This window comes from Spermophilus citellus (genome assembly GCF_964194105.1).
Source record: "Spermophilus citellus genome assembly, chromosome: X".
NCBI classification, from domain to species: domain Eukaryota; kingdom Metazoa; phylum Chordata; class Mammalia; order Rodentia; family Sciuridae; genus Spermophilus; species Spermophilus citellus.
The window spans coordinates 41,729,808-41,801,896 of record NC_138190.1 but is presented as its reverse complement, the minus strand read 5'-3'; the positions used below and the strand labels follow the sequence as shown (position 1 = coordinate 41,801,896).

Genomic DNA, 72,089 nt, shown 5'->3' with positions numbered 1-72,089 from the left:
CTCTCATAAATGGATTAATGCTACTCACGAGATTGGCTTCATTGTTGTGAGAGAAGGTGTTAAAGCTTGGATCTGGAATGTTCCCCCAAAACTCAGGGGTTGAAGGCTTGGTCTCCAATGCAGCAGTGCTTAGAGGTGGGGCTTTGGGGGAAATGATTGGTTCATGGGGCTCTGACTTCATCAGTGGATTAATCCAGTGATAGATTCATAATCTGATGGGATTATTGGGAGGTGAGGCCTAATTAAAGTAAGCAGGTCACTGGGAGCATGCCCTGGAAAGGTATATCTTGTTCCCAGCCCTTTCTTCTTCCCTGTCCTGTTTCTCTGCTTTACAGCTGCCATGAGTTGAGCAGCTTTCTTCTGCCATGCCTTCCACCATGATGTTTCTGCTTCAGAGCCAGCCAACCATGGACTTAAACCTCTGAAACAGCCCAAACCAATCTTTCTACCTCTAAGCTGTTTGTTATGGTTTAGATGTGGTGTCCCTGAAAAGCTCATATGTGAGACAATGCAAGAAGGTTCAGAGGAGAAATGATTAGGTTGTGAGAGCCTTCACCCAATCAGTGGATTAATCCCCTGATAGGAATTAAGTGAGTGGTAACTGAAGTGGGAGGGTGAGGATGGAGGAGCTGGGAATTGGAGGTGTGGCTTGGGGTATATATTTTGTTTCTGGAGAGTGGAGTCTCTCTCTGCTTTATGATCAATATGTGAGCTGCTTCCCTCTGCCACACTCTTCTACCATGATGTTCAGCCTTACTGTAAGTAAGCCCTGAGGAATGGAGCCTCCTGCCTTTGGATTGAGACCTTTGAAACCATGAGCCCTTAAATAAACTTTTGCTCCTCTACAATTGTGCTGGTCTGGTCATTCAGTCTCAGCAGCTAAAAAGCTAACTAAAACACTGTTTTTCTCAGGTATTTTTTTTCATTTATTTGTTATAATTAGTTATACATGGCAGTAGAATGCACTTATATACTTTGATGTATCATACATAGATGGGCTATAATATCTTATTTTTCTGAGTATATGTATTGTAGAATCACATTGGTCATTTTTACATTGGTATTTTTTACAGTGAAGAAAAACTGACATGTGAGTTTGCTATAAAAATGATTTCAGCCTTCTCTTTCATGTTCTGCTCCTCTCTCTCGAATACTCTCCATCTCTCTATTCCTCTCCTTCTCTCTTGCCCTCTTTCCTTCTATTATGGGTTGATGCAGGAAGAAGGTCCTCACCAGATCCTAGCACCTTCATCTTAGACTTACAGCCTTGATAACATTCCTTTTCTTTATAAATGACCTAGGCTCTGGTATTCTGTTATGGCAGTATAGAGTGGACTAAGTTATTCCCTCCTTTCTACCTAAGCAAATTCAGACTGCCCTCCACATCCCCTACCCCCTGCAGCTCCAGAGCTCAGAGGCAGGTGAATAGAGGTGAGTGATGAGTATCCCTCACACACACTGGTCGTGTTCATCCTGAATCTTGCTAAGGAAGTGGAAAAATAAGTCTTGATGATGACAGACATGAAGCAAAGGTGGGATAGTGGTGCAGAAAAACACAATTCAGAATTCCTTTCTGAGTACTCTGGAACTTTCGATTGACACAGAAAGGGAAAGGATTTCAGGTCAAGCCAGTCAATGGGCCTGCCTGTACCTTCCCAACAAAAATCCAAATTCTCAGGGGGGAAAGCCATGAAAGCCCTGACTTCCATGGAAATTTAGTGCCTCTAGGCCTCAGCGCTGAGGCCACCAGAGTTAAATTTTATGGAAATTTGCTTTTAAAAACTTTAACAAGGGGCTTGGTTTGTGGTTCATCAGTAGAGCGTTTGCCTAGCACGTGCAGGGCCCTGGGTTCGATCCTCAGCACCACATAAAAATAAAATAAAACAAAATAAAGGCATTTGTCTATCTACAACTTAATTTTTCAAAAAAAGTTTAAAAAAGACTTTAACAAAGAAAATGGAAGAGGATGAGATCTATATACTCTTTTATATATGCAATATATAAATATATCTGGTTAGTGTTAATCAACATCCTGAATCCTAGGAGCTTTGGTTAACATCTGGTATCTTAATTAGGAGTACACATTCCATAGGTTGGTTATTTGAAGAATCCCACATGCCCAAGGGCTTCACAAATATTTAAGTTATACGCAATTGACACCAGAGCACCAGAGACTGTGAAAGAGCATAATGAAAATCAGGAGTGATTTTTCACTGGTGAAATGAATGATGTTCAAATGATGATGTTCAAAACATGTGGTTTGGCTAAAAACATTTTATAGGCACTTCAACTTTTATATGCATAGACAAGAATCTAACCAGTCCAGTAGTTTAGTCAACCTGTGGAATGATTCTTCTCAGCATAGGCTTTTAACCAGTCTAACACATGCAAAGTGCTATCAGCGTACCAAAGGAGACAGAGATCTGGGATTTAATTGAACTTACAGAAGAAGCCATTTTGTATGCATGTTTTCTTTCTCCTTCAGTATCCACCCAATATCTCTGGTTTGTCAGCAAGTCTTGATGGTTTTATCTTCAAAGTATTTATCTAAAATTCAATCAATTTTCATGATGCCTATGGTCATGGCTTTGGTGCAAGCCACCGTGAAATACCTTTATCTGGATGGTTGCAGGAACCTGCCAACTGGATTCTGTTCTCTCTGGAGTTCCTTTAATCTTTTTATTCATAGAGCTGCCAGAATATTCCTTTGAAAACATGGATCACATAAGTAAAATCACATCAGTTCTCTGCTTCTAACCCTCCAATGACTTCCTGTCTCAGTAGAAAAGCCAAAGTGCTAAGTCCAGCTCCTAAGACCCTAACTGATCTGATGCTTCCTTCCCCAGCTGACCCCCATTATTAGCTCTCTTCCCTCATCACTGGCCTCCTCAGTATTCCTCAAGCGTTCTGGGAACTCAACACCATCTCTTCTCAGGCTCTTTACACTTGCTGTTTTCTCTGACTGGAATTTTTGCTCCCACATATTTAAATGGCTAGTTTCCTCACTTCTTTCAGATCTTTAACCAGCTGGGTGTGGTGGTACATGCCTGTAATCCTAGTGGCCTGGGAAGCTGAGGCAGGAGGTTCATGAATTCAAAGCCAGTCTCAACAATTTATCAAGACCCCAAGCAATTTATTGAGACCCTGTCTCTAAATAAAAAATAAAAAGGGGTGGGGATGTGACTCAGTGGTTATGTGCCCCTGGGCTCAATAGCTGGTACCAAAAAAAAAAAAAATCAGATCTTTATCCAGAGTTAGCTTCTTAACAAGGCTTTCCCCAGCCACAATATCTAAAATTTTATTCCTTCTTCTTCCCATACCCTGTTTTCTCTCAGAACTTGCAATAATCTCACATTCTATATATTTTGCTTCTTTGTTTGTTGTCTGTCACCCTTCACAAGTACAGGGATGTTTGTCTACTTTATTTCCCACTGTAATGTTTAATGACTAGAACATTCTGTCACACAGTAGACATTCAATAATTATTTTTTTAATAAATGAATAAATGTTTGTATAACCCTGGTGTGATAGATTAATGATAGTTACTGTTATAGTTTAGATATGAGGTATCCCCCAAAAGTTCATGTGTGAGAAAATGCAAGACAGTTTAGAGGTAAAATGATTGGGTTGAGAGCGTTAGCATAATTAGTGTTAATCCCCAGATAGGGATTAACTGAGTGGTAACTGTAGGCAGGTAGTTAGTAGCTGGATGAGGTGGGCCTCTGGGGGCATGCCTTTGGGGGTTCTATTTTGTTCTTGTTGAGCAGAGCTCACTCTCTGTGCTTTCCAGTGTAATGTCCTGAGCCACTTTCTTCTCCCATACTCTTCCACCATGATGTTCTTTCTGCCTTGTCTCAGGTCTGGAGCAATGGAGTTAGCCATCTATGGATTAAGACCTTTGAAACCATGAGCCCCAAATAAACTTTTTGTCCTCTATTCTTTTCAGGTCTTTGGGTCATGACAGTTGAAAGCTGACTAAAACATTTGCAAATCTTTTGCCACATTTCCCATTAGAAAAGAAAGTTTAATGTCCTCACCCCATACCCCACCTTTGAATCTGGACTGAATTGAGTGATTTTCTTGATCAACAGAATGCAACAAAGTGATGTTCTGGAATTTCCTAGGTTATGTCATAAGGAGACAGTTTTTTCCCCAGGTTTCTTATAGCACCCACTCTGGAAGACTTAACCTTCCATAAAAGAATTTCAACTGCTCTGAGAGTGTCATGCTACAGAGTTTCCTGTAAGCACCTTCATCAACACCTCAGCTAATCCAGCATTCCAGTCATCACTATAAGGTGATAGGTGAGTGAAGCCATTTTGAGCCCTTCACACCAGCCCATCTGTCAGCTGAGAGTGACCTCAGTCACGAAGGACAGAAAAATCATCCAGTCAAGTACTTCTGTAATTCCTGACTCAAAAGAGTGAGAGATATAGGGCTGGTGCTGTAGCCCAGTGGTAGAGTGAGGTATAATAAAACCATTGTTTTAAGCCACTAAGTGCTAAGGTAGCTTTTTACATAGCAATAAATAACTGGAACATTCAGGAAATACCAACCCATATTTCTCAGAATCCCTGCCAGGATGATTAGGGAGGTAACTCACCTTTCTGGATGCCCTGCTGGAGAATAATTGTCAGCCCTTTTAAGGACAGAAAGGCAACCCTGAGAGGACTAGATTCAATCTAGCATACCCTTCCCACACACATGTCAGAGTCAGAGATAGGAGGAGGCAGCTATCTTTACTGGGTGGCCTGATAACATTCTCAGGCCACTCCATCCTGGAAGATACGTAGTTCTCAAGGCTGCCAACCAGCTTGGGGCACATGTGGTCAGGAGTCAAGAGATCCAGCAGATTCTTGAGCAACTATAAGCATTTTGACTCCTCAGGACTTCAAGTTCTTGGCTCTTTAAACAAAACAGAACACAACAAAACCACTTTCTAGGTGGTAGGAAGCTAAGCCTGAACTGGAACAGTGTTTTTTGTCCCTGACCTCGCTCCAAATAAGCCTGAAGAAGAAAGAGAGGCACAGGCAGTTAGAACACTTTCTAGTCAGACTTCATTCATTTGTAAGTTTCAAAATGCTCTTATGGAGGGGCTGGGGTTGTAGCTCAGTGGTAGAGCACTTGCCTAGCATGTGTGAGGCACTGGGTTCAATTCTCAGCATCACATAAAAATAAATGAACAGAATAAAGGCCCATCAATGTCTAAAAAGTTGTTTTAAAAAATGCTTTTGTGGAAAGAGCTGTACTCTAGTCCCAGCTCAGCTGTCAACATAATGTAGAGAATTTCTGTCAGGCATTTTATCTCTTTGAGCCTCAGCCTTCTCACATGCAAAAGAAAGATGTCTCCCAGCATTAGCAAACATGTAAAAGGCCCCATAATAAGAGCTCAAAGGAAGTGAAAGAAATAAAAGTATAGGGCAGTTTTTAAAATGCTGAAGTGACTTCATAAAAGCACCACAGTAGTCCTGAGTCCTATTTGTTCAGGGTCCATAAGCTCTCTCTGCTTCTTTCACCCTCTCTCCATCTTTTTCTATGTGCGTGTGGTTCTGAAGTCTCCATTCCATCAGTAAACATATATGGAGATGTTAAAGCATTGAGTGAAGCCCCAAGACTCAGAACATCTCATGTCCTGTTCTTAAGTACCTCTCCACAATAACATCTCTCTATTTCACATTCCTTCCTACTGCTTAATCTTACCTGTCTTTCTTAGGTAAGTGGCTCTCAATGCAAGTAACAATAGGGACTACCTTGCTCCTTAGAGGACATTTTTTTTTTTTTTGAAATCTGTAGTGATATTTTTGTCATCACAATGTTTTGGGGGCAGAGTTGCTGAAGTCCTGTAATGCACATGAGGCAGAAGCTAGATTATCTATAGGCAGATAGGAACAGGGACCTCAGAGAATGGGATCCCACCACCCCAGTTTAAAACTCTATGAAGTGGGACAGAAGAGGCTAGACACCTGAGGAATTTTCAGGAAGCAGTTTAATTGACTGTAGGGTCCAGAGGGGCTCTTGCCTAAAAATTCTTCCTCTGGACAAAGATTTTGGAAATTCTTTGAAATTTATACCCAGTGTGGGTAGGGCTTGGAGGTTCACATAACAAATACTTTTCATTCCATTCTCTAGAACAGACAGAGGCTTCATAAGATTTTTTTTTCTTTCTGCAAACATGGCATTTACAAAAGAAAGAAAGAAAGAAAGAAAGAAAGAAAGAAAGAAAGAAAGAAAGAAAGAAAGAAAGAAACCACCAACCACAATGCTCTTCTGCAGAAGTTTTTTTTTTTTGTTGTTGTTGTTTTTTGTTTTTCCTGATAGTGATATCCTGTGTCTGGCAAGATGAAGAACTTACATGTTACAAATATGGTGGGGCTTTCTGCTTAATTATGGTAAGGATCTTCTGGGTGGGGTTCTCTGGCCTGCTTCACCTACGCTAAAGTTTGTTTTTTTGTTTGTTTTGTTTGCCTAACTGGAAGGTCCCACTCACACTTGAGTACCCATACATTTTGTTATTGCCCCAGAAGGGCAAAACCACAATGGTAATGGTGTTTCCTTGACCACCTTAACATTTGTCAACCCTAGAGAGTTGTTTGAGCCCAAGCAATTATTGTTTTTTAAGGAACAAGTACAGGAAAAACTCAGGTTAACAAAGACATTAAATCATCCCATTATGGGATTAAGAAATCAAAATTGTGCACCTTCAATTGAGTCAGAAAAAGAGAACAATCCAGAAAGACTTTCTAGTGAAAGGTTGCTTCCTCATCAAAAAGAGTATAAAAACCCTTAGACACAGAACCAACGACAGTACCCTCTTTGGCACTCCTCCCATGCTGTGGGAGCTTTCCTTGCTTGCTTCTAATAAATCTGCCACTGAATTCTTACCTTTTGTCATCTGTGTATTTCATTCTTTGGATGTGTAAGATGAGAACCCTCCAGTGCTCACAGGAATCTGTCTTGTATGACTTTCTAATGTCTGTCAGGACATTCATGTTGGGGAGAAGACTTAAACAGACAATTTTCAACAAATCGTCTGAGTTTATAACTTAACTCCATATTATATAAAAAACATCAAGTATTTTATACAGTTTAAATTAAGAGTGAATTTTCCCAGAATGCAAATGTTGTTATGGGTTGGATCTGGAATGTCCTCCCCAAAGCTCATGTGTTAAAGGCTTGGTCCCCAATGCAACAATATCCAGAGGTGAAACTTTGGGGAAGAAATCGAATCATAAGAGCTCTGACCTTATCAATGGATTAATCATTGATAGTTGAATGGACTACTATAAGCAGGTGGGACATGATCAGAAGAAGTGGGTCACTGGGACATACCCTTAGGGACTGTGGCTTGTCCTTCTCCTTCTTCTTCCTCTTCCTCTTCATAAAATGCTTTTATGAAGTCACTTCAGCATTTTAAAAACTGCCCTTTCTATTCCCAACTGCCATGAGCTGAGCACCACACTCTCTGCCATGATGTTCTGCCTCACCTCAGGCCCAGAGCAAAGTAGCTGTTTGACTATGAACTGAAACTTTGAGCCAAAATAAACGTTTCCTCCTTTAAATTGTTATTAATAGGTATTTTGTCCCAGCAAGTGGCAAAGGCTAAATAACACACATGTAAAATCAGGGAATAATGTACTTTATTTTCTTCATAATTTCACCAGTACTATATCGCCATTTGGAAATCACACCACAATGGCAATACCATTTGTGGTATTTGAGTAGCTAATACAGTACATCTGTAACAATTGACACTTTTAGGTGGAGGCAACTGCCTTCATTATATCTTCTAGAATACCATGAGTAGACTATACTTATCATGACTTAATCTTGACTGAGCATTTAAATGTTGAAATGCAACTTATTTTACTCACAACTTTTTATTTTATATGTTCTTAATATTGCAGTTAGGACATTATATTCACTTTTTCAAATTTTGTGAATAGGTACATTTTTACCCATTAATTTCATTTCAGCAAATACAAAATATTTGTTACAAAAACATCATTGAGGCCCAGGCCCCAGCTTAGGAATGCCCCTGCCACCCATGTGGGAGTCCAGGCCCAGGTTGGGCCCAGGTCTGCCCCAACAACTGGCAGATCCACACTGGAGCTCAGGCCCTGGCCCAGGACCACCTCCAATGACCTGCCAACTAAGCTAGATCCAGGGCCAGGTCTAAAACTGCTTCCGCTGACCTAGGTGGGAGCCCAGCCCCAAGGTAGGCCTGGGTCAGTCCCCGAAGACAGGCAGACCCACACCAGAGTTCAGGCCCTGGCCCAGAACCACCTCTGCTGACCTGCTGACCTACATCAGATCTAGGCCCAGGCCTAGGACTGCCTCTGTCTACCTCTGGGGGAGCCCAGGCCCAGGGTAGTTCCAGGTCCATCCCTCTCCCACCCTGCTCCCAGCCCACTTGGGAGCCTAGGCCTAACCTACCCCCATCTTGGGACACTGTAGCCATCGCCATAGCCCTCCCCATGCAGTAGCCTCCACATTGTGACAACAGACAGGGCCTAGAAGCAGCTATATCTCAGAACAGGCTTCCCAAAGCCCGTGTAAGACTCACCCTTTCAGCCTTATCTCTGAAAGAGGTTGCATCCATCTTGAGACACCTCCACTACTATCTTGAGTTACCTCTTCTATTGCTGCCATCACCTATACTTGCAGTAGCATCCATGATGTGACAACAGCAGAAGTCTGGAAGCCCAACACTAAGGTGAGGTACAGATAATCTGCACGGATACTATAAGATTATAGGGTTGAAACTAATAACTCAGATCCACACTGCAAAAAAGGAAGACACAAAGACAACATGAAAAAACAAGGGAGTTCCCCAAACAAACCAGGATACTACAATAACAGAATCCATGTACAAAACAGTTGATGAAATGTCAGAGAAGGAGTTAAGATTGTTCATAATTAAAATGATCTGTGGGCTGGGATTGTAGCTGAGTGGCAGAGCACTTGCCTAGCATGTGTGAGACACTGGGTTCAATTCTTAGCACCACATATAAACAAATAAAATTAAGATATTGTGTCCACCTACAACTATTTTTAAAAGCATGACCTAAATGAGCAAATACAGGCAAAAAATGATAACTCCAGCAAAGAGATAAGGGAGCAAATACAGGCAAACATTGATCACACCAACAAAGATATAAGGGAGCAAATACAGGTAGCAAAAGATTACTTCAAGAAAGAGATAGAGAGTCTGAAAAACAACCAATCAGAAATCCTTGAAATGAAGGAAACAATAAACCAAGTAAAAAACTCAACAGAAAGCATCACCAACAGACTAGATCACTTGGAAGACAGAAAGTCAGAAAATGAAGACAAAGTATACAATCTGGAAAATAAAGTTGACCACACAGTAAAGATGGTAAAAAACCATGAGCAGAACATCCAAGAATTATGGGATAGCATCAAAAGACCAAATCCAAGAGTTATTGAGATAGAGGAAGGGACAGAGATTCAAACCAAAAGAATGCACAATCTCTTCAATGACATCAGAAAATTTTCCCAAACATGAAGAATGAATTGGAAAATCAAATACATAGGCTTATAGGACACCAAATGTACAACATTACAAAAGATCTACACCAAGGTACATTATAATGAAAACGCCTAGCATACAGAATAAGGAGAGAATTTTAAAGGCCACAAGATAGAAGTATCAGATCACATATAGGGGGAAGCCAATTCATATTTTAGCAGATTTTTCAATCCAGACCCTCAAGGCCAGGAGATCCTGGAACAACATATAGCAAGCTCTGGAAGAAAATGGATACCAACCAAGAATCTTATTCAGCAAAATTAAGCTTCAGATTTGATGACAAAATAAAAACCTTTCATGATAAACAAAAAATAAAGAATTTACAGTGCAAAAACCCACACTATAGAGCATCCTCAGAAAAATATTCCAGGAAGAGGAAATGAAAATCAGCAAAGGCAGGAACTATACTAAAGGAAAGGCTATTCGAAGGAGAAAAAAAGTTCAGTTAAGGACCAAAGACAACCCAAAATTTCTGGGAATACAAACCATATGTCAATAATAACCCTGAATGTGAATGGCCTAAACTCATCAGTTAAAAGATATAGACTGACAGATTGGATTTTTAAAAGACCAGACAATATATTGCCTTCAAGAGACTCATCTCACAGGAAAAGACATCCATAGGCTGAAGGTGAAAGGTGGGAAAAAACATACCACGTACATGGACCACAAAAATAAGCAGGGGTTTCTATCCTCATATCAGATAAAGTGGACTTCAAAACAAAGATATTGAAAAGGGATAAAGAAGGACATTTCATACTGCTTAAGGGATTCATACATCAACCAGACATAATAATCATAAATATCTATGCCCTAAACAATGGGGCATCTATGTATGTCAAACAAATCCTTCTCAAATACAAAAACCAAAAAGACCATAACACAATAATACTGGGTGACTTTAATACACCTCTCTCACCACTGGATATATCTTACAAAATAAAACTAAACAAGAAACTATAGAACTCAATAATACAATCAATAATTTGGACTTAACTGACATACAAAGAATATTCCATCCATCAATAAATGAAGAACAGAGAACCTACATTTTGGGAGCAAATTTTTGCCACATGCACATCAGACAGAGAACTAATCTCCAGGATATATAAAGAACTCAAGACACTTAACACCAAAAACAAACAAACAAACAAAAAAACAAACAACCCAATCAATAAATGGTCTAAGGAGCTGAACTGACACTTCTCAGAAGAAGATACACATTCAGTTAACAAATATATAAACAAATGTTCAACATCTCTAGTATTTAGATAAATGCAATTCAAAACTACTCTAATATTTTATCTCATGCCAGTCAGAGTGACAGTTATCAAAAATACAGACAACAATAGGGGGTGGAGTTGTGGCTCAGTGACAGAGCACTTGCCCAGCATGTGTGAAGCACTGGGTTTGATCCTCAGCGCCACATATAAATAAATAAATAAAAAGTACATCAACAGCATATATATATATATATATATATATATATATATATATATAATACAGACAACAATAAATTTTGACAAGAATGTAGGGGAAAAGGCACACTCATACATTGCTGGTGGGACTGCAAATTGATGCAACCAATCTGGAAAGCAGTATGGAGATTTCTTAGAAAACTTGGAATGGAACCACCATTTGACCCAGCTATCCCACTCCAGTCTATACCCAAAGGACTTAAAAACAGCATACTATGGAGCTGAGGATGTGGCTCAAGCGGTAACCTGCTCGCCTGGCATGCGCCGGGTGCTGGGTTCGATCCTCAGCACCACATAAAATAAAGATGTTGTGTCCGCCAAAAACTAAAAAATAAATATTAAAAACAAAAAATTCTCTCTCTCTTTCTCTCAAATTTTTTTTAAAAAAACAGCATACTATAGTAACACAGCCACATCAATATTCATAGCATCATAGCAGCTCAGTTCACAATAGCTGAAGTGTGGAGCCAACCTAGATGCCCTTCATTAGATGAATAGATAAAGAAATTGTGGTATATATACACAATGGGTATTACTCAGCATTAAAAGAGAATAAAATTATGGCATTTGCAGGTAAATGGATGGAGCTGGAGAATATCATGCTAAGCAAAGTAAGTCAATCCCAAAAAACCAAAAGCTGAATGTTCTCTCTGATAAGTGGATGCTGATCCATAATGTGAGGGGGCATGGGAAAAATGGAGGAACTTTGGATAGGGCAAAGGGGAGGGAGGAATAGGGAAAGTGCATGGGGGCAAGAAAGTTGGTGGAATGAGATGGACATCATTACCCTAAGTACATGCATGACTGCACATAGGGTGTGACACTACATTGTGTACAACCAGAGAAATAAAAATTGTGCTGCAATTGTGTACAATGAATCAAAATGCATTCTGCTATCATATATACCTTATTAAAATCAATCAATTTAATAAAAATTATCATTGGGTTCAATGACTTAAAACCACTTAGAGATTTCTTCCTTTACAATCTTCCCTCATTCTTTATGAGCCTGCGTCTTGACCTCTACTTTTCTGCCCTTCATTACTGACACCTTCAACTTTTGTAGCTCATGATTTCATCAGAATTCATGCATACTTTGTGGTAGCCAGGATCCAAGATGGCTTCCAATAATCTCTGCTTCCTAATATTCATACCTTTCATAGCTTTCTTTTACACTGAATATTTTTGACCTTAGAAACCAATAGCATATTGTGGAAATGATGATATGTGACCTTTAATGCTAGGCCATGAAAAATTTCATAGCTTCCTCCTCCCCCTTTTGGTTTCTGAGGAAAGCTTGGTGACATGTAATAAAGATATTTTAGCTCTATGGAGAGAACCATGTGATGAAGAACTGAGATCTCCTGCCAAGATTCATCTCCAATTTGCAAACCATGTGAGAAAGCTACCTTGGTAATGTATCTTTCAGCCACAATCAAGCCTTTGGATGATGACAAGTTCAGCTGACATCTTGACTAAAATCTTACAAGAGACCCTGAGCCATACCTTGTTAATTTGTCCCCAGATTCATGGCCAGCATAAACTGTGCAAGATAATAAATATTTATTTTAAGTCATTAATTTGGGGCATATTTTGCTAAAGGTAATGGGTCTTTTTATGTGTTTCATAGATTGTCAATTCTCCTGAATAGAATATAAGCTCTAAAGGGCAGAAACCTTGTCTGTTTTGTCCATTGCTCTATACCTGGTGTGCAGAACAATGCTTGCAACAAAGCAGTTTACTAATAAATATTAGTTGAATGGATGAATTAACTTTTGGGAAATGAGATAGCAATATTTTTAAAAGAAATACAGAACCATTATCATTTGTTAAAAATATGATGGTTTATGTAAAAATCCAAGGCAATTAACTGAGAACCCATTAGAACAAATAAAAATCATTCAACCAAGTGGCAAAATGGAAGAGCAACATAAAAAATGCAATGTTGTTTTTATACACCATCAATGGTCTACTAGAAAATGTAATAGATAAAAGTTCCACTCATAATAATTCCCAGAATTATAAATTGCCTAGGGAAAATCTAATAAATGTACAAAACTCTAGATGAAGAAAAATGTAAAAGTTTACTAAAGGACCTAAAAGAATATCTGAATGAAGTGGTAGATATGTTATACTCTAGTATAGTAAAACTCAACAGTGGAAATATGACAACTATTTTTTATCAATAATTATTTTATTTAAAATAAAACATGAATTTTATTATAATACAGACAATCTAGTACCAAAAAAAGCAATGATAGAGTAGTGGAAAAAAGAAGGACAAATCCTGGGTCTGAATAGAAACCAACACAGTACAGGCTGCCTAAAAATTAAGCAAATAAAAAAGTTATCACTTTCAATTAGCCAGAATAGTGTACCTTATTCTAAACTTATGCTATAACAATTGACATAGTAGTTGAAAAACAAATGGTGGTATCATGTCCACATAATTTATCATAGAGAAAACATTTGAGAATTAAGGATGTGCATAAAATTTATAAGTTTAACTCTGATAAAAATCTTAAATGAAACTTTTTTGTAGAAGCCAAGAAATTTATTTAAAAATTGCTTGGAACAGAAACTGTGCAAGAATAGACAAGACAATTCTGGAAAAGAACAAGAACAATGAAAGGAAACTTTCCCTACCAGATATCAAATCCCAGCATAGAGGTGAAATGATTAAAATTATGTGGAAATGGAACTAATCTTGAAAAGTATATCAATGGGTCAGAATAGAATCCAAAATAGATCTAATCCTAACCCTGAATTCAGTGGCACTTACTCACTGAGCCACATCCCCAGACCTTTTAATATTTTATTTAGAGACAGGGACTTGCTAAGTTGCTTAGGGCCTTACCAAGTTGTGGAGACTGGCTTTGAGCCTGCAATCCTCTTGCTTCAGCCTCTTGAGTCTCTGAGATTACAGGCATGGGCCATAGCACCTGGCCCCTAGCCAGAAATTGAACAGAGATTGGTGGAGTGGTATATGATAGGTATCATGGGTTTTCTTATATCCTTGATAATCTATAAATCTGTATGTTTATACAAGGCAGCACACCTGCTCAGGAGAGATCAGAGAAGGCTCCAGCTATCTACCTACCCCATGTTGAACATGAGATGCCACACGTGAAGAAAACAAAGGCTTGGGCAGACTTGAAATCTATGCAAACTTTGAATTTGATCCTCGAACTACTCAGAGATTAATTGGCAAATTGTGGAAGTCTTACTGTGCTATACCATTTGAGCACAATTTCTGAGCAATCATTGGCTGATTATTAAGCTATGCTGGCTCAGGTTTATCTTATTTTAAGCCTAGGAAGCCAGATTTACAATAAAAATAATATTTTAAAAAAACCTGAGAAGACATCAGCAGCTACCCACTGCAGGAGAGATGGACTCTACAAAATGAATCTGAGCAAGTCACAAAGTGAATAAATAAATAGAAATGATAACAACCATTGGCGATGGGAATCAGAATCTGAAATTTGTACAATATATTATATAAAATATCCACTTTTAAAAAAGTTATGATATATGCAAAGAAACAGAAAAGAACTAGGTGTAGTGGCACACACCTGTAATTCCAGTGACTTGGGAGGCTGAGGCAGGAGAATCTCAAGTTTGAGATCAGCCTCAACAATTTAACTAGACCCTATCTCAAAAATAAAAAGAGCTGGGGAAATGGCTCAGTGGTAAAATACTCCTGGGCTTAATCCTCAGTACTGGAAAAAAAAGAAAAGAGAAACAAGGAAGTGTTAACTTTATAAAGGGAGGAAATCAGGATCAGGCAATAGAGACTTTCTAAAGTAGGCCCAGATGTTGACTTAGCAGATAAAGATATCAAGTCAGTTATTTTTTAATATGGTCAAAGAACCAGTAGAAACCATGTTTAAATAATTAAAAGAAAGTATGATGACAATATTTCATTAAATATAGGGTATCGATAAAATTTATTTTAAAAAGATCCCAGTGGAGTTGAAAAGTATACTTGAAATGGAAAGTTCAGTAGAAGGGGTCAACAGTAGATCTGAGCTGGCATAAGGAAGAATCAGTGAACTTGAAGATAGATGAGCTGAGATGATGCAATCTGAAAAATAAGGACTAAAAAGATCAAGGAAATATGAACAGAGCCCCAGAGAAATATGGGACACCATTAAATGCAACAAAACACATAATGGTAATCTCAGAAGAAGAGGCGAGAAGATGACAGAAACAAATATTTGATCCATCCCAAACTTGCCAAATTAGATGAAAACACATTAATCTATATATCCAAGAACTTCACAGGAGGATAAATATAAAAAGAGACCCATACCTGAACATATCATAATAAAACTGTCAAAAGATAATGAGAAAGTTTGAACCTGGAAAGCAGCAAGATAGAAATGAGTCATATATAAGGGATCCTCAATAGTATCCCTGTTGATTTCTCACCAGAAACCACAGAAGCTGAAAGATAATTAGATGGCTGACATATTCAAAGTATTGAAGTAAAAAAAGTCTGTCAATCTGAACTTTCTTATCCAGCAAAATAAAAATATGCTTAAAAATGGAAGACAAATAAAGTCATCACGAGATAAACAAAGATGAGAGAAAGTGTTGCTAGCAGCTCTGCCTTGAGGCTGAATGGAAATGACACCAGACTGTAATTCAAAAACACATGAGTCAGGCATGGTAGCACACACCTCTAATCCCAGAGACTCAGGAGGCCGAGGCAGGATGATTGCACATTCAAAGCCAGCCTCAGCAACTTAGGCCTAGGTCACTTATTGAGACTATGTCTCAAAATAAAATATAAAAAAAGTCTGGGGATGTGGTTCAGAAGTTAGGTCCCCTTGGGTTCAATCCCTGGTATCAAACAAAACAAAACCCATAACATAAACAAAGAGCATTGTTAAAGGCAACCATGTAAGTAAATATAAAAATACAGTATACATATAGTTTTTTCTCTTAACTGATTTAAAAGTTAACTGCAAAAAATGAATATAAAATTAAATTACTGGACAATATAAAAACATAATATTAGTGACAATAGTAACATAAAGGTGAGGGGATGAACCTATGCTAGGAAAACATCTCTCTATTAGAATTAAATTGGCATTGATCTGAAGACGAGTGTTTTAAATTAAGATGGACATTGCAATCCCCAGAGCAAAACTAAGGCGAAAACCTCCAAAAATATAGTAAGGAAAACAAAAAAAAAGTCTTAAAAGGGAAAACCATAAAATATATATTGTACACAAAAGAAGATAATAATGGAGGAACAGAGGAACAAATCAGCCATTAAAAAGTAGTAGCAAAATGGGGCTGGGGATGTGGCTCAAGTGGTAGCATGCTTGCCTAGCATGCGTGAGGCACTGGGTTTGATTCTCAGCACCACATAGAAATAAAATAAAATAAAGATATTGTGTCCACCTAAACAAAACTGAAAAATAAATATTTTTAAAAAAGTAATAGCAAAATAATATATGTAAATTTACTCGTATCAATAATTGCATTAAGGTAATCTCAGGGCCTGGCTTACTGGGATATCTTTAAGAGAAAGTCTACTTGCCTTAAGTAATTAAGCTATCACATTGTGAGCGGCCTAAAGAGAGAACCCCATGAAAAGAGGGCCCCTTGAGGATGGCCTCTAAGTGCTGAGATTAGTTCCTGGAAAGCAGTGAGGAAGAAAACAGGGACATCAGCTCTATAATTTCAAGGGCATAAATTCCGACAATGACTAGTGATCTTTGAAAGAAGACCTTGAGCCTCAGATAAGATCATATCCCCAGTCAATGCTTTGATTTCACCCTAGTGAGATCCTGAGCAGAGACCCATGTCCAATGGACTGAATGCTCCCCCCACCATTCATACATTGAAACCCTACTCTGAATGTGGTAGCATTAAGAGGTGGGTCATTTGGGAGGTGATTAGGGTATGGCCAACATGAATAGGATTAGTGCCTTTACAAAAGGGACTCCAGAGAGCTCTCTCACCCTCTTTCTTCCATGAAAGGACATAATGAGAACTTCCAGTCTGTAATCTGGAATAGGGTCCTCACCAGAACCACACCATTCTGGCACCCTAATTTCAGATTTCCAGCCTCCAGAACTGTGAGAAATAAATTTCCATTGTTTATCTCTGCTATATGGTAACATGCTTTAGCAGCCTGAACAGACCATAGAAACTGTGAGACAACAGATTGATGCTGTTGGGACTTGCTAAATTTGTGGCAATACGTTATACAAAAGGCAGCAGAATACAACAGACATGAGTAGGTCAATATGTAAATCAATGGAAGCGTAACTGATGTGATTCTGCAATCTGTATACGGGGTAAAAATGGGAGTTCATAACCCACTTGAATCAAAGTGTGAAATATGATATATCAAGAACTATGTAATGTTTTGAACAACCAACAATAAAAAAAAATACGTTATGCAGCAATAGAAAATAAATATAACCTGGAACTCTTAGTACATACACTTAACCACTGCACTCTTTAGCAAACTTCAGACACCGGCTGATTATGTGCCACCAAGACCCAAAAGCATTTTCTTTTTTGGTTTGGCTCAAAAAGTATTAAAAAATATATTTTGAATATTTAAATATCAACATATTTCACATTCAAGTTAAAATTTCTGGCTGCCACTGAAAAACTGGAAGCAATGGCATCACTGGCCCATGTAGCTACCCAGCAAGAACTGGTTGGAGGTGAAGAGCTCATGTCTGAGACAGGGCCTGAACTCTGTAGTTCAGCACAGTGCTATGAGAATTTGGATTGTGAATTCTTTGAAAATAAATGTCCAGATCAGAATTTGATATTATTTTGCCTTGAGAAGAGAAAATACATTAAATTTTTAAATAGGTGAAAATAAAATAAAATAAAAAGATATTATGGATTAAATTAAGTTTGGTAGAGACTGGGAAACTTATCTTTTCACTAAATATCTTATTGCAAGATTTAATTTGGTAAAAAAATTTTTCGGGGTCTTTGATGAATATTAGGTAAAGCCAACAGTGTTTTTTTTTTGTTGTTGTTGTTTTTCTTTATTATTTTGAGACATGGGAGGAAAGCAAGAAAGCAAGCTCAAGGGGAGTGAAAAGGAAGGCTCCTTTTGAAGCAGTACAGAACATAGCAGGGATGGTTATTAAGGATTTTTAAATATTTATTTAGTTGTAGATGAATGCATAGTATCTTTATTTATTTTTAAGTGGTGCTGGGATTGAACCCAGTGCCTCACACATGTGAGGCAAGCAATTTATCACTGAGCTACAGCCTTAGTCCCGGTTATTAAGTTTTTGACATTGGTAGAAATTAGCATGGATAGAAAGATGGCATGAGTAATGCCAGTTGTGGCCACTTAAGCTTTTATTTTTACATTTAAAAAACATTCTATTCAAAAATCATTAGAAATGACTTCCATGAATTTAATTTTAACCGTGATCTCTGGGTGTCGTTGTAAAGAAGTCTTTCAGAAAAATGAAAATGTGAGTGTATGTGAAATATTTATATGTGCATGCACATACCATAGCTGATTAAGAATGGAATTGTATATGTACTCAGTTTCAGATCTCGTTTTGAGTTTTAGAACTTATAAAAGGCTGAAAATGTTTCATATCCATGTTAAATATATTACTATGCTAAAACGCATTCAAACTAACCTCTAAGGAAAAGAGTAATGTTTCCATAAGAAAATGAACAAAGGATATGAGCAAGAAATTCACAGCACAGAAAATAAAAAATAATCAAGAATGTGAAAAGATCTTCAATCTCAATACTAGTCAGGAGAAATCAAGTCAAAACAATGAAATTTTCCATTAGATTTTCAATAAGATTGCTAATATGAAGTATTGGTGAGGGTAAAGGGAAGTGGAGACTCTCACACATTGCTGCTGATGGGTGTGTAAATTGGAACCACTCTGGGGGACAACTTGGCAAGAGCTATAACATTTTATGAGAATGTATTTATGCATTACATGTGAAAATAAAATTTATAATAAACTATTCTTCTCTGTTCCTCCTAACACCTCCTCTGGCCTCAGTGATAGGTTCAAGAACATGATCTTAGCTCTGGCCTAAGTCAGTTAGCACCAAACTGTCACTTGTCTCCAGTGATTGATTCAGGAGTGAGTATACACATAAAAGTTGTTTAATTTCAGGACTTTTTTTTGTACTGTGGATTGAAGCCAGGGGTGCTTAACAACTGAGCCACATCCTCAGTCCTTTTTTATTTTTTATTTTGAGTCAGAGTCTCACTAAGGGGCTGAGGCTGGCTTTGAATTTGTGATCCTCCTGCTTCAGCCTTCCAAGTCTCTGGGATTACAGGCATGTGCTACAAATCTCAGAACTTTTGCCGGTAATTCTGAGTAGAATACAGATTTTCTCTTCTGACTTGATAGCTGCTAATAACTACCTCAGTATCACCAAGGACAGCCTGCCTCAGAATGAAATCAATGTCAAGAAAGCATTGACCTGATAAACTTTATCTGAAGCCTGCCTTTCCTCTGGTTTGATAGTCACATAAGCCATTAAATTTCCTGTTTTGTTTAAACTCAAACCAGTTTTTCTGTTACCTGCAATTGGAAGCATTTTGACTGATAAAATAATCCTTGACCAATCTCAGTGATTGGGGCCTGTGATGGATCCTTATTATGTGCCTTCCTGTATTTCAGAGGCTTGAAAGCTTAAGCCTCTATTTCCCACATGTCCTTACAGCTGTGGTTCTGGATGTGACTTCAGTTTTTACCAGAACTAGTTTAAGACTTGAATTTAGATGTGAGTTAAGTGGAAGAGAGATAGGACTCAAGGCTGTACATTTGCTGTTGCAAATCATGGCACAGATAGGGCAGTATGGGAACCAGTGGCTATGCTGGAGTCTCCCACGCTTGACAAGCAGCATCCTGATCCTAGCAGGAGTAGCTTTTGCCTGTGTGGCCCAGTTCTCTGGTGTAGATTTGGAATCATTATTAGAATCTCCATTGAGATCTTTTTTTTTTTCTCCAACCCCACCAATGATTCTGTAAGCCATTTAAATACCTAGATCCGTTTCTGCTGAAAATTAGCTAGAGAAGATCCTGTTCTTTAAAAATAAACTAGTTGGGTACAGTTGCACATGCCTATAATCCTAGTGACTTGGCAGGCTAAGGCATGAAGATCACAAATTCAAAGCCAGCTTCAGCTACTTAGCAAGGCCCTAAGCAACTTAGTGAGACCCTGTCTCAAAATGAGAAATAAAAAGGGCTAGGGATGTGGCTCAGTGGTTCAGCACCCCTGGGTTCAATCCCAGTTAGAACAAACAAACACACAAACTCTCTAATCATATAGGACCATTCAAGTATTTGACACTATGCTCAGGACTGTGAAAACCAGGGTACATAGCAGAAATACACCAAAAACCTAAAAAAGTGTGCTTGGTTTTAGACATTCACAGTTTCTCCTCCTCCTACCACTTAAAACTATTTTCTTTCTTTTTTGGTACTGAGAATTGAACCTGGGGTGCTTTACCACAGAGCCACATTCCAAGCCCATTTTATTTTTTTATTTTGAGACAGAGTCTCACTAAGTTGCTTAGAGCCTCGCTAAATTGCTGAGGCTGACCTCAAACTTGTGATCCTCCTGCCTCAGTCTCCCAAGCCAATGGATATACAGGTGTGTACCACCATGCCCAGAAAAAGTGATTTTTTAAATGTCCTGTCTAGGCAAGTCTAAAACTAGTCTGGTATCCTACAAATAGCTTCTGTACAGTTCTACTGTCATTGTCCTTTTGCTTATACTTTTCTCTCAACTCAACCCTTAGTAACAGGCTTCTTGATTAAGGGGTGCCCATTATTGTTACCAAGAAAGAGAATTATGAAAGTCAAAGGACCAAGTAAGATGCCTTTGAAATTTGAATGTTCCCAAGCATTGATCAGACTCTCAAATTTCAGCTCTGTTTGACTAGAAAAGATGATGCCAAACAGTAATTTCCAGGAACCATCAATGTAGAGGTCTCAGTAAATGATTCCCAGAGACCAATTTTCCCTGCCAGAAACTCAGCATTTGATTATGCTTTCAATTTAGCTTTTGCTTCTTTATACTCCAGGCACGGGTCAGAGCATGCAGTGGACAGTTCATAAATATAGCCTAAGGAAATAAATTTTGTACCAGCTTCTGTATTCTAAGATGATGGAGCTATTCAGAAAACAAACGGCATTAGTTGGACAGAGCAAGCCTCGGGATTTAGCCAACATACCAAACTTAAAATGCAGCATTAAGAAGAAGAAGGGGGGATTTTGATGGATAGCCCCAATAAAACCCCATCAGTCTTTCAACATTTGTCAAGTGCCAATCACAAAGTGTTGATGATGCAGAGAACTCTGCTTTAGTTTGTCAAGAAGCTCTCAATACCTGACCCTTTTCAATATCTGATGAGTGTTCCTCATTCACCATCTCTCAGGTGATGTCTGAAACCCTTGCTCACCTTCAGCAACAATCCTATTAGGTGAGTTTAGTCAGAATCCTCCTAACTCCCGAGGTTTCATCCTAATAAAATTTCCATCCACTAAGCCCTACACTGCTCCTTGACTATAAATTCTCATTTGCCCATATTGTATTCAGAGTTCAGCCCAATCTGTCTTCCCTGCTACAAATTTCTATTGCTGTAGTCCCTATTCATACCAAGGTGGTCTTGAATAAAGTCTGTAGTACTGTGCTTTTAAAATATCATTGAAGCTGGGCATAGTGGCACACACCTATAATCCCAGCGACTCCAGAGGCTAATGCAGGAGGATCACAACTTAAAAGCAAGCCTTAGTAACTTAGTGAGGCCCTAAGCAACTCAGCAAGACTCTGTCTCAAAATAAAAATAAACATAAAAAAGACTGAAGGTGTGGCTCAGTACCATGAATTCAACCCCCAATACCCAAAACAACAAAATCACCCCCCCAAAGAAAACAAAAATATCATTGAATAATTCTTTCTTTAACAGAACCACTAATTCTATGTACAAAATTCACAAAAAGCAAAGAATCAATATCAAAATATAGAAACCAATTTTACTTTATATATGAAACATGGGAATTGGAAATTAGATTTGATTCTATTTATTTTGTGGCTTAGTATCATTTTATTTTGAAGTACATACAAAAAGGATGGAAAGCAGAGGACATAACTTTTTCTAAATATATGTTTTATGAAAAAATATATATACATATACATAAGAATGCATATAACATAAATGAAGCACTGGAAGTCATTATAAAGTAAACACTATATGACCGTCCTTTAGGCAAGAAACTAAACCTTGCCTAAACATTCCAGGAGCACCATCTTGGATGGTCAACTGGTTGGCCTTGGACTGTTGTGTTTCTAGCATGGGAAGTCTCACATCCCAGGAAGCCTCTCTTTGAGATATGAAAAACCTTGGTTTCCTGTGATGGATACAGAAGATTGAGCACAGAACAAAACTCATATAATAACAACTAAAATAGGGGGTGAAAACACACAGGTTTTAATATGAAATGGATATGGCACAGATTATCCACCTACTGCAGTTGTTATGGCTATTTGGCCCCTAACTGCTGATACTGACAACCATGATTTTTGGTTTGCAGTAATGGATCATCCATCATTGCAGTGCTCCCATTGGAATTATGAGCACTAACAGTCTGTCTTGAACTTTGCCTCTGAGTCAGCTGTTGTGATTTGTATTGAGACAATGCTAGTTTGAAATTGAACATCCTGAATATTATGAGCTTGTGTATTAGGTTGCTCAGGTTGTCATAACAATACCACAGTTTGGGTAGCTTAAACAACAGAGGCTGGAAATCCAAGAACAAGGTGTTTGCAGGTTGGTTTCTTCTGAGGCCTCCCTCTTTGATTTGCAGATCGTCACCTTCTCACAGTGTCTTTTTTTTTAGAGAGAGAGAGAGAGAGAGAGAGAGAGAGAGAGAGAAAGAGAGAGAGAGAGAGAAAGAGAGAGAGAGAGAGAGAGAGAGAGATGGAATTTTAATATTCATTTTTTAGTTTTTGGCGGACACAACATTTTTGTTTGTATGTGGTGCTGAGGATTGAACCCGGGCCGCACACATGCCAGGCGAGCACGCTACCGCTTGAGCCACATCCCCAGCCCCTCTCACAGTGTCTTAATATTGTCATTGTCTATGTTCATGTAGCTATGGTGTCTGCATACCTGAATTTCCGGAATCACTGAAGAAGAAGGCTATCCTACTATGTTCTCTTAATGACAAAGAACATCTGCAACTGGATTAGGGCAGGGTGGAAACTGAATCTCACAAGGTGGGGATGAGATCCACAGGTATTCTATATCAATCAAAAGTCTCCCCAAAAGATGTCAATGTTCAGCTCAAGATGGCAACCACTGAATTAGTTTGTGCATACCACACAAATATATATCATCCCACTGTTCCATTGATGGTTCTATGAAGTTGACTAAAGCTCTAGTTCCTGACTCATTGATTGTCTCTAAGGGTCCTGTAGGAGAAAATCTTGGTAACAGATATGTTGGCCTTTTAGAAAGTACAGCTCAGTCTGTCAGATCTAACTAATAATCATGCTTTCTACAGTATGTCAAGGGATGAGATACATTACAGCAAGAAAAAAGGATGCCCCGGTTAGGTACTTTTATTTTTTAAAAAATGCAGTTTCATATTTTCTTCTTAATTTCTATGAATATGTTAATGAAATCACAGAAAAATAAAAATAACACAAACTATGATACTGACCTATCTGCATATTAAGTAGATGGTACAAATGTAAATTCTGGAAAATTCCATTCAGCCTCGGTTTTGTTGGGAAATGGATTACTTTAGTTAGTTCTGAGAAAATGAAAAGCTCTATCTCTGAAATGTCACACACATCTTATACACAGTCTGCTAAAAACTGACATGTTTGGTTTACTTGTAATATTAAAGCTTTCATAAAGAAAGTTTTTGGACACTTTTCAATTTCTTCAAAACATGCAGAAGCACATAATGAGATTTTTTTTTTAATTTATAGAAATGGAAGGAGACAGCCTCCTTAGACATACAAGTTGCCTATCACTGTTGCCAGAAAGAGGAAAAAGTGTTAAAATGTCAGCAGGTGATAAAAGAATAATTGGAAAGTGTAAGAAGAATAGAATGTCTTCTCTAATTTGGAAATACATTGAGCCCAAGAATGGAGAAAAGAATTACAGTGAAATAAATTTATCAGAAATTCTTCTAAAACTAGAGACCTGTAAAGATGTCAAATGGAGCGTAGTAAACAATGAACTGACTGCCACTGTGCTGTTCTATGTTATGTATAGGTCACAACAAAAATATTTAGCAAATGACTCATTTTTGGGAAACAAGGTCATTTCAGAAGAAAAAAAAAAAGTTTCCAGGAAAAAGCAGTGACATTAAACAGGTCTTTCTTGATTTCTTCAATAAAGCTAACTTATTTGGAATCCAACATCAACTTCACAAGTTCAGGTTACCTCTGTGCTTTAGAGCTATTTTCCATGAGAAAGAGATGTTTAACTTGTGATAATATCCAATTTGCATTGGAGTATTTTAAAAAGCATGTGAAGGGAGCTGTGGCTGTGGCTCAGTGGTAGAGTGCTTGCCTGGCACGTGTGAGGCGCTGTATTCGATCCTCAGCACCACATAATAAATAAATAAAATAAAGCTTTTATTTAAAAAGGCATGGGAAGGTACAGATAACTTATATGATGAATTTACAGATGCAATGGACCTGGTAGACTGTTGAGAGCCACAGCCGAAGGGGCCCAAGCAAACTTCCAGCTGCCAGCAAACTTCCAGCTGCTGGCTGATGATTGGCTCACAGCAGCCCCAGCAACATCTAGCTGATTGGCTCCTCTGCGGTGATGCTCATTGGGCTGTTTCCCTGCCCTTTCAGACCACGGAGCTGCTCATTGGGGGACTTTTTTGGCTCCGCCCACATGACCCAGCCAATTGGCCTCAAGAGCAGGAGGATTGTGGGAGTGGGAGAGGCTTGTGTTTTTGTGAGAGAGGCTTGTGGGAAGCCGGTGGTGGCAGTTGGGCTCTGAGGGTTTTTCCTGAGGAGCTGTTTTGTTTGGCCTGTGTGGTTCTAAAAATAAAGTTCGTTTCTTTGGACAAGTGGCTCCTGAATTGTGCCCAGCCAGACTGCGGCAGTAGACTAGCTCTTTGCCCATCAGGTGTATTGCTATAGATACAAAGTAGCTGGATAGTCTTAGAAGTCTAAAAATCTGCTATTATTAGTAAGTAAAAACCTAATTATTTCAAAGCTCAAACTTTTCCCGTTGAGATGCTGTTTCTGGGTGTCATCACATCAGACTGACACCAGGAACAAGTGGAATATAGGTTTGATAAGAATACAAGTACAAATCAGGGTAAATTTTACATTTGATTGCATGAAATTTCACCGCTATGGAAAAGGAAAAAAAAATCTGTTTTAAGGGCTACTGGCAGTTGAAAGTATTATCAGGGGGAAAAAAAACACATACCCAGAAGAATAAAAAATTTCCTACTGTGTCATGGGACCAAAAGAAACATGCCATGTTATTTTTTAAATAAAATATTGGTCACATCTATTCAATTAGTCCTATTGCATTTCTGTTCCCCTTTTAAATAAAATCATATTCAAATTTCTTGTAGATATAGAATTATATGGCTTAAATTTAGTAAGAATAGAAATAAATTATATCAGAGGGACACAAAGATACATTATAAAACATTGTTGTATTTTGTCTCATTAAATAATTAATAATTAAATAATTATTAAATAACTAAATAATGCTTTAATTGTTTTTATTAATTACTACTAATTACCACTGTTAATTAGTTCTGCTGTTATTTTATTTAAATATTGAAACATGTTCAGAAGAAGAAATATTAATTACATAATTTTAAATAAACACCTATATTTTTATGTTAAGGTAATACCATATATGTATTTATTATATATTATATCATTTGTGGGTGGTTTCTTGTCTGGTATGACTATTGGCTCTGTAAAAAGTTGATCATATAAACTACCACACGACCACCACCACTCCCCCTGTACTATAACCTTTTTTTTTTTTTTGGTACCAGACATGAACCCAGGAGTGCTTTACCACTTAGCCACATTTAACAGCCCTTTTTATTTTTTTATTTTGAGACAGGGTCATGCTAAGTTGCTTAGGGCCTGGCAGAGTTGCTGAGGCTGGCTTTGAATTTGCAATCCACCTGCTTCAGCCTCCTGAGCCTCTGGGATTATAGGCATGCGCCAGTGCTCCTGGCACTATAACCTTAATACATGATCTTAATTTGACTTTGGCCTAGGATGCAAGGGTAGAGACTGAGATATACATTGAAATTTATGTGATTGATAATCTCAGGAGATGGGTCTATTCCTTTCTCTAAGGAGAGTCCTAGCTGTGAGGGGAAAACCAGGAGCTGGGAATAATTACGTACGGCCTTGGATTTTGCTACACTCCATCTGAGCTAAGTCTCTAAAGTCTCTAAGTTTCTAAGTCCACTGCTGTGAACTCCATTCCTATATGATTTAAAGGCAAACCCCTACTTGCCTCTGAGAGTAACAAGGGCTCAACACTTCAGGGGACTATTGGGATGGGGCCACTCTCCCTTGTTCTTGACATTTTCCACTTCAAATGGTAGTTCTTCTGCTTTCGTGATAACTAGATTTTTCTTTGACAACTCTGGAGTGGGATGAGGGAATTTATTCCTGAAAAATCAAAGTTTCCATTATTCAAGAAGCCAAAAGTTCATGTAGGTTTGCCTGCAAAGAGTGGGAGGGACAAGGTGGCTAAAGTTGATGATTAATTATAATTTAGTTTCTTCCTGCAGAGAGGACTCAGGTTAACTAATAGGAAAATATAGCTTAGTTTTCTTGGTTCTGCCTATGGAAGGGAAATAGATTTTATCTTCAGAGAAAACCCACAATACCTTAGAAATGAGGACCAAAACATGGCTGTGGATTCAAACAGGAAGCCCTTCCTTGCTGGCATTTCTTCCCTCCAAACTACCACTTTCACTCTGTGGAAAGGGGGAAATGGATATATTTGATATCCTGCTGTCCAGGAATCATTCTTTCCTCAGCTCTCTGTGGCAGACTGTGAAGTGGAGAAGACACTGGCAGCAGGGAAGGCAGGAGACTCAACTTTTCACAAACTCACTCACTCCCTACTTAGTCCCACACACACACTGTTCCCTGCTTGCCAAAGCTACAACTGCAAAATGGGGTTGATAATACATACCTTACTGGGTTTTCTTGAGGATTCACTGCAAGCATATGTGAAACTCCCACACCTCAGCTGCCCAATGCCAGTGGGCTGTATGGGAATCAACATCTGCCAGGACTAGGCCCTTGAATGCCTCTTCTTTCTAGAGTGGGAAGAGACTGAGACTACTATATATGTATGTGTGTGTGTGTGTGTGTGTGTGTGTGTGTGTGTGTGTATGTGTCTGTCTATCTATAAACACATGTTAACTCTTCCAACAATCTTAGAAGTTAAGGATTTCTTACTTATGAGAAATCCTTAATGTGATGAGACCTGAGACACAGGGAAATGAAACAACCTTCCTGGAACCACATAACTAATAAGAGATGGACCCACTGTTGAACCCAGTAGTCTGACTGCCATATCTGTTCTCTGGGCTAAATACACTCCTAAATCTTTCCACATTGCCCATATGTACAGTTAACTTCTAGGATGGGGCAGTATGTCAGGCCTCCACCTCAGGAAAGGGAAGATTAGAGAGTACCCAGAGGCCCCAGTTTGTCAGGCTGATCCTTTCTACGACAAACAAGCTTAGCTTCACCCCACCACTGCCCATCCCCTAGGCCACAGCTAAGTTTAGGGCCCTGCACCTGCCCATAGGGAGAGAAATCCACTAAATTATGGGGAAAAGTGTAGAAGGAGTTAAGTTATGGCTGGAGCTAATGATTAACCCTTGCAGGTGCAAGGCACTTCCTGGAGTACCAGCAGTCTGCCCTCAGGTGTTTTAATTCCCCTCACCTGAGAAATGGACATGGAAGAATATTGGTCTATTTATCATAGATAAATATTCAGATGCCAGAGCAACCTAAAGCACTAAAATGGCTTTGGTCACAGTGGCACATCTGAAGGAGTTGCACCAATTTGCCCTCTTTCCTCACTAGACCCCAGAGCTAGTTATCTCTGGCCCTTGGCCATATCCATCATACAGGCAGGTGAGTCTTTCCTTTGGGACTGGTAATACTCCTGGCAGACTGGCCAGGGATTGAAGGGTAGGTATGGGGCTGAGTGGGCAGCTGAGGGTTGCTTAGCAACCCTCATAATGAACTAGGCCTAGCAGAGTGATTATACTGTCCCTTGGCCTACACACTCTTCTACCCACACAGGCAGGGGGGAAATTAGCTAAGGAGAAGTTGAATCTTATGTGTATGGTGTGGGGAGGTTGGCACTATTGTTCCAACATATAGGACCTATTCTAAGTGCCACAGGAGAGTGGAGAGAGACTAAGGCTACCAAGGACAGAGCAAGACTCACCTCAGAAAAAAGCACTATTTAATAAAGTCTGTACAAAGTCAAATAATTTTCAATAACTACTTAGAGGAACATTGTGAGCCAGTTAGATATATATAGCCTCCTGTTAGGCTGGGAATCTCTCCATGGGCCGCCAGAATTATTGAAAGTCTAGAAACCACACTGGGTCTTTAATTCGTACCTCCAAGTCATTCTGCTTGAAGCTGTTTCCTGCCTTATTATATTATCACCTCCACAGAAAGACCTGGTTTGTTCATTTTCTTCCCAGACATGGATCCCAGTCAAGTAATGGGGAAAAGAATAAGGAATTTGTGCCTAGAATATATAAGGAAATTTACAACTCAATAATAAGACAACCCAATTAAAAAACAATGTGAATATATGGTTCTCGAAATAAGATGCATGTATGGCTGGGCACTGTAGTTCATGCCTGTAATCCCAGCGACTCAGGAGGCAGAGGTGGGTTCAAAGGATCATGGGTTCAAAGCTAGCTTTGCAACTTAGCAAGGCCCTAAACAACTCAGCAAGAACCTGTCTTTAAATAAAATATTGAAAGTGCTGGGGATGTGGCTCAGTGGTTAAGTTCCACTGAGTTCAATTTCTGAGAAAGGAAGGAAGGAAGGAAGGAGAGAGGGAAGGATGAAGGGAGGGAGGGAGGGAAGGAAGGAAGGAAGGAAGGAAGGAAGAAGGAAGGAAGGAAGGAAGGAAGGAAGGAAGGAAGGAAGGAAGGTAGGTACATGTATGACCAGCACCTGAAAAGATGCTCAGGCATCATTAAGGAAATACTGCAAATCTAAACCACTTCAACAAATAAAAGGAAAATAAAAGAAAAAGTAAAAAACAAAAACCAAAACCACTTCATATCTACCAGGATGGTTAGAATCAAAAAGTTTAAATATCAAGTAATGGGAAATGGGATGTGGAAAGTGGGAACTCTCATAGAGAGCTGGTGGGAACATAAAATCCTGCAGCTTTTCTAGGAAATAGCCTGGTAGAGGGAGAGCTACCATATGACCCAGTGATTCCACTCTTAGGTCTATATCCAAGAGAAATGAAAATGTATGCCACAAAGAAACATGTGCATGCATATTTATAGCAACACTCTTCATAGTAGTCAAAAGGTGGAAGCAACTCATGTCCATCAACAGCTAAATGAACAAACAAATGTGGTATATCTATACAATGGAATACTATTCAGCTACAAAGAGTGGTGAAGTATTGATACATATGCTGCAACAGATGAACCTTGAAAACATTATGCTAAAATAAGGTAGTTAGTCACAAAATACCACATACTATATGATTCCATATAAAAGCTAAGAATAGGGAAATACATAGAGACAGAAATTTGATTGTTGGTTATTTAGGATTTGGAGTAGGTATTGGGGATACCAAAATCTTAGCTAAATGGTTTCTTTTTTAATTTAACCTTTATTTATTTTTATTTATTTATTTTTAAGTGGTGCTGAGGATCAAACCCAGTGCCTCACCCGTGTAAGGCAAGCACTCTACCACTGATCCACAACCCCAGCCCCACTAAAGAATTTCTTTCTGAGGTAATGAAAATGTTCTAAAATCATAGAGATGGTTATACCTGTCTGTAAAGCCTCTGAACTGTACACTTTTAATGGACAATTGTATGGTCTGTGAATCTATCTCAATACTTATTTTTTCAAAAAAGAAATGAGGGATAAAAGAAATGAGAAATACTTCATGTAATCCAAATAAAAATGAACAACAGAAGGCTGTTCTTCACCCACTGTGTGCATCCACATGCATGCACACACACTCTCACCACACTTCCCATTCTCCTGTGGCACCTAGAATAGGTCCCAGCATATATATATATATATATATATATATATATATATATATATATCAAGTGCAAAAATTTTTTGTTGAGTTACTGAATATAATTTATATCTAAGAATGGGTGTCTTGGGGGTGGGCAAAAGAGGTATTACAGCAATCAGAGGTGGTATGGGGTGGCATATTGGTGGCACTAGATGGAGTGGGGGTGTGATCACAGCTTCTGGGCACACACTAAGCCCAGCAAACAACTGCTTCCCTGAAATCCAGGGAAACACTCCAGTTTTCAATTGCCCTACCCTAGTCTCTGCTTCCTCTCTAGTCATATTATTTATCTAGCCAGCTTTTCTATCCTGCTCTGCTTCTCCCAAGGCCATGTTCAATGTCTCTTTCCCTCTTTCAATCTCAATTCCACAGTGACTGCAGTCCCAATAGAAATAGAGCAGATCCTATGCTCATTGTGAGGGAATGAGCTTCATGTCACAGGAAGTGCTTAAGCAGAGGACAGCGATCTATTATTAGAAGTTTGGGAGAGAGAATTCCCATATAAAATCCCATGAGGTATTGTATAAGCAGAGTCAGCTTACACAGCATCACTACATTTCAATTTCTTCATCTGTAAAATAGGTATATGCATGTGCATATATGCTCCACAAACTTTCTACCAAATCTTAATTTAGATAGTCCCTGTTTGAAACAAACCTATATAAAGGAATTCTGGATTTTCAAGCTAATAAAATTTCAAAGGTTCAAGAAGGACATGGATTTTTTAAAATGAATAAATAACATAGGATTGGATTACAACTCCAGTTATTAAATTTATGAGTCCATGCTGATACAAATAAATATGTATTTTTCCATACAGTACTGAGGATAGAGCCTAGAGCCTTAGATGTGCTAGGAAGTGCTCTGCCAATGATCTCCACCCCAACCCCTAAATAAACAATTGAAAAATAAATAAACAAGGAAGAAAAATATTCCCTAAAGAATGATTTCAAATAATATATGTAGATACTTACTGTAGGAGGCAGAGTTTAATTGTCTATTTCTTAAGTATGGACTGGGTTTAATAACTCACTTGAAACCAATATGTGTGTAGAATAGAAATGTGTTTAGAAATGTTGTGGCTTAGTGGGAGAGCACTTGCCTAGCATACATGAAGCACTGGGTTCTATCATCAGCACCACATAAAAAAATAAACTAATAAAATAAAAATTAAAAAAATATATATATATATCTTTAAAAAAAGAAATGGAAACACAGATGGATGTGGTGGTGTATGCCTGTAATCCCAGCAACTCAGGAGGTTGAGGCAGGAAGATCCGAAGTTTGAGGCCAGCCTCAGCAACTTAGTGAGGCCTTAAGCAATTTAGCAAAACCCTGTTTCAAAATAAAAATAAAAAGTCTGGGGATGTGGTTTCGTGGTAAAGTACCCCAAGGTTCACTTATCAATCCCCCCCGCAAAAGTGTAGTACAAAAAACTCTGGGTTCAATCCCCAGTTTAAAAGAAAGAAAGAAAGAGAGGGAGGAGAGAAAGAAGGAAAGAAACAGAAAGAAAGAAAAAGAAAGAAACAAACAAAAAAAGAACGAACTGGAAACATAATAATTTTATGGTAGAGAAATCTAACAAAAACCACCTTAGCTGGGTGTTCAAGGTTAACAAAACCACTGATGAGTCATGCAGGTATCATGTACTGCCTAAAGCCATACAATGACACCAGCACTTCACCTCTGCAGTATTCTTCCCCCAAAGCCAGAACTCTAGACTAGTGATGAGGAAATCATCAGATGAACCCAAATTGAAGTGTTCTACAAAATGCCTGGTCAGTACTCCTCAAAAATTGTCAAGGTCATAAGAACCAAAAACAAGCTGAGAAATTGACAGATCAGAGAAGACTTAGGGAGACATGATGACTAAATGCAATGTGATCCTCCATTGAATCCTGGAATGGAAAAAAGGACATCAGTGGGAAAAAATGATAAAACATGAATGAAGTCTACAGTTCAATTAACAATAATGTGCCAACATTTATTTCCTAATTTTGACAAAAAGGACCATGCCATGTAACATGTTAACAGAAGGAGAAACTGGATGAAAGGTATAAGTGAATTCTTAGCACTGTTTTTGCAGTTTCTGTGTTTATCTAAAATTATTCCAAAATAACTTTATTATAAACTTAAAAAGGAATAATGTCAAGATTGCTTTAATGAGACTTAAGGGACCTTATTTATTTTTTTGCCCACATTTTTTATTGGTGCATTATAGTTGTACATATTGTTGGGATTTGTTGTTACATATTTGTATTTGCACACAATATAACAATCTAATTTGGCCAATATCATTCCCCAGCCCTCCCCCTCCCTCCCCACCTCCCACTCCTTGGTCCCTTTACTCTACTGACCTCCTTTTTGTTGTTGTTGTTTGTTGATTTGTTTGCTTTCTCCTTTTGATTTTTAGGAGACCCACCCCTGACTTTTTCCCCCCTTCTTCCTCTGTAGCTTCCACATGAGAAAAGTCATGCCTAAGGGACTTTAATTTAACCATCCATCTAAAATTTTTGTAATGCACCAAAGAATAGTATTTAAGAATTAATTGAATCCTAACTCTGCTACTTACTATGTATGACTTACCATCAGTAAGTGACTTCACCCCTCTGTGCTTCAGCTTACTCATCTCTCAAATGAGGATAATAATGCCAGCTACTCCATGGGTCAATACAAGGTTGGCATTTGTTAGTGAGTTAATATTTAAAGTGCTTAAAACAATGCGTAGTACTGGTAAATGTTACAAAAGTGTTATGGTTTGGATCCAAAATGCCCCCCAAAGGCCTATATGCTGAAAGATTGGTTACCAGCCCATGGCACTACTGAGATATGTGGAACCTTCAGGAGGTGGGGCCTCCCAGAAGGAAGTGAAGTCATTCAGTAGGTACTCTTGAGGATGTTGGGAACCCAGGCCCTTTCTGTGTCTCTCTTTGTTTCTTAGATGCCATGGGGGTGAGCAGCTTTGCTCTACCACATGCTTCCCACCTTCAAATTCTGTCTCACCACAGGTCCAAACAACAGAGGTCATGGACTAAAACCTCTGAAATCATGAGCCAAAATAAATATTCTCTCCTTTTAAATGGATTACTCAGGTATTTTTGTCATAGCAACAGAAAGTTGACTTACATGGTGATCTTTTTGGTACCAGGGATTGAACCCAGAGGTGCTTAACCACTAAGCCACATTCATGGTAGTTTTTTATATTTTATCAAGAGACAGGGTTTTGCTGAGTTGCTTAGGGCCTAGCTGTTGCTGAGGCTGGCTTTGAACTCACGATCCTCCTGCCTCAGACTCTGGGACGGAGCTGTTAGGATTACAGTTATGCACCACCATGCCTGGCACTTACACAATTTTTGAAATCAAGTATCAAATTATATTGCTACAAAAACTTCTGGATAGCCCTTAACTATGTAGCAGCCCTATCATATACCTACATTACCAATGGACTCAGCTAACATATTCAAAATATAACAGCCCTATTTATGCCTATTTATGAGGTAGGCTTCACAACTCCACAAAAGATGATCAGAGGCATTCCTTTTCATTGCAGGCTCCCCTGGGAACCCAAGTGTACTCAAGTTCACTGTAGATGATGGTGTGTCCTAATAAATATTTATATTTTTTTCCTCCACACATTTGCTTGAGTTGTTTTCGTCTTCTATTACTCTCCTTACTTACTTTATGATTAAAGTTTACTCCTTTTTTAATTTTGGAGATTGATCCCATGGTTGTTTTACTGCTATGTCACATTCCCAGCCTTTTAAAAAATTTCTTCTATTGAGATAGGGTCTCACTAAGTTACTTAGGGCCTTGCTAAGTTGCTGAGGCTGGCTTTGAACTTGAGATCCTCCTGCCTCAGCCTCTCAAGAAGCTGGGATTATAAGCGTGTGTCACTGTGCCTGGCAGCTTGCCTTTTATTTAACATCCAATTTAAATCCTACCTCAGCCATGAGGCCTCCTGGGCTACCCCAGTCTTTTCTCTGAACTCCAACAGTGCTAGTTTGTTCATTTAATTGATCCCCAGAATATGCTGCCCTCTGCATTTTTTTTCTCTCAATTAGATCAGTAACTGCCCTTGTATCCCTCACCATTAAGCCCCTCTTCCCCTGCCTCTGTGGGAGGTGAAGTAACAATTAAGTGTTCAAGGCAGAACAGAAAGTCCACGTCTCACTAAATTCATCAAATAACTTCCTAAGCCCTGTGCTCAGGGTGGAGGAACTGGAGAATGAAAGAGTTGACTCATTGTCCTCAGGAAGCCCACAATCTTGAATCAACATTTTATATCCCAAATTCATGACGTTTGCCTCTGGTGGAGGGAGGCAAAATGGGACAGGGGAAAGAAACAAATAAGGCTTTGTTTGAGCTTATCAATAATGTTCTTTTATATATAATCTAATTAGCTGGAGAAAAAGGGGAAGAAGGTCTCCAGAGGGCATAAAAGTGAGGTAAGGTGGGGGGTTGGAGCAATGCTGATGGAGGGGGAAGAAATGTGGAGCTTGGAAAGCCAGAGGGAGGGAAATAGTAAAGGAGGAAGAGGAAATGTTGATCCTTTCCTGAGTTTCTCCATCTTCAGCAGATACTACTCCCCATTCCATATATATATATATATATATATATATATATATATATATATATATATATATAATAATATGGAATATATAAATATATATGGAATGTGTGTATATATATGGAAAATATATATATATATGTAGTAAAAGCTGAAGTCATGTAATACAAGATGAGTGTCCTCAGAGTCCTACCACTGTAACTTTTTCTGAATGACTGCCATCTACATAGAGGTGCACAGAAGTGAGTGAGATGCTGGTCATGGATGAGGCAGGGTACATGATTCACAGCACCAGCCTGTCTAAGGCTCAACAATCTATGGATTAGAGAGATCATCAGTGAGCAAACAAATAAATACATAATTACATATTTGATAATGTTTAGGAAGACAAAACAAAGTAATATGGTAGAAGGTTTATTTTAGACTTGGACTTGGCACATGACTGTGGCCTCTCTGAGGACAATCTCCTATTTAAGCTGATACTGAAAGACTAAGTTGCTAGCAGTGCAAAGACACCAAGTGGGGATTGAGAAGAGTGTTCAAGGAGATGGAAAAAATAGAATAAAGAAATATTTCTTTAAAAAAAAAAGAAGAAAGCATGCATGAAAACAGAAAGTAGGAGATATTATATCCACTGAGTCTCAGGTTAAATGACTTGCTCAAGATTACACAGCTGGACCAGGCAGTGGCACACACCTGTAATTACAGCAGGCTGAGACAGGAGGATCTCAAGTTCAAAGCCTGCCTCAGCAACTTAGTGGGGCCATAAGCAACTTAGTGAGACCCTATCTCAAAATTAAACAATTAAAAAAAAATAAGAACTAGGGATGTGGATCAGTGGTTTAGCATCCCTTAGTTAAATCTCTGGTACCAAAAAATTACACTTCTGGTCAGCTGGTCAGAAACAAATGAGATTAATAAGCTCCATCCTGAGAAAATAAACTGAACAGATGGCTTCTGGAATTTTAGCCTAGCATCTAGTGAGAGACTCTGGAACAAAACACCAGAGACAGGAACTTGGGAATGTGCTTTTTTTATACATTGGTCCATTTGTTTGTTTCATTCATATATATTTATTTAAACAAATTAAGTCATTACATGTTTAATTGCATAAATAATAAGTACATACATATTTATTTTAAAAATTAAATACATATTTATTTAAATTAATACCTCTACATAGAGGTGCCTAACACTAAGCAAGATGCTGGTCATGGATGTGGTGGGGTACATGACACACAGTGCCAGCCTGCCTAAAGCTCACGTGTCTATGTTTTTCATTTATTTTTAAATTTTTTTTTGTATTTTTTTTTAGGTGTAGATGGACACAACACAATGCCTTTATTTTTATGTGGTGCTGAGGATCGAACCTGGGTCCTGCCCGTGCTAGGTGAGTGCTCTACCGCTGAGCCACAATCTCCACCCCTGTTTTTCATTTATTTTATTATATAAACCTAAGATATACAACAAGTCATTGAGAAGTTTCTAATACTCTGCATATTTTGTCCATATTCCATTGTTAGCTATTTTTGGTAATCCCTCTCTGTATCACTGAAGGGGCCCACAGTAAAAACCCTTGAATAAAAATCATGAAAAATATCACAGTAATAAGAATTTCTCATGTGCCAGCCCTTGGCTGCTTGTCTTTGGGGGTGGAAAATAAAGGCAGAGCTGCAAGTCTGAGTCTCACACCTTCATCAATCTCGAGAAAGCTGAAGCCCAAGACAGAGTGAAGACTGATGGCTCCTGAAGGAGGGAAAAGCAAGCAGATTGCCTGTGTTTGTAAAAGACTCCAAAACAGGGGTGGGGGACTAGATGGTCAGAGACATGGTGTGGAATTGAAGAGATGGAGTGAGCTTTCGTTTATCAGAAGGCCACATGGATCCTCTAGAAAATGACTTAGAGCAGTTATCTAGCTTGAGGTCACATTGCTAGTAAGTGGCAAAACCAGGAAGGGAAGGAACCCTCATGTGACAGATTTCTCAACCTTTCTAAACCACCTAAAATGATTGTCCACACAATTCTGATGTTGCTATTATGTTTTTTTTATAATGATTTTTTCCAAAATGTGAGTTTGTGTTGAGGAGAGACCTTATCAGCATGGATGTGCTTCTGCTCTTTTATTTGCATATTTTCCCCATATTTAGCTATGACTTGGTAGAGTTGTTGGATGAATGCATTTCTTCCTAGTGAGATAACCTATTTCTAGAAAACATGGGAAATCTTTGAATCTGAAGAGAAGGGCCTAAGAAATATTAAAAATATGCTCTGACCACACTCTTTGGACTCTGGGGTGGGGAGAAAATATCCAAAGGTATCTACAGTCAGCATAGGCTGAGGCTCCTTGATTAAGCTTTTATTAGAATAGAAACCTGGAAGGAAGTCAGACAGTGATAGAAGAGACACACCTTCCTGCCAGTGTGGGGGGTGGAGAGAGAGAGAGAGAGAGAGAGAGAGAGAGAGAGAGAGAGAGAGAGAGAGAGGAGAGAGAGAGAGAGAGAGAGAGAGAGAAAGGCAACAAGATGTCAAAAGAGCAAGTACAGGACAAGAAATCTGGGCAGATTGCCATCTTTTCCTGAGTTATCCTTTCACAGTGTGGATGGATTCCTTCAATACAAAGTGCTATCAACTCCCAGCTTTGTGAACATAACAAGTGATAGGGAATGAAGGGAGGAGGAAGATGAACCCTGAAGTCTATAAAAACCTTGGTAAATCACTTAACTCTGAGCCTGGATTTTCCCATCTACAAAAGAGGAATAATGATGGTACCTGTCTCCTAGGATTGCTAATGAGATTAAGTGGTATGGAAAGCAATGGGAACAGGGCCTGGTGCAGAGTAGGCCACGAGTGCATTGAATCTATTATTATTTTATCCCAATGACTGCAAGTGCAAATGACTGCTGGATTCTCCAGGCTGCTGTATACTTCTTTGAGGCCAATTTATAGAACCACTGGGCAGGAAGGAATGTTAGAGATCTGTTGCTGTCTCTTAATTTGATGCATGAGGAAGCTAAGACCCAAGGGAGACAAGTGCACTTGTGGGAAAGGAACGAGCTTGTGCAAAAGTAAAATGTATGAAAGGAAATAAGGGATTTAGAGTGACTGCAGTGTCAAATGAGTGAATGTGCATATGTATGTGTTTGAAGGGTGGAAGAAAAGAGGAAGATGTGAGGGTAGGGTAGGCTATAAAAGAAGCAAATGCTAGAATACAATGTGCTTTATTGTCAAAGTCAAGAGTTTCAACTTTACCCAGACTACCGCTGTACATTAAGAATATAATGTTAGCCATGCATGCAATTTAAAAATTTCTAGTAGGCACATTTAAAAAGAGAAAATAGATGTGGCTGGGGGTTGTAGCTCAGTGGTAGAGCACTTGCTTAGCATATGAAAAGCCCTGGATACAATTCCCAGAGCCAAAAAAAAAAGAAGTAAAATCAACTTTTATATATAGAAAATATTATCAGTGCAACATGTAATCAATGTAAACAACTATTAATGACACATTTTACATTATTTCATGAATACTAAGTATTGAAATTTGGTGTATATTCTGCAGTGGCACCACATCTTAATTTGAAGAGCCAAAAGTAACTAGGGGCTAGTGTATTTATCAGTGCAGACCTAGGCAATGGGGAGCCATTGAGGGTTTTAGGCAGGGGTGTGCCATGGAATAATGTGTAGGAACCTTCTAGTTCTGCACTGAGAGGTTGAAAAGGAGAGTGGAAAAATGTGTTAAGTGCTTTTCCTTTTCTCTTTTTTCCTTTCCTTATTCTTTTATATCTTAATTCCGGTGATGTGGCAGTGGCAAAGAGCAAGGAAGAATGGGAAAATACAAAAGCCAAAATTCTGAAGAACCCTCTTTTTTGCATGTATGATTTTGTCCAAATGAACTCAAAAACTATGTTATTGTAATCTCTAATAAGAAAAATCATCAGCTAAACAAACAAAAGTACCCTCTTTTCTGTCCAATAGAGCTGTATCTCTAGAAGGGAATGGCCCAAACCTAAGGACCTTTGGGTTTTTGTCGTGCTTGTTGTTCTGGACTCTGTCTCTCCCTCCACCCCAAACCTGTCAACTCCCACTTTGGTTCAGACAGCACAGACCCGGATGGGGTTTATTTCTGGCCCAGTCCACCCAAACTGGAAGCTCAGGGAAATGGAAACAGAAACGACTGGGAAGATAACAGAAAATGAGCAGCTCAGGAAAGCGACCCCAATGGCTCTGTGCGTTATCTGATCCCAATTAGCATAATGGAAACAGAAAACTAATTTAAGGGCCCAAAAGACTGGTAGTCGTGAGAAAGACTTTAAAAGCTCTGCAGGGATTTTTGTTTGTTTGAAAATAAGTTGCCATTGGAAGCACAGGCTTGCAGGAAAATAAAAATTCTCTGCTGGCAGAGTCTTTTTGAATGATGGGATTGTTAGGTATCCAGATTGTGGTGGTAGTTGCATGAATCTATACACGTGTTAAAATTCATAGAAATTTAAAGTGAAAGAAGGGAAGGCGCTGGGCACAGTGGTGCACACCTTATCCCAGCAGCTTGGGAGGCTGAAGCAGGAGGATCAACAGTTCAAAGCCAGCCTCAGCAACTTTGTTTAGAGACCCTGTCTCTAAACAAAAAAAGGGCGGAATTGGTTCAGTGGTTAAACAACCCTGGATTCAATCCTCGGTACAAAAAAAAAAAAAAAAAAAAAAAAAAAGAAGGAAAACCAATTTTAGAATTTTTGGGAAAAAGAAAAAATTAAGACTGAGGATCTAGCTTAACTATAGGCCCTTGCTTAGCACGCACAAGGCCCAAGGTTCAATCCTTGCCCTGGGGAACAAAAAGGAAGGAAGGAAGCAAAGGAAGAAGAAAGAAAAAAATTAAAAAGAAAAAGAATTTAAACGTGAAGACTCTGGAGCTTAACTGTTGAGGCTTATGTGTGTTCAAACTCTAGTACCACCACTTACTAGCTGTGTGACTACAAACACGTTGCTTCCTCTCTGTGCTTCAATTTCCTTACCCATCAAACAGGGACAATCATATTTCCTGCCTTCTAAAGGGTTCTGTCTGGTGAAAGTTAAATGAGGTAATACATATACTGTGCTTAGAGACTGCCTGACACATAATGTATGCCCAGTAAATGTCTATGTCTAGATTGTTCAGTGTAAGGTCCTGGGGTGCAGGAAATAGGTAAAAGGACTGAAGAAATCACCCTGTGAATCACTGCTGGGTTTCTTTGGATATTTGTAGCCATAGGAAGAACAGCTTCTGTGATCTTATGTACTTTCATTATTTTATTTTATATTTTATTTGTTTTAGTTGTCAATGGACCTTTATTTTACTTATCTATATATGGTGCTGAGAATTGAACCCAGTGCCTCACACATGCTAGGCAAGCACTCTGCCACTGAGCTACAATCCCAGCCCCCTTAATTTTACTTTTTGATTGACAATATTTGTATATATGTGGATCAATGTGATGTTTTGATTCATTAATACATTGGGTAATGATCAACTCAAGGGTGTTCTATGGCATAGTAGGGTGAATATACTCAACAATGTGTTGTTTATTTCAAAATGGTTGGAAATACAGAGATACTGATCTCAAGTCATCCAACTCACTCAATCTCCATCCTTCCTTCCTTACTTCACTCCTGACCACCTTCCAGTTTTCACACAGTTGCTAACTGGTGGTGCTGTGACCATTTTGGCCTTCAGTACATGGACTGCTCATGACCTCTCTATGCTTCTCTCTCTCTCTCTCTCTCTCTCTCTCTCTCTCTCTCTCTCTCTCTCTCTCTCTCTCTCTTGGCAGTACCAAACTATTCTTTAAACTATTCTCACCTTTGGCCATGGATCAAAATCTCTTCAACATTCTGCAGAACTATTGGACTTGACCCTTAAAAACTGTCAGCATTATGAAAGAACAGAAAAGAAATGGTAAGGAACTGTTGTAGACTAAAGGAAACTAAAGGTACATGAAAGTTAAATGCATTGTATGTATTTTGAATGAGATAGAGGGAACAGCCATAGAGTCCATGATTGAGATATTTAAGGAAAATTAAGAATTGTACGTGGAAGAACATTTTTCTTCCTAGGAGATACACATTGGAGTGTTTAGGATTGACTCTTATGATTTCTGCACTAACTTTCAAATCGTTTGGGAAAATAAAAATGATTATTATTTTACATAATAATAATTATATATACACACAGTTTTAGTAAGTTTTATGATAGATTAGATAGATAGATAAAGCCAGATGCAAAATATTCACAACTGGTAAAGGTGGCTGAAGGGTGTGGGAACTCATTGTACTAGTCTCAACAACTTTTCTGTAGTTTGTTTTTGTTTTCGGTACCAGGGATTGACTACAGGGCCACTTAACCACTGAGCCACATCCCCAGCTCTTTTCTATATATTTTATTTAAAGACAGGGTCTCACTGAATTGCTTAGGGCCTAGCTAAATTGATGAGGCTGGCTTTGAACTCACAATCCTCTCAGCCCCCTGAGCCACTGGGATTACAGGCGTGCACCACTGCACCCAGCTTTTCTGTAGGTTTTAATTTCTTCAAAATAGAAAGGGATAATCATGTATTATTTGGAGAAGATTTTTCAAATTACATGTGCCTGTGTTGCAGCCCCAAACTAAGAAGTTCAGGGTTCCCTGAGGATGAGAGGGGCTAGGAAGCTGTATTTTATTTACTGATTTATTTTTTAATTGATGCATTATAATTTTACATAATAATGGGATTCATTGTGATATATTCATACATGCACAGCACACAATTTGGTCTATTCCATTCCCTCATAACCCTCCTTCCCTCCCCTCCTCCTGCTTTGCTTCCATTTTCTTGAGGTCCATTTTCTTTCCTTTTCTCTTTCTAGGGAAGTTACTTTTTAAAAGTTTTAGGACCTATCTAGGCCTGGTAGTGCACACCTCTAATCCCAGTAGCTCAGGAGGCTGAGGCAGGAGGATTGTGAGTTCAAAGCCAGCCTCAGCAACTTAGTGAGGTCCTAAGCAACTCAGTGAGACAACTGTCTCAAAATATAATATAAAAAAGGGCTGGGGATGTGGCTCAGTGGTTAAGTAGCTCTGGATTCAATCTTCAGTACCCTCCCCCACAAAGTTCCAAGGCTGTAGTAAAGAAGCACAGCTGGGAGACCTTCATCTTGCACTCTCCTGTGCCTCCTCTGGTTCTTGCCATCCTTTAAGACCCAAACCTTGGCACTATATTTTTTAAATAATATCCCAACTGGGCCTGTCCCCAACCCTTTGTAAAGTTGGTGCAATTAGGGAATGGGAGCAATCCCAGCTGAGGTTAGATCTTGGGACACTCCAACATGTATCAGATAGGCAGAGAAAAGATTCCATGAAAAAAGACTGAGAATGAAGAAAGAAACAGAGAAGTGGTATGGAGGGTGTGTGTACTCAAGAGTACTTCAAGAGTGGACTCAAAGGGGGCTGGAGAGAGATAACAGGTCATTCTAGGTGCACCTGGTTAGAGGTTGCATGAGAACAAAGTTGCTCTTTCAGTTCAGAAGTGGACCATTTGGTGCCAGAGACTTTCCTGGCAAGCTCCCCCCTTCCTCCAGCAGGGAAGTCTGTACTACAGGGCTGGCTGATGAAGATACCTGTCAGAGAAATTCCTTTTCTAAAAGCAAGGTCTCTGGGATCCAGATGCTATCAAACTCCCACCGGAGGGGAAGCTTAGCAGGTCAAGGTGTTTGCTTTTGCTTCCCCACTCCTGTCAAGTTCAGGGCCAATATTTAGAGATTCTGGGAGGTGTTGTGTGAAACCACTTCATGGTTAAAGAAAAGACACCCATTTGTCATCTGATGTAGGCAAAAATATGGAGTCTGGGGTCTACTGTTCCTAGCAGTGGGAGGGAGAGAAAGTGCAGGTATAGGAAAGGATGGGGAAAACCTGCCACCCTCCCCTTCACCAGCTGTGGACATCACAGCTGGGATTTTCCAACCAGTTGTAAGAGGGACATTTTATTTACCTCCCCCAGTTGCCTCCCAAGAGGTGTATTGGCCCAGATGTAGAGAGATTCTTTCAACCTCCAGTGATCCTGGCCTTTTAAGGTTCAAAAATAAAGGGAAGAAGCAGGAAACAGGAAAAAGAAACAAAGGAAGTAAAGAGGAGTTAGTCAGTGCACTACTCTCTCCAATCCATCCTTTTCCCAGCACACCAAGTAAACATCCCAGAACACAAATCTCACTCTGAAACTGTGGGGCTCAAACCCTTCAAGTGGTTTCTCCTTGACATTAGGAAGGAGTCCAGAGTTTTATTTATTTAGGTACTAGGGAGTGAACCCAGAGGCGCTTTACCACTGAGCCACGTTGCTAGCCCTTTTTATTTAGTTAGTTTTATTTTGAGACAGGTTACAGGTTGCTTCGGGCCTTGTTAAATTGCTGAGGCTGGCCTCAAACTTGCAATCCTCCTGCGTCAGCCTCCCGAGTCTCTGGGATTACAGGGGTGTGCCATCAGACAGAGCTGAGATTTTTAAAAAATTATATAAAGGCCCTTTGCACTCTGCTACCCAACTTTTTAAGCTTCATCACCATGATGCTTCCCCTTCACATACCCTATGTCTCCCCAGTTCCTAAACAAGTCAGACTTTAATCACCTCTGAACTTTCCATGCATGTATGGTCACCCACCAGCCACTCAATTCAAGTGTGAGTACAGACTCCAGAATCTTACTGCCTGGGATTAATCCTGAGTGTGAGTGAACTTCTGATCCTCTCTGCATTTCTTTCCTCAGTTGCAAAATGGTGCTACCAACAGGGGTGCTGTGAGCATCAAACAGAATATCTGTGAAAAGAGCCTAGAACAGGGCCTGGCACAAAATCAGCCTACAGGGCGTGTTTGCCATTGCTCAATGACTTAGATTGGCTGACTGCCTGGTAGTGGGGGTCTTTATGTCCATTTATTACCAGCTATTTACAGTGTAGTGGAAAAGCAGGTGGGAATCAAGTGAGGCTGAAGCCATGTGAGCCAGAGGAGCAAATAATGATTTCCCTCCCCTCCATCCTTCCTCAACTTGATTCCCTGAAGATATTACCCAGAATTTAAATCATTACCAGTCCCCAAGGCTCAGGAAAGATAGGATAAAGAATTTCCATCCTAGGGCTGGCTGGCCTTCAAACTTCAGGCAGAGACAACTCTTCTACTGTTAAAATATTGGAATAATTTCATACTGATGGCCAAATGCCCTGAGTACTATTAAGTGTCCTCTAACTTCTCCTTCTCCTCTACCTCACACATTCTGAGTCTTGGATACACTTAGTTATCAACCTGGTTGGATACCATCAGAGACTGTCTTTGTCCCACCCCCCCCCAGAAGACATGTGTGTCAGCCTTTTTCAGTTGCTCTTTCTCTTTGGTCCCCTTCCCTCCACAGTGAGCTGCCCTGAACCCTGTGAGAGACAATGTGTGCCCTTCGTCTGTGCTGTGAGTGTGCATTTTGAACATGATCTGTCTTCGCACTTGGGGATACTGCCTGCTCTGAATTCCAGGGGCTGTGTCTGCTTGCTTTTGAGGATGCCTGTTGCCTTGGGATAACTTTCTACCTTCTTCTGGGCCATGACCTATGCCTGCAATAGGCTTTGAAAACTCCTGCCTATCCCCCAGGCTGGATTCCTTGTAATTAACCATACACCTCACCCAAAGGTTCCTCTCACTTCCAGGACCTATCTTGATATATTGCATTATGAACAAGGCCTTGGCATTCTATGAAGCAGTAAAGAGAGGAAGCTTTGCAGACTGATTGTCTGTTCTTTTGAAATTAATGTTGCCACTTCCTGTGTGACTGTGGAAAAGTCACTCAGCCTTTCTGGGCTACATTACCTCATCTGCAAAATAGGATAATGCTAGAACTTATTTCATAGGCTTGTTGGGAGGATTACATAAATCATGATAAAAACCATCTGGAAGAATGCTTGGCCCATAGTAAAATATTTACAAATGTTAGATATTATTATTATTATTATTATTATTATTATCATTATCATTATTATTTTGTATTGAAGCTTTAGTGAGTACATTTAGGCATTATTTTCAAACATTTTCACTATAATTAACTCTTTTTTTTTTTTTTTTTTTTTTTGCTTAGGGGCTCACTAAATTGGTGAGGATGGCCTTGAGCTCATGATCCTCCTACCTCATCCTCCTGAGCTGATGAAATTACAGGTGTGTGCCATCGTGCCTGGCCACTATAATTAATTCTTGATGTGCATGATATTTCCAGATAAGTAGATATGAAAGACATGGGTTAACATCCCAATTTTTGAAGTGGGGAAACTAATAGTAGGGTATAGTAAATGAGGTTGTCATGGTTAGTGACAAGTTTTCTGATTTCCTGTTCAATCTTATTTTTTCTCTGGGAAAATTGAGATAGGTAGATCACTATCCATTCACTAAGCATTTATTGAACAACTACTATGTGCCAGATATTATGCTGGACACTGAGAGTACAGCAGTGGGCAAGACAAGACAGGCCCTTATGCTCCTGAAGTTACCATTGCAGTGAGAGGAGATGGTCAATAAGTAAATAAATTATAATAAATAGGCTATATCAGTGTGATAAAATAAAACAGGATGGTGTGATTAAAAGAAACTGTGGGGGATAACATAGTGAATGAAGGCTTTTTTAAGGAGGCAACTTTACTGACATGGGAAAGTTGACTAGAGACCTTATCCTGGATATGTAACTGAGATCTTGGAGGGAAGTTTTTATAAAGGGGAGGCGCCCAGGCTCCTAGAGACAATGGAAGGATCAAGAAGGAGGGCTGTAAGGTGAGGGTGGTTCAGAATCCAAAGAAAGATGATAAATTGGAGGCTTTCTGGAAAGAGGCAAGAGAATAAAGAAACTTGTGAACAGTGGAAGGGAATTTTCTTTTTCTCTACATTTATTTATTGAGCTTATAGATTTTTTGGTACTGGGGATTGAACCCAGGGTCACACACATCCTAGGCACATTACTTACCACTGAGCTATACTCCCAGCCCTAAAAAATACTTATAAACCAACTTTATTGAGATACAATTTAGATAGAATAAAATTCACTAATTTAAAGGGTACAAGTTGATGAGCTTTGAGAAATACATATACCTATTAGGCAACTCCCCTTGTGAAGATATATATAATATTTCTTTTCTTTTTTTGGTACCAGGGATTGAACTCAGGGGTACTCAACCCCTGAGCCACATCCTCAGCCCTATTTTGTATTTTACTTAGACACAGGGTCTCACTGAGTTGGTTACTTAGCACCTCACCACTGCTGAGGCTGGCTTTGAACTTGTGATTCTCCTGTCTCAGCCTCCTGAGCCGCTGGGATTACAGGGCATGCACTACTGCACCCAGCAAGATATATAGAACATTTTTATCACTCTAAAATGTTCCCTTATGACCTTTAAAGTCAATTCCATTCACAAGGTATTGTGTAGAATATCCCTCACTTTGTGCTTATCTGATGGTTTCTCATGATTCAAATTGGGGTTATGGTTTTGGGCAGGAATGATGCATAGGTAATAAGCCATTCCCATCACATCATAACAGAAGATGCATGTCAATAGGTCTTTACTTGTGGTATTAACATTGTTTATCTAATTAAGATGTGCCTAAAGGGTGTCTCCATTATCAAGTTATTTTTTCCCCTTGCAAGTAATAAATATCTTGGGGGATATCCTTTGAGATTATCAAATAAGACCTATGTGTTGAATTAGAAATTGTTGTTTTATTTTAGTTTTACCAGTCAGGAGCATGGTCTATTTTTCTACTTATCAGTTTTCCTTAATTTTTCACATACCCGTTTTACAGTTTTGTTCAATAAACATAGATCTGGATTATTAGGAAGACAGTGTGATAGAATGGTAAGATCTGAGTATTGATATGAGACACATCCGGATTTAGAGCCAAACTTTACTGCTTACTGTAGGTTGTATGGCCTTGTGAAAGGCCTTTAAACATAAACTTCTAAATTCTCACCTACAAAGAAGCACCTAATAAGGTGAGGCATATTGGTGCAGGCCTGTAATCTCAGCTACTTGGGATCACAAGTTCAAAGCCAACCTGGGCAATTTAGCGAGACCCTCAACAAATTAGACCCTGTCTAAAATAAAAGGGCTGGGAATGTAGCTCAATGGAACAGCATCCCTGGATTCAATCCCTAGTATACAAGACAAACATAAAACAACTCATAAGATTTTTGAAAGGACTAAATTACCTGATAGTATCTGGCACTACCCTTATCAATGGTGGTTCTAGGATATAGGAATTCAATAGGTTCTTTTACATTTATTTTCTGTTCTGACACTGCAGAGATTGTTGTCAAGGGGAACTGCTGAAAATTTACATGTCTAAGTCACTGGGGAGAAAGCAGCTGGGATTGTTTAAGTTGATAGCAAATTCTTGTAGTTTGCCAGTATCTTCTATCTTGTCCCTTTGCAAAACTCATTTATTTCCTCTGTTATTTGGGAATTCAATTTTCATGAGTATACAAATACATCATTTACAAAAGTGACATTTCTTTCTGGTACTGGGGATTGAACCCATAGATGCTCTAAAACTGTACTACCTTTCAAGGCCTTTTTTATTTTCTGAGACAGGGTCTCACTAGTTGCCCAGGCTGGCCTCCAATTTACAATCCTCCTGCGTCAGCTTCCTGATTTGCAGGGATTATGGGAATGTGCCTTACATTTTTATTCCTACCTCTCCTATATTTTTGCTTACTTTTCTTCTTTTGTTATTAGAACAACTTTAAGATAGAATTTTAACAAGGGCAATTTTGTGTGGAATTTACCTAAGAAGAGCTTTTGTTAGGAAAGATGTCCTCTTATGTTTAACAAGAGAGAAAACACTGAAACACTCCCCTGATATTTTAAGACTTAGGTAAAACTTTGCTTTCACTCTTCGGTTTTTCCTTGGCTTCAAATTTTATTTTCTGGGCTGGGGTTGTGGCTCAGTGGTAGAGCACTTGCTTAGCACATGTGAGGCATTGGGTTCAATCCTCAGCACCACATAAAAATAAAATGAATAAAATAAAGGTATTGTATCCATGTGAAACTAAAAATATTTTTAAAATATTTTCCTGAATTCTAAACTTGTTATTCATTCCCTTCCTAAGTTCTTTTTTCTTATTTCTTTTTTGGGTACCAGGGCACTCAAACACTGAGCCACATCCCCAGCCCTATTTTGTATTTTATGTAGAAACAGGGTCTCACTGAGTTGCATAATACCTTGCTGTTGCTGAGGCTGGCTTTGAACTTGTGATCTGACTGCCTTGGCCTCCAGAGCTGCTGGGACTATAGGCATGCACCACTGTGCCGAGCCCTTCCTAAATTCTTTATGCATGGACAGCACAGTTTCTTTTTTGTAATAATATAGGCAGGCTTTCAGGGTAACATATTCTCTAAAATACTGCCTTGGCAGCCTCCCATTAAGTGTTAATCTTATAAAATAAGTCTTACCAATGTTTCCTTTTGCCTCATGCTCCATATTATGGTCTGGTATGGCACTTTTACTGTATTAAAATTTTTTTTTTCCTGTGGTGCTGGGGATGGAACCCAGGGCCTCACACATGCTAGCCAAGCACCCTACCACTGAGCCATACCCCTAGCCTTAAAACTTAATTTTGTTCATTGTGGGGGTTTTGGCATTTATTTCAAATTTTTAAAATATTGTGTTGAAATAATTTTTATTGCTGAGGGTTTGGGCCCCTGAGGCCAAAAGTATCTCCCTTTCCTCACCCCACTCTAGTTCTGGCTCTACGATGACCTCCCAGACAAGTTCTTCACACAATTTCCTTCTGAAATGGAGGCCTGATGTCAGAGAGCCTGAAACTGTCAAGAGACATCAAACCAATTATATTGCCTGCCAGGAGAGAATCATGTTTCTTTCTCCTCCTGTATTCCCTTTCCTACTATATGCAGGGGTCTCAGTTCAGCATAAGTCCTTGTCTATTTCCAACTGCTGGCATTGAGCATGGCCACATTGCCATTGGGGTGCCTGGGATTGCTTCTCATTTACAGAGGTCAAAGGTCAGGGTCTCACTCTCCAGGAATACACCCCAAGGACTATTGAGCTCCTCCAGACCCTTGTCAGGGGCCCTGTAGCCCAAAGCATTCCTTTCTCTGCTGGAATCTGTCAGTTAGCTCTGGCAAAAATCAAGTTTCCTCACCCTAAACTTACCTCATCCAAGTTTTCCAAAGAAATTATGGAAAAGAGACTTGTTCTTCTAATCCTCAGATGTCAGAACTGAAGGGTCCTTAGAAACCATCTTGCTCCAACCCCCCTCATTTAACAGAACATATAACTTCCTTTGCTCTATTTGCACATTCTAAGGAATCCCCAAGGCCATTTCATAACAGAAATCAGGAGCAAGGTAAGAGCCAAGTTAATCAAGGAAGTAAACTACTATGGGACCCAGCTGTGCTTGGGAAGGACTGAGTCATTAGAAATGCAGTCCTGGCCTCTGGATTTGTTTATTAAGGATTTTCTTCAAGGGCAAAGAAAAGGATCTGTGTTGGCTCAACTCCAAAGCTTTGCACTGGGGTAGGGTGGGATTGAAAAGGGTTTGATTAGTTTTCAGCTGGACTGGAGAGTTTGAAAGGTTCTGTTTTAAATGGACCTGCCTTTTTTTTCCTGACTGGCCCAGGCATTGTGAAGTTGTCAAACTTTACCTGTGTGCCTCTTCTCCAAAAAGGAACTCTCTGGATCCCCTGCTCTGATGATCTTTCAGTTCTGAAAATCAAGAGAGCACTCCCAATTGCGTTAGGACAGGCTTTGAAAGGCACAGCTTCCTTCACATTTCTATATTTGTAACAAAATCTACCCTGCCCAGAACACCATCTCATTGATTCCTGCAGGGGAACACCCAAAGAATGAGAGAGTAATTTTTAGCTACATTTTACAGATGAGGATACAGGCCCCAAATGGTAGGATGGCCTAAGGCCTTGCAGCTAGTAAGAGGCAAATCTTTGATGGTTCAATTCAGAGGGACACCACATTCTGTGCTTTTTCTACTAAACCACAGCACCTCAAGGTGCCAAGATATGCTATGACAGCAATTGACAGGCTAACAGAGGGCCACAGGATTGAAATCACTGTCTTGGTCTGATCTGCCATGAACCCTAGCATCACAAATGACTCCTGGGAAGCATAGAGCACATCTAGGAACAGAGTGCTAATCCCGAAGAAAATTCATCTTTCATACTGGTAGAAGGAAATCTCATTTATTGAAGGGAATTTCTTATCCTTATACTCATACATGGGCTCCCATTATTGTTCTGGGTAGTACTTAGTGCCAGGTACATTAAACACTGGGGTGTGTCTTTGTGGCAAGGTAGGACAATGTTCATGGATAACACTTTCTTTGCCTTGTTTTTCATCTAAGCTAGCCCATCTGTACATTTTTTTGGTCTTTTTTCCTTTTTGACACTGTGGATGGAACCCAGGACTTTTGTACGTGAGGCAAGTGCTTTACCACTGAGCTACATTCCAACCCCCATCTGTACACTCTTAAGAAAACTCTGCCTTTTGAGATTGCAAAGGGGATTATCACATTAGGTGCAATTTTGGGAGAAACAGTGAGGCCACTATGGCAAAATTCTAAGTAGACTGTGAATTGAGAGGATTTAGACAAACCAGATTACTTAGGGACTTGATCAGGGTTATATCTTTTTGTCATAAGTGCACAGAAAATATCCCAGAATGAAATTTGGACATAAGCCCAATGCTGTATCACCACTCCTGGAAATTAAACCCATTTCCTTCCCTTGCCTTAGATATATTTGATCACGAGAATGATGACACTTAAAATTTTTGACTTTTTTTTAATTCATGTTCTTGCCCAGCGAGGGCACCCTGTATTTGTGCAGTGTAACTGCTCAGATGTGTTGGGAATTACAGTCGTGTATGGTGCAGTTTACTAGCCAGATGGTGGGGTGGCTTCAGCTGGGTTGTAATGCTACTGGGGCAGGGTGGGGGTTGGAGTAAGATGGAGAGGAGTCCGAGGAGTTGTTAGCCTACAGGTTAGCGAGAAGCCAGTCTAGCAGTTGCTTTCTAGCCATGTTACCCACGGCTTCATCCAGTTGTCGTTCCTTGGCAAACTTCATGACCTCCTGAAGAAGATCACCTACGCTGTACCCCTTTTCTGCTGCCTTGGCAGAAACTTCAGGAAGCTGTGGAGAGAGCAGGGATAGCTTGAGTCATCTGATGTTTTATGGAGGAATGACCTCTGCTGGATAAAATGAATTCACATCCAGTCCCCACAAGATTCTACAATGAAACTTGATTCTAGGATGGAAATGTGCAACAGATACATAATGGGAGGCTGATGACATGCCTTTCCTTTTCCTTTGAGCCTTCTCTAATGGCATAGATCAAAATGCTAAATGTGCTTTCTTTTTGTGCTTCAAAACCAACATCAAAATCAACTGTGTTCACTAAATTAGTCTGTGCTGATTGCTAGGTTAAGGTTTGGGGTTGCCTTCCTAAAAAAGTATGAGATGGGGATGGGGTAAAGGAAAGATTGCTTGACTGGAGTGAAAATAAATTGTCTAAGAGTTTCATTTCTCTGGAATCCATCTAATGTGGAAAATCAACTGCAGTGTGAGGGGGAGGAAGGAGAGAAAGAGTGAGAGGGTTATGTGTATATGTCTGAATGTAGTCCTCCCTACTTCTTCCCACTCTTTCTTCTTGTGTTTTGATGCATGGCTTACCTTCTCCAGTTGTCCATCATCGTCTCCCATGAAATAAAGCATGGGCACGTTAAACTGGGAAGCTGCAATCCACTGCAAGACAGCCTGGAGCTGCTTCTGCAAGTTACTTGTAGAACATTGGTTGTTAACGATGACTTCAGGCCCAGGAGAATCTTGACAGGTCTGTGACATTGCAGCTTCGTAACCACATCTGGAGCCAAAGTTGGGATTGCTTGCCAATGCCGCTTGTTCTTCTAGCTCGGCAAGAGCTTCCCCGTTGTTGCTATACTTGGCCATGATCAGGCACAGCTTCATCACAGATTCAACCAGTTGATCTATGAACTGGCGGTTCATTTGCTTCATCCCACACATAAAGTCCAGTTCTGGATTGTCCTGGCACGGGTCTTCTCTCTCACCTTTCTTGGACATGGAAACCGTTTTGCTTCTGGGTTCAGAATGCTTGTTCTCACCATCACATAGGTCATCACAGCTGAAGGAGCTCTCATTGAGCAGTTTCTGAATCAGCGACAGGACGATGTTTGACATGTCAAGCTTCTGGGAGTCCAGTTGTTGAGTTTCCTTCGCACAAGACGGTCCAGGAGCTCCACGAGATTCAAGATGTTTCATTGAGAGTGTTTTTGCACTTTGACCTCCTCCAGACTTTTCATATTGGGCACTCTGAGCCATATAGCCCAGAGAAGATCCAGGGCATTCCTCTTCTAATGTATCTTTGCCCTTCGCTTGCTGGGTTAGATGGTATTGGATCAGCATAAGGGCAGATACAATCAGGTCCTTGGCCAGTGAGTCGGTGGAAGGGCTAATTCTTTCCCTTTTTTCATCTTTGGCAGGACACAGTTTGGTAGTCATCTTGCCCTGGTTTCCTTGCTTCTGGTTCCACATGGTCAGACTCTCTTTGAGGATATGTTCACTGACTTTCTCTGCGCTGGTCAATGGCTTGCAAGGGTCTGTTTTTATTTTGCCTTTGTCCTTTCCTTTCATCTCAGCTTTCATTGCTGAGAATTCTAGGCTCTGATTCTTGCACTTGGGATCATGTGATCCAGCTTTCAAAGATGCATATGACAGACTCTGAGACTTTGTTTCTCTCCTTTCACCAAGAAGGGCACTGACCAGACGCTTCAGCATGGCCTCCATTATATCAGCGGCATTTTGTTTTCCGTGGTTGAACAAGTTCCTCTTGACAGCGGAGACAAAATCCGAGTCAGTCATCAGGACTCCAGTGATATTATGCAGGTTTTTCATGCAGGAATCAATCAGATCAGACACGATCTCTCTGGTATGTTTTAATAACACCCTCTTCAGGACCACACAGGCTGGAATTGGCTTCCCACAGCTGTGCACTTTCAAAGTTTTCATAACAGAAACCATCATGTCAGATGCCACCTGATTTGCATAAACCATAAGTCCCTTGCTGATGGATTCTGCAAATTCTTTACTATCTCTTGGGCACATCTGCTTTTCTCCACTCTTGTTTTTATTGCATAACTCACTGTACAGAAAGGTTTTGCGGCCATCCTTGCCCTCTTCCCCAGGACCACGCATTTCTGCTGAGGTCAATTCTACAGCTTCATGGGCCATTTCAGAAGCAATCTTGCTTACAGCACTACGGGGACTGTTTTTCCCCTTGTCTCCAGAGGGTGGATACATTAAATGGTGAAGACATTTGCTTCCACCTTCCAATTTCTCCTTGATTTCTTTACGGGCCATCTGGATTACCAGGGAAGACAGTCGGTTGACATAGAAGGAAAGATCATCCATGGAACACTCTCCATCAGGAGAAATAACAGCCCTCTGAGTGCTAGGGGACTTGCCTGGAGGAGTTGAAGGACTTTGATTATTGTTGGTGTTCTTGGCTGCTGCCATTTCTAGACATAGGCTTTGGGGTCTGTTGGCCATGTAATCCATGTTCACGTGATCAGCGTAGACACTGTAACAGTTCTCAGAAGGTATTTTGTGATATTCGCCATCTATGTCTCCTACTTTATGTTTACAGCTAGAGGCTGAGGGGCTTAGTGCATGTTGAAAACCCAAGGCATACTTCTGGAGATCATTGAGGAGCCAATTGAGGACACTTATAGGATCAGAGGGGGCTTGTTTGAAAAGGCATACAGATCCCTCCGTCTAAAAAAAGAACAATACCTATCCATAAGCACTTGGGTAGGCTACTTTCTTGCCTTATTTTATTTAGAAGCTATGTTTTCTAAAGTGCACTGATTAGGGGTTTCATTTTGTGGAATTTGCATAGAATATAGCATCCAGTTATAACCATTAATACACACTCATTCAAACACAAATGGCAGCAAGCAAAGCTCAGAGGAGATATATTTGTATGTTTAACTATATACAAGTGTGTTGAATGTGTTTGTCAGTTTCCTGAGTTTATGTGTTTGACTCAATATGTCAAAAATGCGTCAATGTAGCTGGGCTTGGTGGCACAGGCCTGCAATCCCAGCCACTCAGGAGGCTGAGGTAGGAGGATCGCAAGTTTGGGACCAGTGTCAACAATTTAGCAAGGCCCCAAGGTACTTAGTGAGACCTTGTCTCAAAATTTAAAAAGGTTTGAGATGTGGCTCAGTGGTTTGGTGCTCCTGAGTTCAATCCCTGATACAAAAAAATAAAGTGTTAATGTAGCTGGCACAAGAGGCTGAGGCAAGAGGACATTCACAAGTTCAAGTTGAGCCTCAGCAACTTAGTGAGACCCTGTCTCAACATAAAAATAAATAAATAAAAAAGGACTAGAGATGTAGCTCAGTGGTAAAGTATCTCTGGATTCAATCCCTGGTACCCTCCTTCCCTGCCAAAAGAGTTAATATATCTATTGTGTGTGTGTGTGTATGCAGGTCAATAGAGAAATTCAGGTGTGTGAACGTCTAATAGATTTGAGATTGTGTCAGACTACTGTGAAAATGTGTACAATGTGTTCACATCATTGTTCACTGTTTCTGTCTACTTTATAGGCCACCATGTGTGTATTAGTACATTTGTACATGTCTGTGAATGTCAAAATATGTGTATGTTAGTTTATCTCTAAATATAGTATCAATTTGAGTAGTCCACTTGTTTATAATATAAATTCACTACTATGTATCATGCAGTTATAAATGTATTGATGTGAAGCCTAAATTCACATATTAATGTATATATGTGCATCAATAAGTAATATTAATATAATGAATGTGTCAAAATAGAAATATATGTAAATAGGTGATTATATAACAACTGTGTATATTAATTGGGTATCAGTTCATGTTATATCTATGTGCTATTGTCAGAATTGGACAATGTTGTGTGTCAGTGTTGATCATAGTTTGGCATTGGATTATGTATGTGAATAACATTAGTATGTCATTGCATTTCTGTCAGTGTGCATATCAATGCATAAAAGTGTGTTACTGAATATGTGTCACTTAGTATAAGTTTGTAGGTTTGTATGTCAGCATGATTGTGTAGGAATATATAGATATTTGCATCGATGTGGATATATTTGTGTCTATACCAATACTTGAGTTTTTATGGTCACTATGTTTCGATCAGACTTGGATGTGTATGTGTGTGAGTGTAAATGTGAATATGGATGTTTATGTGTATTCCATGTGGCCATGTCACTGCATCTGACTCTGTACACAGTTGTATATGTGTTTAAATCTTTGTTTATGAATAAGTCAGTATATTTAATTGTGTTATATCAATGCATATGTGGGTTTGTAAATGTCAAATGTAGCCAGACATGTATGTCATTGCTTGGATTAATTAAACTTAAATATATAAAAATGTATATATTGGTGTATGTTTTGCTTTATATACATTCATATGAGAGTATCTCTGCTGAGCGACTGACTGTTCCTGTTTGGATATGCATATACATATTATGTACACATCTTTAGTTACTGCTGCCCCCCCTCTTTGCCTTTCCTTTGCTTCATCTTTTTTTCACTGAATTCCTAGAAATGTGAGGTCATAATAAGGGCAGCTTTTTGAAAAGGAGCTTAAGTTATAATCAAGGCAGTCTATACTGTGTGAAGGAAATATGGGCTGTTCACCAAGTATAATTTATTCCTTTCTTAAGACTTGAGAATGGAGTTGGACACCCCCTGCCCCCGAGAAAACCCTGTTAGAATGTTAACTTGTTTTTCTTCCTTGGGGACCACTCCCCTCAAAACAAATTAGTCTGGGACCAGAAATGTTTTCATTTTAACAAATGAGCCTAGAGACACAGAACAGGAAACATTTGACTCCTCAGCACTAAAGCCAAATATCGTATTCCAGTACTAACCACTCTAGACTTGTAGGAATGCAGGGGTGACATGTGTGCTCCAAATTCCCTCTCTCAATTAGGAGGTCCAACAGACACAATTTGAAATCCTTACCAAAAAACAACGAACAAACCAAACCCCCAAATGGATTTTGTGTGTAACATTGGCATGCAGTTCTAATTGCTTCTAACTTGAAGCTACCCTCCAGAGCATGGGTAATCTTTTAGCCAATAGGGTGGAGACCAGGCCCTCAGATTCTTAGTTGTTATAAATTCTCTGTCTCATATCCGTTTTTCTTCCTTGTTGAATGCTAAGCAAGGTGGGACACACAAAAGTCCATTGCAAAGAAATCATCATGGAACATGACAAGATATTCTTTATAAACCCATATCTTTGCTCAGATAAGAATGGAAAGATTATGTTTGGAGTAGGTACCTACAAATCAGGAGACGGTATTATGAGCCTCTATGATTGATGAAGGCTGTTAAGTATCTAGGTATTGAACTTACCATAGCCCTGAACTTGTCCTGTGTTCTCTGGAATGTCATAGTATTCAAATTGATGAGTATATTGGACAGTAGTTTGCTTACCATCTCTAAACAAGAGTCCTCAGACTCAATATTGGGCTGTAGGAATTAAGAATGGTGGAATCTCAGAGCCTAACTCTACCTTAGACTGGTCTTGTTTTTCAGTGTCCTTGATCACGATAATCTCCTTTTCTTCCAGACTCTCCAGGTTTAAGTCACCTTCTGAGCTGCAACCAGCAGCACCCTATGGAATTAAAGGGTGAAATTCTTAATGAACAGTTACCTTTTTGGAGGGGACACTGGGGATTGAACCCAGAGGTGCTTAACCACTGAGCCATACCCCCAGCCCCTTTTTATATTTTATTTAGAGACAGGGTCTCACTGAGTTGCTTAGAGCCTCACTAAGTTGCTGAGGCTGGCTTTGAACTCGTGATCCTCCTGCCTCAGCCTCCCGAGCCACTGGGATTACAAGGGTGCCCCACCGAGCCTGGCAACAGTTGCCTTTTGAGACCTCTTTAAGCTGTTCCCTTAGGTTACCATTTAAATCATGTCATATCCCTTTATCCTTTTTTGTAAGAGAAGTAGGTTTATAATGCTAGCTAGTCTTTGAAGAATGAGACCAAGTTCCTTCCACAAATTACTTATTCTCTCTCTGAAGATTCTCACAGGCCATTAGTCTCAAGAGCCATATTCTATTAGTCACCACCATTATTGACAGGTTTTGTTTTTTTAAAAAAAACTTAAGTGGCTTCTAAAATGAGGTTTGGTTATCAAGAGTGACAATAAATTCCAAACTGGGGAGCCTAGGTTCGTGAGAATGATAGCATTTCATTTGGGTCGCCTCCACCTTTCCACTCTCTGCCACAATCTCTTTCCTCATACTTCACTGATAACTCTTCTTAGTATTTTCTCAACCTCTCCAACTCTGAGCAGAAGAAAATACTCACCTTGGAATCTTTATCTTCCACATTCAGGGTGGACACATCCACAAAGCATATCTGCATCAAATTAGGAGGATGGATTTAGATAAACTCTAGTGAAAATGCCATAATTACTCTTTCTTGGAGATGATAATGACACTTACCTTCAAATTCTTGTGAGGAATAACTGAGATCTTGTGTATAAAGCTTTTAGCAGAATATGGCACAAAGTAAGTACTCAATAAACATTAATATTGTGGCTATTACTATGTAAACAGAATCTTAACACTATATTTCCTTAACTCCCATATTTCCTAAATGAGAATATGAACCTACCACAAGCCCAAAGGACAATATCTTCATATATTAATTGAGAAAACTGAGAAGTGTCTTGCCCAACTGACATAAACTCAATGACAGAGAACTCCATTTCCCTGGCTGCTTACGTAGGGCACTTTCTACCATACCAGTATTTCTCAAAATGTGATATTTTTACTACTGATGATATCAAAGATTTTAGGTAGTACATGGACAAACATTTCTGTGCTGAATAGGTACATTGTACTTGAACCTCAAATCTGTGATACTATGGTTACCGTTGCTTAAGGTACTGGTCATTTTAAAAGTGTAAATCAATTTTTAGAACATCACAAAGAACATATATTAAGTAGATAGTATGAGTGATATTTGACATAATAAATAATGTGAAATACTATGCAAATCAGTTGAATTTGGGAAACAGAGTCAAAAGTATTTGAAGTGTTTTCCCCTCCTGAGAGGCTCTAGTGTAATTCATTGGAAACTAGGCAACATTATGACTTAAGAGGTCTTAGGTAATAGAGGCTGGTTACTAGGCAACTACTACTCTTCCCTATTCCCCAGGCCCCTCCTTGGCCTCCCTCTTTAGCTCCCTTACTTTACTCTTTAATTCTTTTCCTCCAGATTCATCCTTGTGTAATATATATATACTGTCCCCTGAAAGACCTTACTGAGCTTGGATTCATAGAGAAGTCACAGCATCAGCTTCCATGAGTTTACCTTGGGTTCCAGTGAATCTGGAATACCCATACACCAATTGTTTTCTGCTCCTTGGTGGGAATGGTTTTGTATCTTACCACTTTTCGGTCCTGATCTTTACGTCCTGTTGGGCTGTAGAGATCTACCTTGCAGACACCCCTGCGGCTGTGTAACCAGTCAATATCATCAGACATCTGGAAGGGAAGATAAAAGAAATAATGAGATGCTTAGTTTTTAGAAACAGGGTCTGCTCAATAAGAATCTCTGGAAAGGGTTCTGAAACATATCTCCTTTTCAAAAAGGTTTAGGCTAGGAATTGGGGGGTGGGGAGAGGGTGAGCAGTGGGGAAGAATCAAGTGTAATTTCTTTTTAGAAAGAAAAAATAATCTCTATTAGCTTCTTTGAACTTCACACCCCACCTCCCAACCCAGATTGGAACTAAACATAAGGAGAAAATGGCAGAAGACAGTGGTGGATCTGTTGCTATGGAAGACCAATTAAGAACTCAGTAGATTTGGTATTGGGGGCTTGAATGATTTCTTTTTAAAAGTTCAAGACAAAGCTTCCTTCAGAATTTAGAGTTCCTTTTCCTGCTAGCTCTTAAAACAGTTTTATATCCTCTTCTTCCCTCCTTCCCTCTCCCCTCCTCCCTCCTTTCCCCCATCACTTTTCCCCTCCCCCCTCATCTCTTTTCTCTTCCTCCTTCCCTCTCCCCCTCCCCCTCTTTCTCTCCCTCCCTCCTCCTCTCTTTTCCTTCTCCTCCCTCATTTTCCCTCTAGCCCAAATATTTTCATAACAGCTCTTCTCTAATGGCTATCTTTTCACGTGATAATACTATATTTCTACCTCTTACCATCATGGCCAAACTCCCAAGATCTTCTTGAACTTTCCCTTGGAGATTCACCATGAAACCTTGAAAAAGTTATACAAAAAGTTTTCCCACACCCTTGGAAGAGGAAGTTTCTCTTATTCAAAAGCTAGTGAACACTAGCCTAGAAAAAGAGAGACGAAAGCACAGAGGGTCCTCATTTGATTTGAATACAGTTTTAGATCAAATTCTTAAAAAAATAAATAAATAAAATTTATGAACTCGTTGTTACCTTGGTATATAAGACTTCTTGGACCTTTGGCCGAAAATGTGCCACCCTGAAGGGAGATGTGCCCCTTTAGATGGAACTGGGCGTGCCAAGTTCTTGGGCACCTGCACCTGGCTGCCACCCCCGGTCAGCTGTTGGACCAGACTGAGGGGCCAGGCTTTTCCCTGCTGGTTTTGACCCTGGGGTATGACATCAGTGTTTATTAGGTCACAATGCCTGATGCTATAGCAACCTAAGTAAAGGCAAGGTACACTGGCAAACTCAGTAACCTTTCACATTAAATACACATCTGGTTGCCTATTGTTGGACAAAATGTTTTCCATTATCTCTGGAAAGGTCCACCTATTTCTCTCACATTTTCTCCAGTTCACAGACCCTCAAAGTTACCTGTATCTTTCCTTTTCTTATTAGACCTCCAGAATAAACTTACCACATTAGTTACCAATTTGGTGGAGGACTGCAGTTTTTAACATACAGAATCATCACCAGTCATTCTTTAAAATATTTTTTTAGTTGTAGTTGGACACAATATCTTTATTTTATTTATTTATTTTTATGTGGTGCTGAGGATTGAACCCAGCATCTTGTGTGTGCTAGGTAAGGGCTCAACTGCTGAGCCCCAGCCCCAGCCCATCACCAGTCTTTAAAAGAATTTTTTTTTCACATTTTAGCTTACTTCTCTTTGAGTTTTTTACTAGAGTGTCACGAGTTATGTGGCAAAAGATCTTTGGATTTATGTTTAAATAGAAATATTTGATATATAAGACTTCTTGGACCTTTGGTTGAAAATATGCCACCCTGAAGGGAGATGCACCCCCAAACACTTTTCTGAGTATCCCAAACAAAATTTGTGAAAACAAAGCTGGAAGCTATATTAGTAGCTTTTGTGGTTTCACCTCTCCCTTTAAGATTCCCTCTTAGCTAATCAAAAGAAGTCAGAAGAGCTGGGTGTGGAGACGCATGCTTTGATCCCAGCAATTTGGGAGAGTGAGGCAGGAGGATTGAAGTTTCAGGCCAGCCTCACCAATTTAATTGAGACCCTGTCTCAGAATAAAAATAGAAATGATTTGAGATGCAGCTCAGTGGTAAACCACCCCTAGGTTCAATCCCCCATACCAAAAAAAAATTTTTAATTAAAAAAAATTTAAAAAAATAAGTCAGAATATGCCCCTACCTTTGTAGTATGAGTGTAGGCTATTGCGTGGGATCTTGAGATGGTATTTTCTTGTTGTTTTAGATGTTGTGATGACTCTTCCACTCTGCTTCAAGATGTTACGTCTTTCCTCAACCCTCCATACTCTCCTAAAGCCTTAACTGCCAGCTGGTACTAGAACTTCAACTTGATGACATGGCAGTTTCTATAGAGAACGGTGACAACATAAAGTCTCAGCATTACACTTAGGATTCTAGGCTCTCTACATGGTCTAGCAAGTTCTGCCCTTTACCATAAGCCCACAGTATCAACCTTTCACAAACTCCTCAAACCATAAAATATTTTAAGACCCACTTATTGTTTTTATCATTGTTTACAGTATTTTTTAAGAAAATTATTCAATATACCTTGAGGTGTTTTCTGATTAGCCCATTTGAAAATATAAGCCCGCATAAAATGGCTTTCATCCATACCCAACTCACATCTTGTCTTTCCTTGCCCTTTCTCTAGATGTTTCCACTTTCACCTTGTACATGTGAATAAATACATCTGAATTAAAAATCAGATGAGTTGACCAAATAGTAGAGATTCATTTTCTTGGTCCTACCTCCATTTCTTCTTTTCCCTGTTACTCCTGAGATTTAATTTTTTCACCCTGTTGTACAATTTCGATCTTTTTTTTTTTATGAGACCAAAGAGAAATATAGTCAGATATTTTTTATTTATTTAATTAATTAATTTATGTGTTTCTTTATTTATTTTTGTTTAAGATATTCAGGCTATCACAGTAGAGGAGACTTCAGATAAATTGAGTTCAACACATTGAAACAAAAGGCAGAGTGTACTAAAAGGAAAGTACCGAGGAGCTTTTGGGGTGGGGGTGAGGTTGGTCAGTGTAATAGGGCATATGTGGTTTTTTTACCTGGTACTAATCAGTTAGGTTCCTACTTTTCCTAGGGTCTGGCAGACATGAGCCCTATCTTTCTTGATTGATTACATTTCAAAGGGATTGCTCCCAGGTCTGAGAGAGACACTCCTGGGTAGGGAAGGTAACATTTCAAAAAAACAAAGAAAGGATTTATAATTTCAAATTTCTGAAGTACATGTTCTAGGGAAAGAGAGTCAGGGCCTGCAGTAGTTTTTGGCTGGAAAAGACAGTAAATTCTTTGGTCTTTCTCAGGCAAGCATTTTAACGGGGCTAGGTTCTTCATTTTAGGGACATGGCCTTGAGCTTATAGAAACTATGCCAGTGTTTGATCAAGTCTCTTAGTGAGTGTTTGCTGGGAGTCAGGGGCATGTAGTGGTGATATTGTTTGTGCTAACAGTTGTAGTTCTTATAGGCCAATGTTGAGGCCTAGCTGAGAATAGTGCTCAAAGGAGCCTGACTAAAGTTTGGTCAAGAATAGAGTCTTTGTCAATGGTGATAAGCCAAAATCTAAAGTCCAGGACTGTCTTTCCTATGCCAACCTTTTTTCAAGGGAGAATTTTTCTTTAAAAAATTATTTAAATTTATTTATTTATTTATTTATTTATTTATTTTTAAAGAGCGAGTGATAGAGGGAGAGAGAGAGAGAGAGAGAGAGAGAGAGAGAATTTTTTAATATTTATTTTTTAGTTCTCGGCAGACACAACATCTTTGTTGGTATGTGGTGCTGAGGATCGAACCCGGGCCGCACGCATGCCAGACGAGCGCGCTACCGCTTGAGCCACATCCCCAGCCCAAAATTTATTTTTAATTTATACAAAAGTATAAAAATTATATTTCATTATATTTATACATTAGGTAAAGCTTAAATCAGGTTAAACTGATTTTTTTCCTCAAACATTTATCATTTATTTATGGGAAAATCATTGAAATGCCTTTTCTCTGTTTTTTTTTGAAGTACACAGCATATTATTGTTATCCATAGTCATCCTCCTGTGCAATGGCACATAAAAACTTCTGGCCCAAACCTAATTCGACTTTTATGAGATCAACTTTTTAGACCTGACATGAGTGAGATTATGTGGTACTTGTCTTTCTGTGCCTGACTTACTTCACTTTAATATAATGATCTCCAGTTCTATCCATGTCACAAATGACAGAGTTTTGTCTTTTTATGGCTGAATAATATTCTATGGTTTTTATGTACATTTTCTTTTATTCATCAGTCAATGGATGCTTAGGTTTGATACTTTTCTTAGCTATTGTGAATAGTTCTGCAATAACCTTGGGAGTGCAGATGTAACATTCTTTTGGTAACAGGGATGCCTAACCACTGAGCAACATCTCCAGCACCCTTTTTTAAATATTTATTTAATTTTTTAAAATTTTTTTTAAAGAGAGAGAGAGAGAGAGAGAGAGAGAGAGAGAATTTTAATATTTATTTTTTAGTTATCGGCAGACACAACATCTTTGTATGTGGTGCTGAGGATCGAACCCGGGCCGCACGCATGCCAGGCGAGCGCGCTACCGCTTGAGCCACATCCCCAGCCCCTAATATTTATTTTTTAATTGTAGTTGGACACAATACCTTTATTTTATTTATTTTTATGCGGTGCTGAGGATTGAACCCAGGGCCTCGCACATGCTAGGTGAGCACTCTACCACTGAGCCATAACCCAAGCCCCAGCCTTTTAAAAAATACTTTATTTAGAGACAGGGTCTTGCTAAGTTGCAGAGGCTGGCTTTCAACTTGTGATCCTCCTGCCTCAGCCACCTGAACTACTGAGATTACAGGCATGCACCACCCCACTGGGCTTAGAGGTATCTCTGACATACCTATTTCATTTCCTTTGGCTATATACCCATTAGTGAGTGTGCTGGATCAGATGGCAGTTCTATTTTTAATTTTTGGAGAAATCTACATTTTTTTTCAACAACGACTGTACTAATTTACATTCCCACCAGCAGTGTGAAAAGGACTCCCTTTTCTCCACATCCTCAGGAGCACTTGTTAATCTTTTGTCATTTTGATAATATCATTCTTACTAGAATGAGGTACTATCTCATGGTGGATTTGATTTGCATTTCCCTGATGATTAGTGATGTTAAATATTTTTTTCATATATCTCTTGTCCATTTGTCTTACTTTGAGAAATATCTATTTTAACAAATAGCGCTGGGAAACTTGGATATACACATACAGAAGAACAAGACCCTTGTCTCTTTCTAGTTACAAAATTAACTCAAAGCCGGGCACGATGGCTTACGTTTGTAATCCCAGCGGATTGGGAGGCTGAGACAGGAGGATTGCTAGTTCAAAGCCAGGCTCATCAAAAGTACAGCAGTAAGCAACTCAGTGAGACCCTGTCTCTAAATAAAATACAACAACAACAACAAAAAATAGGGCTGGGGATGTGGCTTAGTGGTCAAGTGCTCCTGAGTTCAATCCTCAGTATAAAAAAAAAAAAAAAAAAAAAAAGCTAAAATCTTAAACTTAAGACCTGAAACCATGAAACTGCCAGAAGAAAACATGGGGCAAATACTTTAGGATATTGGAACAGGAAAAAAAGACAACAAAAGCATCAAAACAAAACAACAAACAAACAAACAAAAAAACCAAAAACAAAAACAAAAACAAAAAAACAAAAAACAAACAGGACTACATCAAACTTAAATGCTTTTGTACAGCAAAGGGAACAATCAACAGAATGGGAAAATATTTGTAAACTCTACATCTGACAGGGAGTTAATATCCACATATATAAGGGACTCTGAAGGGGGACCTTTTATATGTATGTATTTAGTTGTAGATGGGCACAATACCTTTATTTTATTTATTTATTTTTACATGGTACTGAGGGTCAAACCCAGTACCTTATACCTTTGAGGCAAGCACTCTGCCACTGAGCCACAATCCGTCCCTAAAGGGGGATGTTTTGATGATTAAAGACCAAGTTGGAACACCTATGTCTGGCTTTTCTCTGTGGAATAAGAAGCAAAGGAAGAAAATGTTTATGTATTCTCCAATCACATAATACATATCCCTACGAAATTAAGAAAAAAAGAAGACAACTCTGTCTCCCAGTCCAGAAGGGTACAACCATGATCCGTGCCTGGAAAATGTCTTACCAAATCCCCAAATGACAAAGGGTGAACTATGGATGATTAGAGTGCTGTCCCATGGCACCCCAATCCTGTCATCCTGGAGGCTAACCAGGAGCAGACAAGAGCAACATTTGGATGGAAAACCAATAATGAAAGTGTAAGGAAAAATAGAGTTTAGACAGATGTGGCTCAATCACAGGTGACAGCATATATACTGTCCCTTCATTCTCTTAAGCCACTGAGGCTCTCAAACTGGCCTATACAGAATATGGGGGACTGAAAGGGGAGAAAGGATGTTCAAAGAGTCCAAATAAGGAATATGCTGTGTTAGTGAATAAATGTGTGAAAAGTCTGTACCTAGGTTAGCCTCTAAGAGCCCAATATTATGTTCAACACAGTACCCTTCGTCATCTTTTTTTTTCTAACCAGCATCATTCCATTTCTAACTTTGTTTATCCTACCTAAACATCTTCTCTTCCCCACAAACTTGTGCATAATAGTACAAATAGACACTTTAAATATGCTTTCAGTTTGCATTTAGTTTGAAAAAGCTATTGAGATAATAAAAATGGAACCTGTGTCTATAATGTAATTATTCTGAATAATGGCAAAAGGAAATGAAATGAAGTGAACTCTCAGCCTTCATGAAATCACTGTCTGCCTGTTAGTCCTGCTGAATGTCTTCCAGCCTCAGATTTAGCCTACCTAATTTAGTTTATGTGATGACACTATGACTATCTGGAACATAGGCAGTGATGCCAATGATTATCAGACATTCTTCATTGTGGACCAATACAATTGGGAATGCCATTTCTTTTTCTCCTGAATTGCTTTCATGAGATTGTATAATGTCATTCAGAGAAGCTTCACATAACCATACTCAAGTGAAAAATTAGATGGCTTTTTGAACATCACAGCCATGGTGCTGCACAATTACTTCTGTCAAGTATTGATGTCTGTATTGTGTATATCTGTCTTTCCCTATGAATGATTGAAAGAGTGGAGGGAGAAAATAAAGGACTTTAAAAAGCTATAAACACACACACACACACACACACACACACACACACACACACATATATATATATATATATAATTTATTTCAAGGGGCAGCTGTTAAAGGTAAATGGATTGTTAGATATGTTGGGAGTTCCTTTATGGGCAGGAGCTTAATTAGGTAACTAAGGTCTGTTCTATTGCTTTGTTGTAGAAAATGACTTACAGTTATTTTTGGAGAGGCAGGCTTGGCTTGGCCATGGCCATTTCTGGTCAGGCTCCGCCCTCTTATATAATTGTGAAATCTCCCTCCTCTGATTTCCTAGAACATTTGTTTATTGTCAGGATAATTCATCTGACATTTACTAGATCTGGCCTTGTAGAGTTAATTAACTTTTCCTATTCCTGGATCACCTGCGTTGCAAGCCTGTAGGGCAGGTTCTCTGTCTCTTTCCATTTTATCTGCCACAATACTGGGCACACAGCTGGGCTCAAGAAACAAATAATGGTTTTGAAAATTCAGGCAGGAAACATAATTCAGAATTCATGGACACATGGGATCTGTAATAATGACAAAAGAAAACTTGGTTATCTGAGTGGGCAGGCTTCTTCCCAGAGCAATAAATGTCACACTTTAGAGTGCATCAGAATCACCTAGAGAGCTTGCTAAATCAAGATATTTGGGCCCCATCCCAGAATTTCTAATTCTGTAGGTCTGAAGTGAGGCCCAGCTATTTGTAAGGCACTGTGTTTCACATTCCTTCTTTAATTTCTCATGCAGTCTTATGAAATGGGTACTATTTTGTTGTTGTTGCTGTTGAGGTACCAGCGATTAAACTTCGCGGCACTCAACCACTGAGCCACATCCCCAGCCCTGTTTTGTATTTTATTTAGAGACAAGGTCTCACTGAGTTTCTCAGCACCTCGCTGTTGCTGAGGCTGGCTTTGAATTTAGATCCTCTGGCTTCAGCCTCCTGAGCCGCTGGGATTACAGGCGTGCACCACCGAGCCCTGGGAAAGGGGTACTATTTTAATTCTTATTTTTGACACGTAATAATTGTACATATTTATGGGGTGGTGTGATGTTTCAATGCAAGTGTACAACGTGCAACAATCAAATCAGGGTAATCAGCACATCCAACTCCTCAAACATCAATCATTTCTTTGTGGTGGGAATATTACAAAATCCTGTTTTCAACAGAAAACAAAAAACTCTCTTCTAGCTCTTTTACTATGTACAAAATCATTGCTAACTATAGTCACTCTATTGTGCAACATAAGACCAGAATTCATTCTTCCTGTCTATGGTAGGAGTATTATTTTAATCTCGATTTTATAAATGGGTAGATGGACCGCAGAAGCCTAGCCCAGGTGTCTAGGTAGGTGAGGCACTGGACACTTCCATTGTCTTGGAGGCGTGGGGGGGATTGCGTGTGTGAGCGCTGGGATCAATACACCTCTTCTTTCTTCCATTATATAGAGATCCAAAGGAGAAATTCCTTGAGAAAAAGAAAAATATAAAGGCTACCTACTCTGATCTTCTGACCCCATCTGGTGGTTCTTAAGTCCCACGAAACCAAGCACTGATTCATTGTCTCCCCCTACTGGTGAGAATGATGTGGTGAGCCCAATCGCCTGTGGGATCAGTTTGTCTGAGGTGGTTTTCTCTGGTGGCAGTTGTCCGGAAGCGGTTCTGAGAAGGTGGCTCTGAGGCGGTTAAACTGAGGCGGTTAGTCCCCTCTCCCTCCGCCTCTCATCCTTGTTTTATTTAGTTTTGTTTTACTTTTCATTTGTCCTGTTTTCATTTAGGATTTGTGGAGAACTCTTTTCCGATTCTTAGCTTTTATTCTAATCCCATCTGGGGCTTGGTAAAGGGACAACTTGATTTTTGAGCCATTACAAGAGCCTTTTTTCTTTTTCTTTATATATTTATAAGTATATAAGCATATTTTGTGTCAGGATTAGAGCTGTGGGGATAAAACTGGCTGAGGGAACTAGCAGGCTAATGGGAACTTTTTTTTTTTTTTCCTGTCAAACCAACAAACTTTTCCGGAACATCTGACAAAATAACCTTTTAAAAGTACTTAAATATAGTATGAATTGGTTATAAAGCCTTTATTTTTTGCCTTTAGATCGTATTTTTATCAATGAATGAATGTTTTAAACTTTTTGGAAACCTAAAAGGGGATCTGGAAGTGAAGCCTTTCGGGTTCTCCAATGGCACTTGTGAGTGTTCTCCCTAAAGATTCCCCTGATTTTAGGGACATTAAGTAGGGTGAAGATGAGCTTCATCGTGGACTTTGACTTGTAGTCGCACTGTGGGGACGACAGGCTTAGATCTCCTGTACTTGCTCTTAAATCAAAATGGTGAATCAGGGTAGTTATTTTGTGTATTCACTAGGGGTCGCGGCTGTCAGAAAACCTCGGTCTTCTCACAGTACAAGATCGCTCCCTTAAAAAGGCGGTTTTGAGAAGCGGTTCCTCAAATTAAAAGGGAAATTGGTGATTGCCCCTTGATAGAATCACTCCCAGTCCTAAAAAGTGCACTTTGTGTGTGTGTGTGTGTGTGTGTGTGTGTGTGTGTGTGATTTATTGATAGGTTTCTTGAGTATTTCTGTCATAAAGATGTTTATACTTTCCAGGAAGGCAGCGACTATTGAACTCTGTATAGGACTCAGTAGTGGCTCTTGTACTTAATCACCGAGTTAATTACTCTTAGTGGTATTAAGATGATTACAACAGCTGGGCGCGATGACGCTCGCCTGTAATCCCAGCGGCTTGGGAGGCTGAGGCAGGGGGATTGCGAGTTCAAAGCCAGCCTCAGCAATTTAGGGAGGCACTTAGCAACTCAGCGAGACCCTGTCTCTAATGATACACACACATACACACACACATCCATATACATATATATAGATACAGATATGTATACATATATACATATATAGATATATATATACATATAGACATATATATATACACATATATAGATATATATATATACATATATAGATATCATATTATAGATATCATATATAATACATATATATCTATATATAGATATATCTATATATACATTTATAGATAAACATCATATATATTATATATAGATATATAGATATGTAGATATATAGATAAATATCATATATATTATATATCATATAAATATGATATATAATATATAACATTAATATATTTTATATTATATATAAATGATCTGGGGATGTTGCTCAGTGGTTAAGCACCCCTAGGTTCAATTCCCAGTACCAGAGAGAGAGAGAGAGAGAGAGAGATGATTATAATACTAGTGATGGTGTTGACATTAGTAGTGGGCTTAACAACTTATGTCCTAAAATGGTTAGCAGTTTTATATTCCCCTTGTGAATTTATAATTCACTTATCACATTCTGCCTTGGATTGTAATTCTTTCATTATGAGTATTTCCAAATACAGAACTATTTGTGGAAAATGACTGTGTTTTATTTATTTAAATTTACCCTGTGAAAGATAGAACAAGGTTCATATAAATAAGTGCTTGAGGATATTTACATAATAGAAAATTACTGGTGATAGTGGTTGTTGAAGAATTGTTATGCCCTGAACCAGATAGAAGTATTTGGACAAAGCTAAAAGCATTTGAATCACCCTAATACAAACGGCCTGAATTACTGTAATAACTTCCTAACTGAATCAACTCTTTCCTTGCCACTCTACAACAATCTTATAAAAAAAAAAATTTGGTACCAGTGATTGAACCTAGGGATGCTTTGCCACTGAGCAACATACTTAGCTCTTTTTATTTTTTTTATTCTGAGATGGGGTCTTGCTAAGTTGCTTAGGGTCTGGCTAAGTTGCTGGGGCTGGCCTGGAACTTGTAATCCTTGTGCCTCAGCTTCCAGAGTCACCTGGATTACAGGTGAGTACCACAGTGCCTGCCTCTTTTTTTCTCTTTAATGAACTGATATATTTTATTAGCTACTGCTAGTTCTATAATCTATAATTACTTCATTGAAATATAATTAACATATGCTATAATATGCCCATTTAATGAATACAATTCAATGATTTTTAGTGTATTTAGAATTGTGCAACCTGGTGTTTGTGATAAACCATAAGGCAAAATGAGCTAGTCTTAAGATCCAAATCCAAGTTACTAGATGCTAGCCAAGGGCCAAAATTTTTTTTTTCCTTGGGAAAGCTGGGAATGGATCCACCATTTGACCCAGCTATCGCCCTTCTCGGACTATTCCCTGAGGACCTTAAAAGAGGGCACTATAGGGATACGGGCACATCAATGATTATAGCGGCACAATTCACAATAGCTAGACTGTGGAACCAACCTAGATGCCCTTCAATAGATGAATGGATAAAAAAAATGTGGCATCTATACACAATGGAGTATTATGCAGCACTAAGAAATGACAAAATCATAGAATTTGCAGGGAAATGGATGGCATTAGAGCAGATTATGCTAAGCGAAGCTAGCCAAGCCCTAAAAAACAAGTGCCAAATGTCTGCTTTGATATAAAGAGAACAACTAAGAACAGAACAGGAAGGAAGAGCATGAGGAAAAGACTACAGTAAACAAAGACGAATGGGGGGAGAGAAACGGAGAGAGAAGGGAAAGCCAAGGGCCAAATTTAAAGGCAGAATTTTCAAATGATAGTATTTTGAAGTCTGATAAATTAAGTCTTTTCTGCACAGATTTTGGTAGGGATTCGGTTGATTCTGTAAATCAATCTGAGGAGTATTGCTTTCTTAATGTGATATAATCTGATGAATGTGGGATGTCTGTCCATTTATTTAGGTCTTTAATTTCTCTCAGTGATGGTTTGTGCTTTCCAGTGTACACATGCTGTACCACTATTTGTCGAATTTGTTTGTAAGGATTTTATTCTGGTTGATGCCATTGTAAATGGAATTGTTTTCTTAATTTCATTTTCAGGTTGTTCCTGACCAGTGCATAGAGATTCAATTGATTTTTGTTATTGATCTTATGTTCTGCACCTTGAGTTGTTTCTTAGGTCTAATGGTTTTATTTTCGTGTGTGCATATTCCTTAGAATATATATGTGTATATACACATATATTTTCTCTCTATATATATTCTCTATACATTATATATATATATATATATATATATATATATATATATAATCTGTTTGTTAGTAGATAACTAAGGTTTTCGCTCCTGTATTCATGAGGGATAGTTGTCTGTAGTATATATGGTTTTGATACCAAAATAAGAAGGTTCTCATTAATGATTTGGTGTGATCCCTCCTGTTTTTTTTTTTTTTGAAGAGATAGGTGTAGAATTGGTGTTATTTGTTTTTTACATGTTTGTTTAATTTGAAAGTACAGTCATTTAGGCCTGGGGATTATTTGGGGGGGATTTTAAAACTAAATTTTAATTTTCTTTAAAACTTTGAGGCTATTCAAATTATCTATTTCCTATTGAATGTGTGGTGACAGTTTGTGTTTTCCAAGGAATTGGTCTGTTTCATTTGCCAAATTTCTGAGTCTATAAGGTATATAAGTATCTATTATTCTTTGGATGTCAATAGAGTCTATAGTGATATCCAATTTCATTTCTTTTAAAAATAGTTTTATAGAGGTCTAATTGATATACAAACAACTACTCATATTTAATATGCCCATTTTTGGTGCTGAGAATAGAGCCCTGGTGTACTTAACTACTTTCTATAATCTATAATCTATAATAACTACATCTTCAGCCATGCCACCCCCACCCCCATTATTCTTGAGAGAGGGTCTTGCTAAGTTGCTTAGGGCCTCTGTAATTTGCTGAGGCTGGCTTTGAAATTATGATCCTTCTGCTTCAGCTTCTGGAGTCCCTGGGATTACAAGACTGTGCCACTGTCCCTGACTAATATGCACAATTTAATGAATTTGGGCATATGTAAATTTCCATGATACCATCACCACAATCAAGGTCATAGATGTAATCCAACTCTTCCCAAAGTTTCCTTGTGTCCTTTTTTTAAAATAATTTTTTTTAGTTGTAGTTGGACACAATATTTTTATTTATTTTTATATGGTGCTGAGGATCGAACCCAGTGCCTCACACATGTGAGGCAGGTGCTCTACAAATGAGCTACAGCCCCAGCCCTCCTTGTGTCCTTTTGTTTCTGCTATTGTTGTTTTTTGGCAAGAACACTTAACATGATATCTAGTTTCTTGAATGTTGAAGCACACAATACCATACTGTTAAGTAGAGGTAATATGTTGCACAGCAAATCTAACTTAATCATCTTTCTTTCTTTTTTTCTTTTCTTTTCTTTTCCCTCCCTCCCTCCCTCCCCCCCCCTCTCTCTCTTTCTTTCTTTCTTTCTTTCTTTCTTTCTTTCTTTCTTTCTTTCTTTCTTTCTTTCTTTCTTTCTTTCTTTCTTTCTTTCTTTCTTTCTTTCTTTCTTTCTTTCTTTCTTTCTCTTTCTGTACCAGGAAT

The 72,089-nt window shown here is 39.0% G+C and overlaps 1 protein-coding gene across 1 annotated transcript; it reads right to left on the bottom strand.

Annotated features, from left to right (window-relative positions):
• Window positions 1-50,941: 50,941 nt before the first annotated feature.
• AKAP4 (A-kinase anchoring protein 4) lies at window positions 50,942-58,545 on the bottom strand (the record flags this gene model as incomplete). Its single annotated transcript, XM_081278144.1, has 5 exons — window positions 50,942-51,097; window positions 51,638-53,755; window positions 56,557-56,658; window positions 57,362-57,412; window positions 58,450-58,545. The coding sequence occupies 5 exons, from the start codon at window positions 58,543-58,545 to the stop codon at window positions 50,942-50,944; spliced, it is 2,523 nt and encodes an 840-aa protein (XP_081134270.1).
• Between the last annotated feature and the right edge of the window lie 13,544 nt (window positions 58,546-72,089).